The sequence below is a fragment of the Carya illinoinensis genome, chromosome 11 (assembly GCF_018687715.1).
Source record: "Carya illinoinensis cultivar Pawnee chromosome 11, C.illinoinensisPawnee_v1, whole genome shotgun sequence".
In the NCBI taxonomy this organism is placed as follows: Eukaryota; Viridiplantae; Streptophyta; class Magnoliopsida; order Fagales; family Juglandaceae; genus Carya; species Carya illinoinensis.
Window position 1 is genome coordinate 8173127 of NC_056762.1, and position 72089 is coordinate 8245215.

At 32.6% G+C, this 72089-nt stretch overlaps 3 protein-coding genes across 3 annotated transcripts in view; all 3 read left to right on the top strand.

Annotated features, from left to right (window-relative positions):
* Positions 1–1532, top strand: part of LOC122280415 (glutathione S-transferase U9) — a 1555-nt gene extending 23 nt beyond the window's left edge. Inside the window, exons 1-2 of the mRNA XM_043091306.1 lie at positions 1–426; positions 971–1532. The exon at positions 1–426 is cut by the window's left edge and continues 23 nt beyond it. Of these exons, the coding sequence (XP_042947240.1) occupies positions 109–426; positions 971–1357 (705 nt within the window). The 5' untranslated portion in view covers positions 1–108 and the 3' untranslated portion in view covers positions 1358–1532. The remainder of the gene's footprint in view (positions 427–970) is intronic.
* Positions 1533–20121: 18589 nt separating this feature from the next.
* Positions 20122–24393, top strand: LOC122281884. Its single transcript, XM_043093735.1, has 4 exons — positions 20122–20434; positions 21121–21436; positions 22470–22629; positions 23758–24393. The coding sequence occupies exons 1-4, from the start codon at positions 20255–20257 to the stop codon at positions 24224–24226; spliced, it is 1125 nt and encodes a 374-aa protein (XP_042949669.1). The 5' UTR covers positions 20122–20254; the 3' UTR covers positions 24227–24393.
* A 30925-nt stretch (positions 24394–55318) lies between these two features.
* On the top strand, positions 55319–57230 carry LOC122280591 (myb-related protein 306-like). The gene is made up of 3 exons (XM_043091554.1): positions 55319–55616; positions 55807–55936; positions 56154–57230. The coding sequence occupies exons 1-3, from the start codon at positions 55484–55486 to the stop codon at positions 56887–56889; spliced, it is 999 nt and encodes a 332-aa protein (XP_042947488.1). The 5' UTR covers positions 55319–55483; the 3' UTR covers positions 56890–57230.
* The last annotated feature ends 14859 nt before the right edge of the window (positions 57231–72089 follow it).

The following is a 72089-nucleotide window of genomic DNA, read 5'->3' on the forward strand; positions in this document are numbered from 1 at the left end:
AGTTGTCAAAGTGAAAAAGGAAGGGCGACAAGCACTACAAATGAAGCTTCGGCCATTGTTGAAACTCAATAGCCAAGAGAAAACACTGAGAAAGAGAGGAAGGCAGATATGGCGGAGGAAGACCAAGTAACACTGCACGGAACATGGACTAGTCCTTTCGCAAAGAGGGTGGAACTGGCCCTTAAAATTAAAGGTATACCCTTCAAGTATGTGGAAGAAGATTTGAAGAACAAAAGCCCCCTTCTGCTCAACTACAATCCCATTCACAAGAAGGTTCCTGTCCTTGTTCATAATGGAAAACCCATTGTCGAGTCATCTGTTATCCTCGAATACATCGATGAAACCTGGAAAAATGGTCCTCCACTGCTGCCCCAAGATCCCTACGAAAGAGCCCAAGTTCGTTTCTGGGCTACCTATCTGCAACAGGTCAGATGAAACGACATCTACCTTAAATTGATTCACAACCTTTCATACTGAATTGTTATAATTTGGCCGATTCTTTTGAGTTCATGATCTCATTGGATTTATCTTATCTGTTGCATTTATATATATATATATATATATATATTTATATTTATATATCTGTTGGAGGCATTAAAAAGCATCTCTATAATTGAGTGATGTGATGAGAATATATGCCCAAAATTATATCAATTTGGAATATTCCGACATGCATGTTTTCATTTTCAATCTATGGTGTTTGACCATTCTTTGGTTAGAAATTAGAATATGCTCAAAAGAGATGGATGTAGAATATTCAGACTAGCAAAGTATATATTTCTCCATTTAGGAGTAATTTTGAGCAGGGATATTTAGTCTTTACAATGTTTTAATCATGGTTTGGATTGTTTTCTTTAGTCTAGATCATGTGTGTTTGTGGACATATATATGTTTGTGCCAATTTCACAAACACAGTACGTACTCTCGCTGGTTGTTCAGAATTTTTAATGCTTGTAAATTTTGCATGCAGGTGTTGGAGACATCGATCATGGTAATAAAATCTGATGGAGAAGCACAAGAAAAAGCCATCAAGGAACTGTTTGAGAAATTAATGGTATTGGAAGAGGGAATGAAGAACACCTTTACAGATGATGATCTTGAGGGCACTACATCCATTAAGCATGAGAATATAGGACTCTTAAACGTTGTACTTATATCCTCTTTAGGTCACTACAAACTTCAGGAAGAAGTCCTTGGTTTCAAGATTATAGACCCAGAGAAGACTCCACTGATATTTTCATGGTTGACAACCCTAACTGAGATACCTGCAGTGAAAGAGGCAGCCCCCCCTCATGAAAAGATTGTGGGATTTCTCAAACATTTCAGACAGAACGCCCTTAAATCTACTGCAGTTTGACCTTATTATCGGTTTTGATTCTTAGCTTTGTGTTGTGATCTGGTTTTGCTGGCCGTTGCTTTTCAACTGCTCACTGTAATAAGCCCTATGCCCACTTTCTGTAGGACTTTTTGGAATATCGGCATCATTTTCTATGACTTTTACTATGTATATATGTTGTTTAGTTCCTTTTCTAGTTTCTGCGCTTTCTGAAACATCTTTCTGCTTATCTATGAATTCCGTACCAGGAAATTTTTTGTTTGAATTCGAAGAAATATTGGGAGAAACTTAGGAAGCCGAAAGGGAAAGGGAGAGACAGAGGCATAAAGGAGAATGATTATTGATTTGCATTGTCTCAAAAGTTTACTGAACTCACTACTTATTTAAAAAACTTAAACTAATAAGAAAATGTAAATTTTATTCTTTAATCTATATCTTAACACACTGTAACTTGAATAAGGATAATATCAATGTCATTACAAAAAATCCTTTAATAAATTTTCATCCATCATAACCCTCGTCCCCCATTTGAACTTTTATTCTTTGGAGATCTAAAGTCTAACAACTTATGGATTCTACAACCTCTATCATGCAATATTTTTTAGAAAATTGGAAATTATAATTAATTTAATCTGAATTTTAATTAAAAAGCTAATGATTATTACAAACCGTCACATTAACAAAGTTTTTTTTTTTTTTGAGAGGAAACACATTTCATTAAAAACATTGGATTACAAAAAGATCTTATCGAGCCAGACAACTTGGGATACAGGCATTGGAACATTAGCCCACCACATTTCAATATCCTCCACATGCTAAGCATGGGGGCAAGTCTTTGAGCTGCTTCATTACCTAACCTATGCACATGTTGAACTTTGCACTAACTAAAAAGCTTCATTAAACATTGTGTTTCTTTTAGCAAATTCCCGTGAATTGATAGAGAACTAGCAACAGTATATAGCACCTGAATCATCATCAAGCAATCAATTTTAAGAATAATCTTCAAAATAGTATCCCATTATTTACAAAATTGAAGTCCCTTGACTATAGATAAGTGCTCAATTTTTTCAAGATCAGCAACTTCATTTTCGGTTTTACTAGCAGCTAGGATAACACCACTATTCTCATCTCTAAGTATAACACCAACCCCTGCTTTATGTCGATTGAATAACATAGCTCCATCTACGTTAAGTTAGAAAAAAACCTTTACAATTGTATAATTTATAACATTATTCGTTAAAATAACACCATCTTTAAGCTGTTTATTCATTCTTGCACTAATTATATATTGTTTCCTAATTAATTTTAGTTATAATTAACATAATTGCATAATCCTTTCACAATTTAAATGCCTAATTCTTCTCAATTTTAATAAAATTAAGGGAAATAATTTTATAGTTTTATGATGTGCAAGTCCTGCATATTTTTTTTGAAAAAAGTGAGGGCAAATATGTGACCAACATTAAAAAGCCTCAATTTTTTCATAATGAGTGCGTGGATTTTGCATATCCTAACACTATATCTAACACTGCTTTAAAATTAAAAAGCAACTTCTTGAGGCTTAATTTTAAAATAGTCGAGTAATGTTATTAATGAAATTGAAGGTTAGCTAACATTTTTATTTAAGCAGTATGTTTGTGTGTATATATATTACTCTGTAAAATTCTTAATATATGTACTTTTTTTTTCTTGTGATTGGAATTATTATTATTATTCTATACTAAAGTCGTAAATAAACAAGATGGTTTGATAAGCTGTTTATGGTCAACCAGGGCAAGACACAAGACAGACTCAAGTTGTTTCTCTGAAAGTCATTTCCAACATACTTCCAACTAGGGCAAGATTAAAATCCCCCTTAACTCTCTTAGAGGAAAACATCCTTTGATTGCTTTGTCAAACAGAAGAAGAAACCACAGACCACTTTTTCCTCAGGTGCGCTCATTCAAAAATCCTTTGGAGACTATCTCCTTGGCCTCTCAACCTCTCTTCATTTGCTGCACAATCTCTCAGAGAATGGTTGAAAATAATTTTAGACCCATCCAATCTTTTTGACAAAGAGAATTCTCACAACTTCTAGCTATTTGCAATAATAGTAATGGATTCTTTATGGTTTTTGAGAAACCAGGTTATTCATAACCACCCTTGCCAGGAATCCATATATCCCCCCTTCACGAATTCCGTGATCAAAATCTTCTAAGAGCATTAACTCATGTGGAAGATCAAGACTCAACCATCAACCATCTTACTTGAATGGATCCCACCACTAGCAGGTCAATATTCCTTGTCCTACGATGTAGCAGTCAGGAACCAAGGATCAACTGCAGCTGCAATCTACAGATCAAACTTGGGAGATATTATTTTTGTAGCAACTCAACAGATAGAGTTTGTTAACCCCACCTTTGGTGAAGAAATAGCAGTAAAACTGGCAATTGAGGAAGCTTCTTCTCGGCACCCTTTGATATACTTATTAAATCACAAACGCAATTAGCAACTCTTCATTGACTCTAGACTGGACCATCTTCAACCTCATTTCAGACATTACAAATCTATTAAAAGGTTTCCAAAATTGGACAATTCATAAAATTCATTGGCATCAAAACCTATGGCCGCATAATTTGGCACAATGGGCCGCAACAAACAATGTGTTTGGCTGCATACCATTTATTAAACTTCCACAATTTGTTCTAAATTTTCTTAGTGGGAAAGACCCTCCCCATCCTAACTTTGTATGCCTTATAACTATATTACTTTCCTTTTAATATATATATATATATATATTTATAAATATAATATTTTCTTAGAAAAAGAAAAAGAAAAGGTTGTTTATGGTCAAGTCGGTCAAACTCAGTCCATTCATTAAATAACTCATTTTTAACATAAAGTTACAATTGATTATTAATACATATATATATACATATATATATATGTGTGTGTGTGTGTGTGTGTGTGTGTGTGTGTGTGTGTGTATAAACGGTGTAAAAATATTTAAAAACCTCATGGCTTGTTTAGCAACGAAATGGCCAATGCAAGGATACAGATGGAGGATAGGAGATGGCCAAAAGGCAAAAATATGGAAAGACAATTGGATCCCATGGCATCAAGCTCTATGTACAAAAGAGTCTATAATTAGGGAAGAGCAATGGGAGGATACAATGGATAGTCTTATTGACAAAAATACAAACAGGAGGCAAGTGGATAAAGTAGGAGCTCTATTCAATCCAAATGTTGTAGTAGAAGTTTTGAAGATATCTTTTGTCCTGGCAACCAATTTGATAAGTGAATTTGGAGTTATGAGAAAAATTGGAGGTTCAGTGTGAGACGTATGTATAGAATGACCAAAGATAGATCACTTAGTCAACAGGGGGAGTGTTTTGATACAAACAGGCAGCATGCATTATATATGGAAGTCCATTTGGAAGATAAAAGTGCCAAAAAAAGTGTAAGTATTCACATGGAGATTGTGTAAGGAGAGCCTTCCAACTCAATTCAACCTAAGTAAGAAGAAAATTATTACAGAGGGGGTTTGTTGCTTTCGCAAAACTGTATTAGAAGACTTGTTGCATGCAATCTTGCATTGTCAAACTATTAAGGAGTATTGGAGAAAGTATTTGCCTATGATGGGAAATATGGAACCTCAACCATCTATTTTGGAGGTTGTAATGAAACTGAAAGTAAGGGGAAGTATGAATGATTTGGAAGTGTTTTTCTTATTTGCTTGGGGTGTCTAGTTTAGAAGTGTTGAACCCAAGGTTTCAAGTTTTGTGTAATTATATATCTACACATGAATTTTGATGATAACAAATGAATTCAAAGAATAAAGAAGTCTCAAGCTCAAGTTGTCTACACAATGGAGTCAAGCACATCAAGAAAACAAGCATGAGCAAGAAGGGAACAAGTTCACATTAAAGTTATAGAGTAATGTTGTAAATCTCTTCAAAATTCGAAATTAGGATTAATGCTCAAAATTAATATTTTATCATAAAGCATTAAAATACATTTTCCACATGTACAGGAATATTTTGAAAATTAAATTTGAAAATTTTGAAAAATGATTGATTGTCATCTTTCACATGTGCATACCTTGATTAAAGGGTTGAACTTTGAAAATATTAAAGATGATTGATTGTCATCTTTCACATGTGCATGTTTTATTTGAATATTTTCAAAAGTGATTGATGCTTTTCTTGACTTATGCAAAAGGTAGATGATTTTGTTTGAAAAACTTGAAAAGTAAAGTGTGCTCCTTTTGTCATATACAAAAAGTAAAAGATTAGGTTTGAAATTTTTGAAAAATAAATGATGTTGTCTTTGACAATTGAAAAAGAAGAGCCTTTTATTTGAATTTTTTGAAAAAGTGAATGATGTTGTCTTTAACATGTGAATCTTTTTAAATTTGAATATGAAGTCTTATATGCCTATAAATAGATCATTTGAGAGCTTCACATTCACAACATCTAGAGCATACAACATTCATTCAAAACTTTTATTCTCTCTTCTCTAAGCATTGAGCATTAATCCTTGTTCATTTTGAAAGATATAGTTTGCGCTGTATTGTTCTTATTTCACTCATTGAGGAGTGTTTTCTGATAACCTACCCACTATCAGCTTTTGTATCAGAAAAAGGGTGTGTATAACCCTTGTGCGTGTAGAAAGTATTCTACACGGGGAATAGTTGAATCACCACGTGTAAGGTGATTGCAAGTGTAGAGGGTGTTCTACACGGATCCTTTGTAGCGGTGTTGCTCAAAGGTGTAATAGGTTTCTATCTCCACCTAAAGGAGGTTGAATAGTGAATTTGGGAATTCTCAAGGGGTAGCTTGAGGTGAGGACGTAAGCAGTGGGGCCGAACCTCGTTAACATACTGAGTTTGCTTTTCTCTTACCCTTACTCTTTATATTTATTGATATTTCATATTTTGTTTATATTTTATATTGTATATTTGATTTATAATTGTTATTTTTTTTAATACAACTCAATTCACCCCCCCTCTTGTGTTAGCCATCTGGGCAACAATTGGTATCAGAGCTAAGAGCTCTATTATAAGATTAACTATCTTTTGAGTTAAGATCTTATGGCTAACATTGCAGCTTCATTTGGTGAAGGTCAATCTAGCAGTCGGCCTCCACTCTTTTGTGGAGACAATTACTCATTCTGGAAAGTTAGAATGAGAATATTCCTTCATGCTCAAGGTCGAGAAATTTGGAAATGCATTGTAAATGGACCTTATATTCCAACAAAAGTAGTTGATGGAGTAAAGGTCAAAAAGGAAGAAGAAGAGTTTGATCGTGAAGACGATAGACTTTATACTTTGAATTTAACTGCTATGAATTTATTATTTAATGCTCTTAATGGAAATGAGTTTAATAGAATAATGACTTATGTTACAACAAAAGAAATTTGGGATAACTTGGAAGTTACTTATGAAGGAATTTCGCAAGTCAAGGAATTAAAAATTTATATTCTTACTCATAAATATGAAATGTTTAAAATGAATGATGATGAATCTATTTCTAGTATGCACACTCGTTTTACTAACATCATAAACAGTTTGACAGCTCTTGGCAAAGTTTATTCTAAGGTGGAAATAGTGAGAAAAATTCTCAACTCTCTACCAAAACGTTGGGAATCAAAAGTGACAGCGATTCTTGAAGCTAGAGACCTCAAGAAGCTCGAAGTGAATGAACTCATCGGGTCACTTATCACCCATGAGTACACATTGAAAAGAGGAGAAGAAGAAGGAAAGCTAAAAAAGAGCTTGGCACTTAAAGTTGTTCCTCATGAACGTGAAAGTGATGAAGATGAGGAAAATGAAGATAAAGATGAAGAAGTTGCGATGATAACAAGAAGAATTCAGAGGTTCTTAAGGAAAAATAAAACTCCTCCGAGTAAATCTTTTAAAAAGTTTTTCAAGAAAGATTCAGGTAAAAATGACACTTTAATTTGTTATAAATGCAACAAGCCTGGTCATATCAAGGCAGATTGTCTTCTACTAAAGAAAGATCGAAACAAGGGCAAGAAAGCAATGAAAGTTACATATGATGATGATTCAAGTAGCTCAGATAGTGAAACAAGCAATGGAGAATCAGCAAATTTTTGTCTTCTGGCTAAAGATGATATTGAGGTAACAAATCTTGATAATATTGAAGATCATTCATATGAAGAATTGCAAAATATTTTAGAAGAGGTTTATGAGGAATTTGAAAAATTAGATATCAAATATACTATTTTGAAAAAGAAAAATTCTTCTTTAACAAACGAAATTGATATTTTAAGAAAAGAAAGTATCATTTTGAAAGATGAAAATCTTGAGTTGAATAAGAAGAAAACTGATTTAGAAAATATTGTTGAAAACTTTACGAATGGAAAAAAAAATTTTGAAAAACTTCTTGGTAGTCAAATATGTGTTTTTGACAAGGCAGGTTTGGGATATATGCCAAAACAAAAATACAAACCTTATAAAAATTTCTTTGATAATCCTTCTACATCAAAGATTAATATTCAAAATTCTTTTCATAAAAATAATTTTGTCAAAAAAAGACATTATTATAATCATTCAAGTTCTTCATATATGTCACATGCTATTTATAATTTTTGTAATAGAAATGGTCATAATTATCATACTTGTCCTATTAGAAGAAATCATACAATGACTATTAGGTTCATATGGGTACCTAAAAATCTTTTTTATTCTAATACTAATAAATAAAGGACCCAAAGAACTTGGGTACCAAGAAAAATCATTTTAATTGTTTTTATAGGTATGCATGATGTCATCCACAAGTAAAAACAAGTGATTTTTAGATAGTGGATGTTCAAGACACATGACGGGAGACAAGACTAAGTTCTTTGATCTTAGATCTAAAGAAGAAGGACACATGACATTTGGAGACAACTCGAAATGGAAGATTGTGGGAATAGGTAAAATTGATAATGAATCTTCTCTCATAATTGAAGATGTTCTACTTGTTGAAGGTCTAAAACATAATCTTTTGAGTATAAGTGAATGATGTGATAAAGGATTTACAGTTACTTTCAAAATGGATAAGTGCATTATTTTAAATGATCATGATTGTAATATTTGTTTTATTACTTTTAGAAACAATAATGTTTATACAATCGATTTTGAAGAAATTACCTCACAAGATGCTATTTGTTTTTCAGCTCAAAATGAAACTAGTTGGCTATGGCATAGAAGATTAGGTCATGCCAACATGGAACTTATTTCAAAACTTTCAAAAAATGATCTTGTGAGAGGTTTACCAAAAACAAATTTTCTTAAAGACAAAATTTGTGATGCATGCCAATTTGGTAAACAAACAAAAACTTCTTTTAAAACCAAGAAACATATTTCCACTACTAGACCATTACAACTGATACACATGAATCTTTTTGGACCAAATAGAGTTGCAAGTCTAGGAGAAAAATATTATGCATTTATTATTGTTGATGATTTCTCTAGATATACTTGGGTCATCTTTCTTACTCATAAAGATGAGGCACATAATGCCTTTACCAAGTTATGCAAAAGAATTCAAAATGAAAATGGATATACTATTTCAAGTATTCGAAGTGATAGGGGAAAAGAGTTTGTTAATAAAAATATTGAAACATTTTGTGATGAAAATGGTTTTGTGAATAATTTTTCTGCTCCTCGAACTCCTCAACAAAATGGGGTAGTAGAGAGGAAAAATAGATCTCTTCAAGAGATGGCAAGAATAATGCTCAATGAGAACAACTTGCCTAGTTTTTTTTTTTGGCCGAAGCGGTAAGTACTGCATGTTATGTTATAAATAGAGTTATGCTAAGGTCTAAGTTAAATAAAACCCCCTATGAGCTTTGGAATGAGAAAAAGTCCAACATTGGTTACTTTCATGTATTTGGATGCAAATGTTTTATTTTGAATGACAGGGATAATTTAGGCAAGTTTGATGCAAAATCTGATGAAGGTATCTTTCTCGGGTATTTTACTAATAGTAAAGCTCATAGAGTATTTAATAAAAAGACTTTGACTGTACAATAATCTATGCATGTAGTATTTGATGAATCTAATTCTCCACTCTCCAAGAAATCTATTGATGAAGAAACAGGAGGTATAAATAATACGGAAAGTCTCAATCTCAACAAAGAGAACACAATAGAGGAAGTTCAACATGGAGCCATCAGGAAAGATCATCAAAATTTAATACAAGATGCAACCAAACAGTGGAAATTTGTAAAAGATCATCCAGTGGAACAAATTTTGGGAGAACCTTCACGAGGTGTAAGTACTCGATCATCTCTTAGAAATATTTGCAATCATACTGTTTTTCTATCTCAGATTGAACCCAAAAATATTGATGAAGCACTTCTTGATGAATCTTGGATTCTAACTATGCAAGAAGAGTTGAATCAATTTGAAAGAAATGATATTTGGACACTTATTCCTAGACCCAAAAATCATACTATTATTGGAACAAAATGGGTTTTTAGAAATAAGAAAGATGAGTCCGGAGTCATTACTAGAAATAAGGCTCAACTTGTAACCCAAGGTTTTAATCAAGAAGAAGGAATCGATTATGATGAGACATATGCACCAGTCGCAAAATTAGAAACTATTCGAATGCTACTTGCATATGCTTGTTATAAAGATTTTAAACTTTTTCAAATGGATGTTAAAAGTGTTTTCTTAAATGGTTTTATAAATGAAGAGGTATATGTTGAGCAACCTCCAGGTTTTAAAAATCATATTTTCCCAAATCATGTTTTCAAACTCACAAAACCCTATATGGACTTAAACAAGCTCCTAGAGTTTGGTACGAGAGACTCAGTGGTTTCTTGATTGAAAAAGGTTTTTCAAGAGGAAAAATCGACACAACTCTTTTCATTAAATATGAAAATGATGATATTCTTTTGATTCAGATTTATGTTGATGATATAATATTCGGTGCTACTAATGAAAATATGTGTCAAGTTTTTGCTAAAACTATGCAGGAAGAATTTGAGATGAGCATGATGGGAAAACTTACATTTTTTCTCGGATTGCGAATTCAGAAAGCAAAAAGTGGGACATTCATCAATCAATCAAAATATATTAAGGAATTACTGAAGAAGTTTGGGATGGAAAATGTTAAGGAAATTGGAACACCAATGAGCCCATCAACTAAACTTGATAAAGATGAATCCGGTAAGCCAGTTGACTCGAAGATATATCGAGGTATGATTGGTAGCTTATTATATTTAATAGCCAGTAGACCAGATATTATGTTTAGTGTGTGCTTATGTGCACGCTTTCAATCATCTCCAAAAGAATCACATTTAATTGCAGTTAAGCGCATTCTTAGATATCTTAGTGATACAATTAACCTAGGGTTATGGTACCCTAAGAACACATCTTTCGATCTAATCAGCTACACAAATGCAGATTATGCTGGCTGTAAAATAGATCGAAAAAGCACTAGTGGAGCATGTTATTTCTTAGGTCATGCACTAATTTCCTGGTTTAGTAAAAAACAAAATTCTGTTGCACTATCTACTGCTGAGGCAGAATATGTTGCTGCGGGTAGTTGTTGTGCTCAAGTTCTCTACATGAAGCAACAACTTGAAGATTTTAAACTCATATATAATCACATTCCAATCAAATGTGATAATACAAGTGTTATAAATCTTTCAAAGAACCCAATACAATATTCTAGAACTAAGCATATTGAAATAAGATATCATTTTCTTCGAGATCATGTGCAGAAAGGCGATATAGTACTAGAGTTCACAAACACATACGATCAGTTAGCAGATATTTTTACAAAGCCTTTATCAGAAGATAGATTATGTATGATCAGAAGAGAAATATGTATGATCCATGCTATGAATATCTCTTAAAAGATAGACCAGAGTCAATAAAAATAGAGATAGATTTTTTAAATACTTTTACATAAACTTGAGATTCTTAGCCTCATGTTTGAGACGCTCATTCTCTTCATACAATATCATGTCATTCTTATCCATGGAAACCGGCAAACGGAATGAAGAATCTAATAAAGATTTCAACTGTTTATTCTTCTGCCGAATGATTCATTCCCTTGTGTGAGACTCTTGAACAATTCGTTGAAGTACAATAATTTGTTCTTTGAGCTTTTCAACTTCATGATTTTTGGCTTGTAGCCGCTGAAAAAAAGCAACAATAGAGGAAGAGTAGCGAGTCCCAAGACTCACCAAGTCATAAATAGCATCAGAATCTGACTTATTAGTCAGATTATTATTTTCTTGCTGCAACACGGCACCAATGGCAGCTGCAGAAAAGACAGGAGGTTGAGATGTAGAATGCCTGATGGATGGATCTAGAGAAATGTTAGAAGAATGAGCCATTGAGAAAAGAATAGAAGGCTTAAAACGAGAATGTTGAAGGAATGCATATGAGTTATAGAGATGAGAAGAAAACTTGATGCGGATTGGATGAACTTCAGGACTGATTTTATAGAGATAGCATAAATAACAAGACAAAATATTATTTCTTCAAATCTTATTTAGTCAAAAGAAATACAAGATATGCTGGACACACATTGTCAAAAATTTTCTTACTAAGCCAGCAAAATTAACAGTAGATTGTCCCTATTTTTCTAGTAAACGATGAACCTCTACTGTTATCTGTCGATGTTGACCTTGTATTTGAACCCTTTCTCCTTCCAGCTCCTCTATTCGTAGTTGCAGATCATGAGCATACCAATCTGGAAATTTTTTCAACTCTTGGTTTTCTTGCTTTACCCTTTTATTCTCACTATCCTTATTAGCAAGCTTCTGTCGTAACTCAAATATTTGCATGTTAAGATGATCAATCTCACTCACCCTCGCCATTAACCTCCAAGACATGATTGTAACAGAGGCAGCATATTGACTACTGAGCATTCTTGATTCTGCAATAATCTCAGAATCAGCCTTACTAAAAAAACGGTTCTCTGCTCCTATTATGGTATTAACCGTCTCAGGAGAGAAGATTGATGATTGATGCGTCAAGGGTTGCTGATTCAAGTCTGGAACATTAGTGGAAGAGAATTGCTCAGTCATTCTATCGTTGTGAAAAAACAGAACTCAGGTCAAGAAGCGATGTATTTTTTTGGCATCCGATAGATAAAAATGCTCATTTTTTTTTATAGAAACTCAGAGCCTTCAATCACGTTTGTCAACAACATCAGGCGATTGTTTAAATCTCCAGCCGCACTAAATTCATAGAGTTAGGCCTCGAGACTTTGCATCATTTGTCGGGTCACGGACGGCTCCTTTTTCAACTATCTACAGTGACTATTAAACGCATCGTTTTCTTCAATCCATTTACTTGCTGCCGATCCTTTTTAATGATGCCAAAAGGGGGAGAAATTTTAGACTAGAACATTAACATTGTTTAAATTGCTAAACTTGTTATATATGCTTAGAATTATATTTATACTTTTGCTTGAAAAACTAACGCACATTCTCAGGGGGAGTTTAAGTATCAATACAGGCTTCAGGTTCTATCAAGTATTTGTCATCATCAAAAAGGGGGAGATTGTTGAACCTAATGTTTCAAGTTTTGTGTAATTATATATCTACACATGAATTTTGATGATAACAAATGAATTCAAAGAATAAAGAAGTCTCAAGGTCAAGTTGTCTATACAATGGAGTCAAACACATCAAGGAAACAAGCATGAGCAAGAAGGGAATAAGTTCACATTAAAGTTATAGAGTAATGTTGTAAATCTCTTCAAATTTTGAAATTAGGATTAATGCTCAAAATTAATATTTTATCATAAAGCATTAAAATACATTTTCCACATGTGCATGAATATTTTAAAAATTAAATTTGAAAATTTTGAAAGATGATTGATTGTCATCTTTCACATGTGCATACCTTGATTAAAGGGTTGAATTTTGAAAATATTAAAGATGATTGATTGTCATCTTTCACATGTGCATGTTTTATTTGAATATTTTCAAAAGTGATTGATGCTTTTCTTGACTTATGCAAAAGGTAGATGATTTTGTTTGAAAAACTTGAAAAGTAAAGTGTGCTCCTTTTGTCATATGCAAAAAGTAAAAGATTAGGTTTGAAATATTTGAAAAGTAAAGTGTGCTCATTTTGTCATATGCAAAAAGTAAAAGATTAGGTTTGAAATTTTTGAAAAATAAATGATATTGTCTTTGACAATTAAAAAAGAAGAGCCTTTTATTTGAATTTTTTGAAAAAGTGAATGATGTTGTCTTTGACATGTGAATCTTTTTAAATTTGAATATGAAGTCTTATATGCCTATAAATAGATCATTTGAGAGCTTCACATTCACAACATCTAGAGCATACAACATTCATTCAAAACTTTTATTCTCTCTTCTCTGAGCATTGAGCCTTAATCCTTATTCATTTTGAGAGATATAGTTTGCGCTGTATTATTCTTATTTCACTCATTGAGGAGTGTTTTCTGATAACCTACCCACTATCAGCTTTTGTATCAGAAAAAGGGTGTGTATAACCCTTGTGCGTGTAGAAAGTATTCTACACGGGAAATAGTTGAATCACCACGTGTAAGGTGATTGCAAGTGTAGAGGGTGTTCTACACGGATCCTTTGTAGCGGTGTTGTTCAAAAGTGTAATAGGTTTCTATCTCCACCTGAAGGAGGTTGAATAGTGAATTTGGGAATCCTCAAGGGGTAGCTTGAGGCGAGGACGTAGGCAGTGGGGCCGAACCTCGTTAACATACTGAGTTTGCTTCTCTCTTACCCTTGCTCTTTATATTTATTGATATTTCATATTTTGTTTATATTTTATATTGTATATTTGATTTATAATTGTTATTTTTTTTAATACAACTCAATTCACCCACCCTCTTGTGTTAGTCATCTGGGCAACAAGAAGGAATAAAACGGTTCATGATAAGGAAAATATGGAGCCTAGATGTGTCATCCAGCATGCGTTGTCTTTACAGAAAAATTTTGTTGACTGAAAGGATCTACTTGTTTTGAAGACCAGGGAATATTTCAGATGGAAACCTCCCCCTCCAAGTGCTTGGAAATTAAATGTGGATGGTGCTATGTTTAGTATATTCATAGGGCAAGAGTTGGAGTGGTGCTTCAAGACGAGGGGTGATATTGTTATGACTATTAGCATTCTAGAACCTATTGTGGCTGAGCCTTAATCAATTGAGTTACTTGCTATTTTTTATGGCTTGCAGCTATGTGCTACAATGGGAATCAGAAGGCTCATAGTGGATAGTGACTGTTTATTAATGGTGTAGGAAATGCAAACATGCTTGGATTCAGATGCTATATATGGTGTTCTGTTGATGGAAACCAAGAAAAGCTTGTTGCTATTTCAAGACTGTTCTTTTCAGCATGTAAGTCATTTGGGCAATGAGGTAGCTCATAGGCTTGCTAGTTGCTAGATTTGCATGTAATGTTGAAAGTTTAATGTTGTGGTGGGATTGTATTCCAAATTTTATTTCTCAAACTGTATGGCTTGCTTGACAAATGTTTGTAATAACTTTTGATATGAATGAAAGTTTTGATTTGTAATATAAAACACAAAAGAAAGTTTATAGATAAAATTATAAAATACAATATAACTATATATATATATTTTTTTTTATCAAAATTATATACCTTATGAACAAGTTCATGCTCGCTTGAATAATAAATAAGTCTTTTATAAATATAAATATATCTCGATAATAAATTTAAACTCAATTTATGTTTGAATAAAAATTAAACTCCATTTGGATTGAGAATTCCTACAACTAAATTTAAATATTTTCTACAATTTAGAAAAATATATACAAAATTATAATAAATTATAAAATTAAAAGAAATCCTACTCGTTTTTTTTTTATTGGTAGTTTCCAGATAATAAATTTTGGACTAATTTTGGGAGTATACCAAACTTTGATAAGGAGTTATATATATCGGATAATTTGAAGAGAAATTACTCGGGTCGGATTGAACTACTCGACTCTTGCTATTCCTTTCTATAAGCAAGGAGTGGGCAACGAGGCCCCAGACCTCGCTGCTCCGCCCCGTTTGCCCCGCCCCCGCTCGTATGTAAGCCCCCCAGTGGAGGCGGGGGACGGAGGGGCTGTGACCCCGCTCCATCTTTCCCCCGCCCCACTTCGTATAATATCTATATATTTAATATGTATTATATAATAATATTATAAATACTTAATACATTTTAGAGATTAAACGGCACCGTTTTGTACATGACAAAACGGCGTCATTTCAATACCCCAGTGGTTTCATTAAGTCACTTAATGAAACAGCAGTACTGTTTTTTTCATTACAAAATAGCACCGTTTCATTAAAAGGTTAACCCTAACCCCCCCACCCCCCCTCGCGTCGCCCCTTTCCCCTCGGCAACTTCTCGAACACTCCAGTCTCCTCTCACTCTCTGTCTCTCTCAGTCGCACTCTCCCCCTGTTCTCTCCCCTCTCTCGCTCTTGTTCTCTCCTCTCTCTCGCACGACGCCGGATGCACGGTACTCGTAGTAGCTAGTTCCACTCTCGCCGTCGCAGAGGTAAGTCACTCCGCTTACATTTTCTCTGTTGTTTTTTTATTTTTTATTTTTTATTTTTAGTTGTGATCAAAGATTGGAGGAATGATGGGTTGAATCGGAGATGGTGGATGGGAATTGGTGACTTGTGTGCTGTGGATTCGTAGATTGTGCATGTGTATTCATTGTTTTCTTGCTGTGATTGTGATTGATTCCGTTTTGTTGGATTTTTTTTTTTTGTAATTTTAATTGTTTCCGAAAGCCTAAATTTTTAGGGGTTTCAAGGATTGGAACCCTAAATTAAATTAGGCTTCTAATCCGAAACCCTAATTTTTTTTAGGAGTTTCAATTATTGGAAACTCTAAATTGATTTAGGGGTTTCATTGGGTTTCGGATTTGAACCCTAAATTAAATTAGGGTTCCAATCCAAAACCCTAATGTTTTTTAGGGATTTCAATTTAGGGTTGATATGCATGTTGGTTTGTATTAAAGTAAGATTTTTTTTAAAGAAAAGGATTAACATATAATATGGCAAAGATAGAGACGACTCAATATGAATTGAGTCCCAGGATGAAAAGTCAAATGGTGCCTTTATTTCCTATTATTTGGTACTTGGTTTTTTATATCAAATGTTCAGTTTTAATTTGTTTTTCTTTTAAAAACCATTCTTCTCACTTTTTGAGATATGAATTACTAATGAGATTTTTGTATTCAAGTTCTACTAATGTATTATTCTCAATAGATTAAGTGGATAATTCATTTAATCTTTCTTGGGAAATAAATTCAATAATTACCCAAAATAAAAAATCTTTCTTGGAATAAATTTAAAGATCACAAATAGGATTCTGTTAGTAGACCCACACATTGATTACACATATAATTAATGTGTGGGTCTACCATTTGTATGCAGTTTTTTTATCGCAAAACTTTGCTTCTTATATTTTTCAATGTTGATAACAACTTTGGACTAGCAATATCTGAAAATATACTGTGTTAGAGAAAATTTTCAGGAGTGAGAACAATTTTTTAAACCATTATCATTTAAAAATCATAGTTTTTTTTTTAAATTAAATAGAAAATCAAATTCATCCTCACATACTCTAGATTGTTCAGACTTAGTTGGAGGTAAAGAAATAGTATGATCTACTGTGTATGTGACATATTCAATTTTAAATTAACTTTTAGAGCAACCATTCGGTGTATGGTGTATGTGTTCTGCTTGTAAGTATGTTTCAAATCTTAATAAATTTAGAACAATGCAACCTAGCAGTGTGATGATTGTGTTAGATTGTACTTTAAAATTTTTTTATTATGTTGGAAAATCAGGAATGTATTCTCAAATGGATCCGGATTTCAGTGATAACTCTCCTGCCCCAGCCAAATAACCCTATCCCAGAACCTAACCCTACTCCTACCCCTACAGGGAGTACACCTTGCCCTGTCCCGAAGCCCACACATGGCAAGAAACCTGTGTCCATAGTTTGGTCTCACTTTACCAAACTATAGGGTGGTGACCCTAACAACCCGCAAGCTAAATATAATCACTGTTGGAAAATATATGGATGTCATTATAGGAAACATGGTACATCCCAGCTGAAGGTCCATTTAGAGGAACAATGCAAGAAGAGTCCAATATTAAAATCTTTAGTAGAGAATGGTCAATCTAGACCAGATATTAAAATAGCGGATGTGAGTAGTGGGACTGGGGGTCTAACATTGAAGGGGTATACGAAGTATAATCCCATCAGTGTAGAATGAAGTTAGCTCGTATGATTGTCATGGACCTGTCTTTTCAGTTTGTGGAGGAGGAGAGTTCCAAGAATTTGTCCAAAAGTTAGAACCAAGATTTACGCTTCCTTCTCTTCACACTATCACAAAGGATATTAAAATGATGTACATAAAAGATAAAGATGTTTTGAGGGGCCAATTGGCGGGTTTGGTAGTTTACCTCACTACCGATACTTGGACTTCTATTCAAAATATGAATTACATATCGTTGACTATGCATTTTGTTGATTATGATTGGGTTCTTCACAAGAAGATTATTAAATTTTTTCAAATAATTGATCATAAGGGTGACATGATTGAGAAGGCCTTGGAGGCCGCGATAAAGGAGTGGGGGTTGGAAAAGATTTTAACTGTTTCGGTTGATAATGCGTTGTCTAATGATGTTGCCTTGGGATATCTAAATAATTATCTTAAAGAGGCAAATAAGACATTCTTGGGTGGTGAATATTTGCATGTTAGATGTGCTGCACATATTTTGAATTTAATTGTGACTGAGGGGTTGAAAGATGTTAATGACTCAGTTGCACGAATTAGAATGGCTGTAAAATTTGTGAGGTCTTCTCCTTCTAGATTGGAGAAATTCAAAGTTACTGCAAAGGCTACGAGCATAACATCGAAGAAGGATCTTTATACTGATATTCCTACCAGATGGAACTTAACTTTCTTGATGTTGGAGACGGCCCAAGAATATAAGGCAGCATTTCAATTATTGGGTGATGAAGACATCCAATATGTCAAATACTTTGATGACTACAGGGGATTAGGAAAGTCTAATGATGATAATTGGGTGGTAGTTTCTACTTTTGTTGATTTTCTCATACTTTTTTACGATGTCACATTGAATATATCTGGTTCTTTGTACCCTACATCCCATGGGTTTTGTTAACAAATATATAGGGTGAAAGAAGAATTAGAAGATATGCGTAGGGGTTCCAACGAAATGATGAGGGGGATGACAGTGACCATGATGTTAAAATATGACAAGTATTATGGAGATTTGACTAAAATGAATATTTTGTTATATGTGGCTGTTATTCTTGATTCTCGTCTGAAAGTTTCAAGCTTGTTATATAGTTTGGGACTTGCTTACGATCAGGCATGGACTGATCTTATTGGTAAAATGGCCCGAGATACCCTGACTAAATTATATGATGAGTTTAATGCAATTAAGGGTGGTACTGCATCCAAGACACAAACACCTACTCCAACGCCTTCTACAGGTACCGTGACTGGGCCTTCTACAAAGAAACGCAGAATGCCGTGGACTAAGACCCTCGCATAGAATCTCACACTAGTCGATCAATCTACAGAGTTGGTTTTGGAGTTAAATAACTATTTGTCAACGGATATGGCCTAAGATGATGATGATAATTTCGATATATTATGATGGTAGAAGAATGCATCAAAGAAATATTCCATCATTTTTTAGATTGCCTGTTGTATTTTGGTCATCCCTATTAGCACTGTTGCCTTAGAGTCAGCTTTTAGTACTGGAGATCGCATATTGAATCCTTTCCGTAGTTCATTGTCTCCTATAACTGTGGAGACATTAATATGCACACAGAGTTGGACGAAAGGAAAGGATATTCATGTTCTGGATATTTTAGATTTTAAGGAGACCGATGAGAAGGGCGGTGATCAGTCTGGATTTGGACCACCTAGTAATTGTTTTTTATTTTATTATTTTGATTTATTTATATTTATTTCGATTTCATCGTTATTAATTTTAGTATTAATTCTTGTAGTAACACATGAGACGACGTCTAGTTCTGCTGCAACATAAATATGTGCTCAATCCCAGGCTGCCCCAAGTGTCACAGTCAAAGACAAGCCACAGCTAACAGCTCTCTCTTTAGAATATTCAAAATTTGAATTATTTGTTCATATTTTGTATTCAATGATTTGTAATGTTGATACAATGTCCCTTGGACACTTTTATGTTTGTAATTTTGTAATTGTTTAGTCTTTCAATTTTATAATAGCTTAGTTAGTATTATTAGTTTATTAGGTATTAAACTAATAACTTTTATTAGCCATAAAATCAATTACTAAAGTGCAAGCTTTTTTTTAATCTGATTTTTAATTTTTTTTTCTTTTTACTTATAATTTTATGGGTTGAAAATGACTTACAAGCTTTTTTGGGCCGAAAAGAAAAGTTTGTGGGTCATTTTAGATCCATTTTAACTGTTTCTAAGCCAAAGGCACACTAGCAGTGTGGGGGGGCGGACGGATTGCCCCCCCAATCCATACCCCGTTATGTGGGACGGGATACTCCGCCGTTGAACACTGGGGGCGGGAGACAAGAAAAAAATTCTCCATCCACCCCATGTGGGGGGAGGAGGGGTCTAACCTGCACCATACAGCACCCCTACTATAAGCCTCTAACGGGTCTAAGGCGGGCTGACCTCATCGCCTCAACAAGTGTAAGCATCCGCCTTTCGATACAATAAAGTGAATATCGCCTCAACATGTATCTAAAGGATTCATCGCATTTGGGAAGGAAACACGTCGAAGGTTGGGTTCCCTGTTTTCGGAACGTGTGGAAGATTGAAGACCAATGATATTCGGGTAAATTTGCAAAACTGAGTGTCTCAAATTACTGGAGTCAATACTGGAGTGGTTGGCTCGCGTTTTCTGCGTCGTCCATGGCGTTTTCTGCAACATTCTTCACATCTTCATCTCCTTCCCTTACACTGTCTCGCAAAACCCATAGACCCTTTTGCACTCGAACTTCTAATTTTCTTAGGCCCCTTACAGTCAGGGCCTCAACTACTCTGGATTACTCCAAGGCGTCGGTGGACGATAAGATACCGAACCCATCAAAGGTGAGCCTAAAGGATTCCTTTTGTTCTGTGCTTGAATTGGGTTTCTATGATTGTTTTCAGAATTCTGAAATTCCATTTTGTCAGACAGAAGATGTAATGAGCAAGAAGTAATAATCAAAAGTTCGAACTTTTCTGTTGTCTTCTCACACTTCTATAAAGGTGTCAAATAGTTTTAGATCCAATCCTGATTAAATCGAATTTTATCAATTTAGATGGATATCATGAGAACCAGTAGAAATTCTTGCACTTGGATCTCGTGATATAGTTAGTTTCCTTGGGCATAAAAGGCTAATAACTATGTTAATAGATTACTTTTCATAACGAAATCTTATAGGTGCCAACAATTAGTCCCGAAATTTGAATATTCTACGGCACAAAAGAGATCACATTTAGCAATATATTTTATATAGGGTTATAGAGTGGAATGGATTTGATTTCATGTATGTTCATTACACTTTATTATCTAACAATACGGAACCAGGTTTGCCCCGAAGCTGATGCGTATGCCTTTAATGCGTGTGTGTGTGTGTGTTTTTTTTTTTTTTTTTTAATAAATAAGAACTAGAATTTTCAACTGCTCTAGATGTAGTCATCTTGTTGCTTTGTTTGCCATTACTTTTGTAATGTCCATTTTGATCACAAATGTTGGAGTCCAAGTTCTGTTTGTCATATGTTTCCTGTTTCAGACTAGTAACTGGCAATGGAAATATAAGGACGATTATGTTAACATCTATTATGAGGAGCATGAAAGGGAGAGCTCTGATCCTCCTAAAAATATCCTAATGATGCCAACCATTTCTGATGTTAGTACTGTTGAAGAATGGAGATTAGTGGCAAGAGACATTGTTCAACAAGTTGGAGAAGTCAATTGGCGAGCCACTATTGTAGATTGGCCTGGTCTGGGTTACTCTGATAGGCCGAAGATAGATTACAACGCCGATGTCCTGGAAACATTTCTTGTTGACTTCATCAATGCTCCCAATAGCCCAATAAGTGGCTCAGGTTGGTAAGATGACTGCTTTTGAAGATAATGATGACCCAATTTACTGATTTGTTTTTTCTTAAAGCATTTCATACTATCTGAAGAGCATGAGCACCCCTTTTCAATACATTTCAAATTATAAAGAGTTAAATAACACACCCTTCTTTTTTAATTAAGACAAACATTTTATTAATAGAAGTAAATAGGCATCCCCAAGTACACAAGAGGTATACAAACAGCATACACCTAGTTATAACAAAAGAGGATTATGTTTTAGCAAATATTTATACTTGTTTGGTGCCTCACCCACATGGAATCCATTCAAAAATTAAGGATACAGTGAGGAAACAGAATGAGAGCAACCTATTCATACTCTTTGGTTTTAATTCAGGCTCCCGCTGTTTGTTAAGTCGAGCTCTAAATAGATACAACTCTAAAGCTGCTGGGAGGGTCAGGTTTGGCTAGCCTCTCAAAGTCACAAACAGATGCATGCTGTATGCCCCCAGAGAAGTTAAATGGTCATTTAGAGCTCTAAAACTCATTCATGGTATGCACACCTTTGTCGGCACTGACAGACTGATGGGTTGGGTGGGGTGCAGAATGATGCGGAACTGGCAGAATTTTTGTTGTTGTTATTAATCCTATAAGTTTTATAAACATATGCCAAAAAACCAAGTACAAGTGAATATAGAACTTATTTTAATTTGCATTTTTGGGTTTCTTAACTATCTGATTTATGCATGGACGGTCTGGGAAATGGCATTTTGGTTTCACTTCCTTTGCCTGTCATATATCTTGTTCGCAAAATCCTTGTGCTCTGATTCTATTATGTGCATATTATGTTAACATTATCAGAACTTTGTTTTCAAGAATATGATGATGGTTCCTCCTCCCATCATCCAGGAAACCCCCCCTCCCCCCACGGGCGGGCGCCGGAGAAAAGAATTTTCAGGAAAAATGTTTGCCTTACAATATCTTAGTTTGTTCTGCATAGCCAGAGGTTACTCATTTGCAAGGTTTTTTTTTGGTAATATCTTCCTACCATTGAACTAGGGAATAATTTGGTGGTCTTTGGAGGAGGGCATGCAGCAACAATTACAGTTCGTGCTGTGAAAAAGGGTTTGGTGAAACCAACAGCCATAGCTGCTGTTGCGCCTACATGGGCTGGTCCCCTTCCTATTGTGTTTGGTCGAGATTCTAGTATGGAAACACGGTATGTTGAATCTCAATACCTTCAGTATGGCCAGAAGTTTTAGCTTGTTTTTGCTATTTTATGCGTGCTTAGTAATGCCAGACACACTTCAGAAGTGAAGAACTCTACATTTCGCAGAAAAACTCAAAACTTTGTTTTTTTGTGTGTTTTTTTCATGTGTGTGTTTGTGTACCTGTCTGTTATCCTATCACTTGAGCCCTAACTCAGATAGCTAGATCATGCTCCATATTTTAGTTTGGATGGCAAAGGACTTGGTGTTAGATTTCCGGATAAGGTTTTTCCATTTGTTTGAACTATCACTTATCGATGGTAGAGTGATTAGCATTATTAGGGCTGCAATCTAGCTTAATAGACTGAGTATTGAATGTTCAAGCTATGTTCATTTAATTTTGATTTAAAAACACTTTGTTCATGATCTGTTCATTTTATTATTCAAACGAGTTTGAGCTTGTTCACAAGTTATTGATAAATACATTATTTTCTTAAATGAAATAAATTTTATTTCTAAAATCTCATATACCTTTATGAATTCGAAATAATAATTAATTACTTATGTTTATTGAACTAATATCATTTAAGTTAGTTAGCTAAATTATGTATATGGACTTACAAAAGATAATATTAACTAATCTTGTATTTGTAATAAACCATATGTGACTATTTATCATAAAATAGAATATTTATATGATTTTATATGTATAAAATTTGACGAAACAATTTCAAGTTAATATAAATATCTTTATGTCGTAATCCTTGAACGTGCCCACACAAACACGTCTATATTAGTACTTAAATATATCAATATAAAAAAACATCTACATGATTTCTTTGTTATTTGAATTGAGCCAAGTTTTATCAATCTGACTTGTTTAATAAAGAGCCTAAATTTTTGTTCAAGCTATTAAATGAATCAAACTCAAGTCAAGTTTATATTAGTCAAGCTCGAATTGTTTATGGACAGCTCTGTTCATTTATGGTCCTAGGCATTATGAATATTATACATCAAATATTAGGAATTTACCATGGTATCTTAGCTATGTATAAATCAGATTTGTTTTGTTGATTAAATTGGGGAATACTTGGCCTCTCTTTCTTCTTGTTTGACTATATATTTATGTTGGCTACCAGGTATGGATTGCTTAGAGGCACCTTAAGGACCCCTGCAGTGGGATGGATGATGTATAACATGCTTGTCAGTAATGAAAAGGCAATTGAATCCCAGTACAAATCCCATGTCTATGCCAATTCTGACAATGTTACTCCAGAAATTGTCGAAAGCAGATACGCACTAACAAAAAGAAAGGGTGCTCGATATTTGCCTGCCGCTTTCTTAACCGGTCTACTTGACCCTGTTCAATCTCGTGAAGAGTTTCTTGAACTATTTGCAAATTTGGAGGGGAAGATACCTGTGCTGGTTGTGTCAAGTGAAGGATCTCCAAAGAGGTCAAAAGCAGAGATGGAAGCTCTCAGGGGAGCAAAAGGAGTGAGCAAGTTTGTAGAGGTTCCAGGAGCTCTTCTTCCGCAGGAGGAATATCCAGCGAAGGTTGCTGAGGAGCTTTACCGATTTTTGCAAGAAAACTTTCAATCCGAGGTTTAAGACTAGTTTGTTCATGGTTTTCTTGTTCCTTACTTAACACCCATGGTGAAAAACTTTGTACAAGAATTTGCATACAAGTGAACATTGTGGTACAATAGATGATTAAGCTCTGTATTTGTGTTCGTTCTCATAGAATGGGATGCATAGTTTGAGATCTCTGCAAGAAAGAATGACTTGTATTGGGTGGAAATTGTATTTGGGTCTTCCCCAGGAACTCGCTCTCGCAGTTAGCAGCAAACACAACTGCGCTACTCGGCCAATCATTTTTATAACCGAGGGCCAAGGTTTTAAAAGCTTGGAATAAAACAAAGATTGTAGCCCACTTCAGTCTTCAACTCTCCACTCCCCCACTTTTTCTTGGACCGCTTGCTTTGAAATAAAAGAGACTCGATTAATGTTACTTTGTGTTCTAGACTTCTAGTGCAAGTTACTTGCATGACTTTTTCTTCTTCTTCTTCTTTTCTTTCATTTCCTTTTCTTTTTTTTAATTCCAAAAGTTCCTAAAGATTTTAAAAAGAAAAATTTAATTACAAGCAGAATTGCCAATAATATATGTACTAATTTAATATGATCGGTAAAAAAAATAAATTTTATTAAAAATAATATTAATTTAAATTTTAAATATAAATAAATCAGTATTAATATATAAATTAATATGTAACTTTATTTATACATAATAAAATTTATTTTAAAAATATCTTACGAGATTTTGCATAAAAAAAATTTATTCATTATTTTATAACGTGTTATTAGATAATAAATTTATAAATAAAATATAATAAATAATTTTTAATAATTTAATATCATATTATAAAATGAAAAAAAAATAATGAAAATCAGAATATTCAGTAGTATTAACTTTTGTGTAAATGACAACATCCGATTTTCAGAAAGAGATATTTTCGAGACTTTTTTTCCTGTAAAAGTACTTTATCCATGAAAATCAATGCAGCCAAAGCTGTCTCACACTTCCTTATGAGTCGACCCTCGAGAGTTATACAACCCCTAACCAAAATAGTAAATATTTAACAACCCAGTACAGCTGCAGTTGATCTGCTATAATGTTTCATCTGCCACTACGGTACTGGATGGTACCACCACAGTATTAATACTAATTATCACATTTGGTCACCGCTCGATTTGACCGTAGCATATTTTGAAAGTTTTATTTTTTAGTTTTATTTTTTAATTTTTCAGAATATATTTAAATATTTTTTAAAAATAAAAAAATATATCAAATATCTATTTAATTACACAGATGAGATGTTTTAAATAATAATAAATAAAATATTGTTATAATATAATTTTTAAATATTAATTTTATATTGAGATTTGAAAAAATTAGATTGTTTATTATATTTTGTATGGAGATTTGAAAAAAATGTAATGATGAGTTGAGATAAAATGAGATGAGATTTTTAATTTTGATTAACCAAACAAGGCCTAAAGTCACTTTTTTAAATATTAAGTAAATATTTTTAGACGAGTGGTTAAATAGAGGTCACTTTTGGGAGGTAAAGTAGTGTTTTCCTTTTCATATATATAATTATCTTTTAGATTTTTATTTTATTTTATTGTAATATATAATTAGGAAAATATATTTCAAATTTTATAAAATATAGTCTAATAAATAGGTCATAATTAGAATAATTTCATTTAACAAAGAAATGCATTCATATTTAGAAATATTAAATAATTACGGCCAACTACAAAAAATATATTTTGAAAAAGTTAGAATATTTATGAATTTTTAAATTAATAATAAATAATAATTTTTACCCAATAATTAAAATTTTTAATTATTAGTGAGATCTATCACTTAATAAAATCTTTAAAAACTTAAAATCATCTCATATCATCTCATTATTCAAACACATACTTTTTTACAAATTATCTCATCTTATTTTAATTCAAAAATCTCATTATTATTTTAAATATTCCATCTTATCTCATCTTATATGAATTGAACTGTGTAAGTAAACAGGATTTAGATGATGCATGCATGACATGTCTAAATAGCAACAAAACTTTATCTTAAAAATAATAATATGATAAGAGATGGTGTTATGTGAACACAAAAACATTGATCAGGACAGAGTAATGCTACGAATTAAATATTACGTCTCATACCATCGCACTTTCCTGCACAAAGTAAGCAAATGAATGAATACAGATCAAGAAAAGAGAGGAAACATATATACATATCACATGAAATGAATAGGATGATGGTTTAGAAAACGAAGACGACCCATAACTACTACCGAAAATGCTACATCCCCCGCTCCCAGTGTTTTATTTTTTTTAATGTTTTTTATTTAATGAGTAAGAAAAATTCGTTTAATATTATTATATATATTTTTTAAATATTTAAAATGATTAAAAAATGATGTGATAACAAAAAAACAAAAATATATATATATATATATATATTTTTCTAAGCCTAGTGGGAGGTACGAGCGATTAGACCCATAAATAAACTAACTGTTCGATGAAATATTGTTGATAATTAGGTTCTACTTAGTCATTAAGATATTTTAGATAAAAAATTTTAATTTTAAAATTAAATATTAAAATATAATATTTTAATATTATTATTATTATTTTGAGATTTGAAAAAATAGAAAAAAAGTTAAATTCTTTATTATATTTTATATGAGAATTTGAAAAAATTATAATGATGAGATAAAAATTTTATATTTAAAATAAAAATGCTTTGTAACTAAACAGTACCTTATTATGATATCTATCTACATGACAATTCATTTCCCTCATAATTAATATTTCAATTATTCAAACTTCATATATCTAAATCTAACATGTGGAAGTAACCCATTTGTAGTGTCAGATCATATGGATAATAGGCTAGCTTCTAGTTGGTGTGTTTCTTTGATTGAAGTTTGATTAGTTAATGGAAGAGAAATAGGCTCTTGACATTTAGATATTTACATAAGATGAGAAACTTAAGAATAGTACCAGTGAGATGCTTTAAATTAAGGTATTTTGTAGGATTTTGAAAAATGAGAAGAAAAAAATTAAATAATAATATTATAAAATTAAAATATTATCAGAATATTATTTTTTAATTATTAATTTTGTTTTAAAATTTAAAAATATATTTTTTTTTGTTTAAAAATTTAAAAAATTTATAATAATTAGATAATGATAAGATGAAGAAGTTGAATATTTGTAGTGTTTGAATGTTGATTTGAAATTGAATGAAATTAGATAAAATGGGATGACCATCTTGCAATCCAAACGGGATTGCTAAATATGTGAATGTTTCTAATAATATTAAAGGAAAATGATATGTATGGCTAGTTTGGTTATACAAAATAAAACTATCTCATCTCATTTTATTTCATATAATTATTATAATTTTTTTAAATTTTTACACAAAATATAATAAAAAATTTAACTTTTTTAAATCTTAAAATAAAAGTAATATTAAAAAATTATATTATAAAAATATTTTATTCAACTTTTAACAAAGTATCGTATATCATCTTACCTAAACTATATAACAGGCTATGTGCAAAATTGGTGTATGTTTTTTTTTTTTTTTAAATAGAAGTGGGCCTTGTCTAAAAAATTTATTTATTTTTATAATGACGTGTCTTCACTTATATTTATTTTCTTTCATAAAGACTGCAATAGATTTGTATGGATGGACTTATATTTAAATATAAAATATTTAATAAAATTTAGGTTTTAGATGTAAAAGTTTTAATTCTTTTGATTATCTAAAACACCTTATCTCATTCTATTATTATAATTTTTGTATAAAATATAATAAATAATTCAAATTTTTAAAATTTTAAAATAAAATTAATATTAAAAAATTCTATTATAATAATATTTTATTTTATTTAAAATAAATATATATATATATATTTATATTATATCACATCTCATCTAACGAAACGCTACCTTGTATGGCCATCTTAATGGTGGCGAACGGCCACAACTTTAAATCCATATTACATCACGATATTGACACCTGTCATCAACTTGGGTGGTGGGCTCCAATCTACCTGCACCTAAAAAGTCTAATCCTAGCTAGTAGGTAGACTTTGTGGTGTCGTTTTTTCTAAACATGTGTGTTTCGTACCTTTAATATTCATGATCTATACCTCAATCGTAGTAAAACGTTACAATCTTTTGCTTTATTAAAAAAAAATATATATCATTAAATCTTTATCCCAAAGGATCAAGAATTTGTACGTAATATAATAACATGAGATTATAATTAAAAAAAACAATATAATTTCTTTTTAAAATGGACATGATCTTCTCTAGTTATTTATAAGTTATATATGTTGAAGAATATGGTTCTTTAATATGATCATAAGCATATGAGATGGAAGGTATATTAGTATTGAAAAATGTTTGGACCACCAAGAAAAGTGACCCCTCCATTGTATTGATAATGTGTTTTTTTTTAATTTTTAATTTTTATTTAATGGTTATTGAAATATTTTTTTAATGAGCTTTTAACTTTTTTTTAAAGAAAAGTATAATTTACATTATCGGTACAATATTATAGGAATCATCTAGTATTTCAATGGCGCTAACGTACATTGTTCATTAGTATTTATAGTATGATTAATAAGTGTGTCTATAATGCAAATAATTCCTTGAATTTAGGTATTTAAATTATGAGATTGATTATGAGAAACTATATATAGATTAATATAAAAACATGAGATTATAATTAAAAAAATATAATATTTTCTCTTTAAAATTAAGGTGGGGTTTGGATGTTGTTTGGATAGTGAGATGAGATAAAATAGTTTTAGATGAAAGTATTTGAATAAAATATTATTTTAAAATTTGAATAAATTAAATTATTTATTATATTTTATTTAAAAATTTTAAAAAATAATTATAATAAAATAAAATAAAACCATTTTTACACTACATCATGCATTAATCTTTCTTGTTTATTATAAAAGCGACCCAAAAAAATCTTAGTTTTGTGCCACTAAATAAATGCAACTTTCCAGATTGGTTTGCTGCTGACCATACACGTGCCTAGCATTGCCAAGCGTAAGTGGGCTCACTGGCGATGTGGGGTCACAATAGCTTGAAATTAGAGGCTTAATTAAAGACAATTAGATCAATCGATTGATACGTACCTTCCCTACATCTATACATATGGGTAGGACTGATTTAGATGCGTGGAGTCCCAAATGATGTTGGAGTGATTGGATGGCTATAAAAAAAGGTTGGATTTATTAGCTTTTGTTGACTTCGATTTGAAGAAGTAGACATATAATATATATATTATTGTATTTATAATGTTGCAATATATTATATGGTAGCTAGCTTGGTATATAATCATTGTATTTCCATGCCAATCCAAAATATCAATGTTATATATATCAACAATAACATCATAATTGCATATGGGGTACCTAATCTATTTGGCCACTAACTCTAGCTACCACATATATATATATATATATATATATATATAATATATGATACATTTAAAAAAAAATCATTTGTTAGTAACACACTAAATATATATATTATTGATGTGAAAGCTACCACATCATCAATTAATATATATATATATATATATAAATTGATTACATTAATTAAACTAATTTGATATTTAATTTTAATAACAGAAAAATTAAAGCAATTTTGATGATCATGTTTAATTTCCCTAGCACGATCGATCAAAGTACTCCATATATAATACTTTCATGGCAATTGACATTGTCATGATTTGTGTGCTACCTAGCTTGCTTTAAATGCGCGCTGATCTTAATATGTTATAAGACTCATGTTGGCCTGTGCTCGTTCGTTGTTGTTTGTTATCACTTCAAAGTACTGCATGCTTTTCTTTTCAACTACAAAGTTAACTTCAAACACTACTACTACTTTTCTTTTGGTTGCAAGTAGGTATTTCATGTTTTATATTTATTTATTTACAATATCCCACTTGATCATGTAAATCTCGACCTCTGATCTGCACATGATCACAGCTTACAGCTCACGCATGATGCATGTATTCTGGTACATGCATGCATTTTTCCTGCCACACACACACACACATATATATATATATATATATTAATATAGGCTGTATATATATTGGGTCATTGCATACGTCTACATGTTTCAATGTGGAATGCAAGAATGAATCAAAAAGAGTAAGCACCATGTGTCATTACGTACTATAGTACCATATTCATGAATCAAGAACCAATTAATTCGAGAAACAAATTTCTAACTGTCTGCACGTACGTACCATCGTGTGAACAAGAAAACTTGATCAACGCAGAGGTGCCAAAAATGCAACTTCTTTTGTTTTCTTGTGTCATTACAATGCGTACGTACGTGATGAATGGACCTGTGGACTCGATCGATCGATGATCGGCCTCTTGATCCTGACGCATGCTGCATGGCTCTAATTAACTATGTTGCCAGGATTTGTGGTTGTGCATGTCCATATCATATATCGTCCTTTGCCCTGCCAATACGTACTCTTCAGACTTTTGAGACTAAGAAGAGAAAAAAAGGAAAGGTTTATCCAATATCGATGAGTTATAACAAGAATATGCATGCCTGTCATGAATTATCAGTAGTATCTTTGTCGTCTTTCAGCCTGTAAAGATAAGCTGTAATATTGGACATTATCAAGAAAGTCGTGAATGCGACAAATTATGTGATGGAACTATACAACAAAGTTAGCATGCATCATCGTATAAGGATTTTTGCACATTAAAGCCAGATAACTACGTACGAGACTTTAGAACACTTTTGACTCTCTCTCTCATCTCTTTCACACAATCTTCTAATGCAGTTTTCAAGTATGCATGTCATGTGGCTTTTATATATATGTTTGTCCTTACATGTAACGTGATCGATGTAGAAAGCCTAGCTAGATATATATTCATCTTTTATTTCCCTCAAAATTAATGAGAATATTATAGAGACTGTATATAATATTATACTTTTATAGGATCGTGTACAAAAACTGCATTACTATATATCCATAGCTAGGTTTTATGCTAGGTATTCTCTTTTGAGTACTGCTATTGGATCAGTTAAAACTTGAAACGGTACCAGTACCATGCATGTAGTGCCACATATTTTGTTAAAAAAAGAAAAAAAAAAAGTCTATTCATTATTTATTTTTTCATTATCTTCTCATGATGATCTCATGTTTTGGCCTTTGGCATTAGATGATAAGTTTACAAGTAAAATATAATTAATAGTTTCTAATAATCTAATATCACATCATACGATGATAAGAAGATGATGAGAATTGAGATAATGAATAATAATATTCTAAAAAAATATATTAAAAAAACATATTCAAACTTGAAAGAGCTTCTGCAAATACAAAAAAGAGGAAAACTCTAGAATCTCCCCCTCTCCCCTCAAAAAAAAAAGTGTTTATAATTTTTTAACATCACCTGGTACTAGCTGACGTCAAAAAAGTCATCGATCTGAACGGTGAGTTTCAAATGCATGGCTAAGTTTCATTATTTTAATCTTTTTACTATTTGAGTTTCCAATTTTATCGTTTCTTTTTCTAATTAGCTAATAAACTAGGGTTTGGAATTTGTATTTGTCAAATTAACAGAATCTGATGTGGCAGACTTTTTTTTTTCATTTTCTTAATAATTTGGTTTTAGTTTTTCCTATTTTAAACTTGAAAAATGATAATATGACTATCAAATATGCCCACTCATATATTATTTTTTTTATTATTTTTTTCTTAATGGTTAAGGATGTTTAAAAAATTATTAAAGGAAAAAAAAATTCATTTATACTAGCTTGCACATTTAGTAGTCACCCTAGCATTGTCCTTCAAATTTTCTTGGTTCTAAAATTCAAAATTTGAAACTTTATGTCTAAGGTTTGTGTCTTTGTTTGTTTGTTTTAATAATCTTAGTTAGTTAATGTTTGTTTATATATCTTCTATATATAAAAAGTGTGTATGAAACGGAAAATCTTGTTTTAACGATTTTTCTTGTTTTTCCGTTAAAGTTAACACCGTTTGTTTTAACGGTTTGATATATAAAATGAAGACATAAATATTGAGAGAGATAGTATTCAATGTTGTTATATGATTTATTAATCACAATAATAATAATACTTAATAGTTTATATAATAATAAGTAATTAAAGATTAGTTATTATATTTTTCTCATTTTCCTTAACATATACACGTGTATTAGGTGCATAAGACGTAAATCCCTAAGTATAATATACGTGTATTATACATTTCATTAACTCAGATTATTGAATATTTCAAATTTAAAAATCTCATATAATATATAATACAAGTGTGTTTAATCAAAGTGTTTTTTCTTTTCCCATGGTAGTAGGACGTAACTTCCGCTAAGTCATATTCCACACGTAGGCTTGCTATGATGGTTACATGACAAAGGCCGTGATCCTTGAGCTAATCAAGAAAGATTAAATTCGGCCAACAACTTCAAAATATATTTTAGGATTTATATATATGCTATATATAGAAAATATTATACCACAAATTTTATAAAAAGATTATGTTTTAACTTTATGTTGTCCCTGATCGACTCAACCAACAGCAAAATAAGAATTTTAATGTTGTCTCTATTGATCGTCTACAGGATGACATAAATTGATGAATAATAATACAAACATCAAACGACACATATTTTGAACTACCGTTTATGTTAGAATTTTATTAAATTTTTCGTATACATCTTTGCTAAAATTATAGATGTTATAAACATGTATTAGATTATATGATATTTTGAACTAATTTTTTTATTTTCTCTAATATGCCTTAAATTATTAAGTGACATCAATAATTTTTATAAAATATATATTATTTTTTACAAATAATCATTTTATAAAATTAGACAAACGTGCTTTGCACGTTGCTGCCACCTAGTATATATATATATATATTTATATGTTTTCTATAATTTTCTTTTATCATGCATGTAGCTAGCAATATGACGTATCGTATTTCTAAGAAATAATTATCCATATATAGACACGTTTGATTCAACAATTAATCTCCCCACAAGAGAAGTACTTAATTTACTCTATATCCACTTTTCCCAACCTATTATATTTTTGCAATTATGAAAATTAAAGACGAGTCCATGCTCTATGATCTCGTTTTAACCTTTCCCATCTTAAGTTGAATATTGATAGCAACTCACTTGATAGTTAATCCTAGCTTGTATGACTAGAAGTTGATCAAGGAATACATTGTTGTGTGACCATGCCACCGAGGTAGATGGATTATCGCTTTGGCTAGATGCTACCTCAATTAGGGTTCAACACGTGGAATATTAATTAAGAGAAATACTTTTTGCAGTCGGCAGATGCAGTCGGTGTGCAGTCGGTTGTAAAAAAGTGAATTAATACGGGACCTACATAAAAAAAAAAAAATATTTTTTTAACTTTTTTTTATTCATGTAGGTCCGCCTGAATATAAAAAAAAAATTATAATTTTTTTTTATTCATTCCGTACAGCCGACTGCACGCCGACTGCATTTGCCGACTGTATGTAGCAAAGCCCATTAATTAAAATGGATTGAAGTCATGAGAGTTTAGGCTGGAAATTAACATAACAATAATACGTACATATAATTTCCATGATTGTCATGCACGCGCGCCTATGTATGTATATGTTAGAATGCACAGCGAAAAGTACCTCAGGCTTAGCTTAAAGAAATGCTCCACAAATTTCTCCAGCGCGACAAAAACCCAAGCGTTTTCTCTTAGTGGTAAAGTGTACTACGTAGTTATAAAACTAGAGTAACACTTAATAAATCCACAGCTTATAAACTATTTCAAGAGAGAACAAGTGAGAGAGAGATTTTCACTATTGTGATTGATTCATCAATATCAAAAGGAGGGGGGCTATATACGGCTGGCCTTAAAGGCCAGCCTTCAATACGCTGGAAACGCATGGCTTAAAGCCATGCGTTTACCGACTGTGTAACGCATGGCTTTAAGCCATGCGTTATAACGCATGCAGCAAAAAAAGGGGGGGTCTGCCCGTGTGGGCGCCCCCTCCATTTAACATCTCCCACTCGCACACAATGGGCATGACCCTAGGTCTGCATCTCTCTAATGTTCTCAATCTTGTTCACACAAGTAAATAGGCCGTGCGACCACCAAGCATATCTTCAGAAAGGTGGGAGTACATATACTAAATCTCTCCCAGAGAAGACTAGCATAGTAACATCCCTAAAGTGTTTGGTTATTTCCTAGACTCATTCGATCACATCAGTTCAAGCATTTTCGAAACCCTCTTGAGTTTCAGAAAACTCAGAACAATGCTTGACTATCTCTAAATCATTTCAATATGTTCACAACCTTAGTCGCTACCAGTATGTAGCGTCATAGTTTGACGTCAGCAAACACTATCGAAGATGCGATATCGAAGAATCTTCCCTTTGCACTCATATCATTCAATTTTGGTCAAACTGCTTTCCCAGCAATGCCTCTTTAGACCGTATTAATCATGGCCATAGACAGCATGCCAAAGTAGCAGACATTATAACCTCCATCTTGTGACATAGTCAAAAGTAAAGGACACTTAAAAAAAATGAGACTCACACAGTGAGAAAGAGGAGAACCATTTACTCACTTACTCATTTGGTCGAATAAGCACATGTAGTATGAAATACATGCTACGGTGGATTTCTCTTTTTTAAAGAGCATATGTCTATATCAACACCGTACAGATCTTAGTCTAGTCGCTCCTTAAGCGTCTAACCTGAGTTCCTCTATTTGCTCGCCTCCAAGGTGTCAAAGAGGATCTCACATCTGGCTAACCACAGGCTACATAGGTTGTGGGGTAACCCATGCATAGTCCTCTCATTGGACCTGATCTTAGCTCCCACTAAAACCAACATATCTTTGTGTCAACTAACTTTTCCACCTGGACAAGTATCTTAGAACACAATGTCTCATCTCTACTCGCTTCTCAAGCCCTAGAGGCGATCGCTCGTGTGAGTGAGCCGATCTAAACCTGTTGACATATCTTGTGTGTGAATTAGAAAGACAATACGATAAAGACAATAACTGAATCATATTGTATTAATATCCCAAAGGAAAGGTTACAGCTCAATGTCATTTGAAACACAAAAAACATTTACAATCTACGTAGTCCTAGATTCCTAACATGAGCCTCAAAGACATCTCTTGCTATAGGCTTCGTTAAGGGATCGGCAACCATGCAACTTGTAGAGAGGTGTTTCAGAACCACTTCCTTTTGCGCTACCATGTCTCTGATGTAGTGATATATGATATCTATGTGTTTGGTTCTTCCATGGTACTTAGAGTCCTTAGCATATGCGAGAGCAGCCGTGCTATCGCAGAATATTGTCACTGAATCTGAAGAATCCGTGCCAATGTCTAAATGCTTGAGGAATCTCCGTAACCAAACAGCTTCTTGAACCGCTGCAGAACAAGCTATGTATTCTGCCTCCATGGTGGATAAAGCTATACAGGGTTGTTTCTTGCTGCTCCATGTAATGGTGCCATTGTTGAGCAGAAAGGCATACCCAGTGGTTGATTTACGCTCATCTAGGTCATTGCCCCAGTCGGCATCTCTGTAACCTTTTAGCTGCAAATCTGAACCTTGATAGCACAGCACATAGTCTGCAGTTCCCTTGAGATATCGCATAATCCTCTTAACTGCTTTCCAGTGAGCCAGTCCGGGGTTAGATTGGAATCTACTCACTAAGCCAACTGCATAGCATATGTCAGGCCGAGTGCACATCATTGCGTACATCAGACTACCCACAGCATTAGCATAAGGGACACGGGCCATCTTTTCCTTTTCCATTTGAGTCTTAGGACATAACTCTTTAGACAAGTTCTCGCTTTTTGCAACAGGGGTGTCAATGGGTTTACATTCACTCATTAGGAAACGCTCGAGGACTTTCTTTATGTAAGTCTGTTGGGACAAACACAAAAGTCTCTTTGAGTGATCTCTGTAGATCTTAACTCCCAGAATGTATTCTGCTTCATCCATATCCTTCATCTCAAAATTGAAGGATAACCACTCTTTTGTGGCGACTATCAACCCTTTATCATTTCCAGCTAGTAGTATGTCGTCAACATATAATGACAACATAATGAAACTCTTCTTGGACCTTTTGACATAGACACAATGGTCCTCTGTGATCATCGTAAACCCATTCGAAAGAACGGCTCGATGGAATCTGAGGTACCATTGCCTAGATAATTGTTTTAGGCCATATATTGATCGTTTGAGCTTGCACACTTTGCGCTCTTGACCTTTGACCACAAAACCCGTTGGTTGATCCATATAAATCTCCTCATCTAGTTCTCCATTGAGAAATGCTGTCTTAACATCCATTTGGTAGAGTTCCAAATCCATGTTTGCTACTATAGCTAGAATCAGGCGAATTGAAACAAATCTCACCACTGGTGAAAAAGTTTCCTCATAGTCTATACCCTCCTGTTGGGTATATCCTTTCGCCACTAAACGAGCTTTGTACTTATCTATCGATCCATCCGACTTGCGTTTGACTTTAAGAACCCATTTGTTCCCAATAGTCTTACGCCCTGTCGGTAGATCAACCAGATCCCAGACCTGGTTAGTCTTCATAGACTCAATTTCATCATTAAGAGCTTTCATCCACTCATCTTTAGTAGAAGATGAGAGAGCCTCATGAATTGTCCTAGGCTCATCATCATCATGCGGAGCTACCATAAAAGCTTCCCCTTCAATCTCAAAACGACAACGGGGAATACTTTCACGTGTGCTTCTACGCGGCTGAGGTTGTTGTGATTGATTGACAAGCGGTGTGCTCCCACTCGGATTTAAGTCCCTTTTATCATTTGTAGGAGCTTGAAGAATTTCTTCCTCATTCTCAACTAAATTCCTTGGAGCACTTTCTTCTTGTTCCACAATCTCATGAAGTTCTAAACTCCTGTCAACCTCACCTCTACTTGGAAATTCATTTTCAATGAAGTCCACATCTCGTGATTCAATCTCAGTTACACTTCCATCAGTTTGTTCACCTATTAACACATACGCTTTAGAGTGTTCTGAGTACCTTATAAAGATACACTTCTTCCCTCTAGGGCCTAATTTCCCATACTTATGAGAAAGATCATGAACAAAACCCGTTGAACCCCATGGCCTCAAGTTACTCAAATTGGGTTTCTCGCCGGTCCATAGTTCATATGGAGTGGAAGTTACTGATTTGGAGGGCACTCGGTTAAGAATGTAGGCAGCAGTCAAAAGTGCATCCCCCCAAAAAGAAATTGGTAGGTTTGCTTGCGCCATCATTGACCTAACCATCTCAAGCAGTGTTCGATTTCTCCTTTCCACCACGCCATTTTGCTGTGGCGTACTTGGCATCGTTAACTGTCTTTTGATTCCTTTTTCATCATAGAGCCTTTTAAATTGCTCAGAGAGATATTCTCGTCCTCGGTCAGTTCTTAGAGTTTTTAAACTCTTATCTACTTGATTCTCAACCATTCTTAGATATCGCCTAAAACATTCCAATGCTTCAGACTTATGGGAGATTAAGTAGATATGACCGTAACGTGAAAAATCATCTATAAAAGTGATGAAGTAGACACCTCCGTGTCTTGCCCTCACACTCATTGGACCACAGATGTCTGAGTGAACTAATTGCAGTGGAAAAGATGCCCTAGTGGCTTTTCCAAACGGTTTTCTCTTAGCTTTTCCCATTAGACAATGTTCACACGTGGGCAAGATGACCTTAGCGAGATTGCCTATTAGGCCTTCTCTAACTAATCGAGTCATTCTATCTTCCCCTATATGGTCAAGCCTAGCATGCCATGTGTATGAATCCAAATTATCAATAGATGAAGAAAGAAAAGCAATAGATTCATTTATATTAGAATAAACCAAATCCAATATCATAAAACCGTCTTGAAGAAAAGCATTGCCATAAAACACATGGCCCAAATGAAAGGAAACATAATTGTTTTCAAAAACAATCCGAAAACCAAGTTTTAATAGAGTGACAACTGAAAGTAAGTTTCGTCGGATCTCGGGAGCGTATAGCACATTGTGGAGAAAAAGAGTGCGGCCACCCCGCAAGTCCAGCTTGTAGGTACCAAGTCCCAGTACCTCCACGCTAGCTTCATTCCCCACCTTGATATCACGGCTCCCAGTTGGAATCCGGCGATACTCCACAAATCCGACTCTATCTCGCGCTATGTGCTCGGTCGCTCCTGAATCAACAATCCACAAAGGATAGGAGTCAGCAACCATCACATGGCTAGTTACAAAAACAATGCGAGAAAAGTCAGAGTGTACCTTCTTCAGATCAGTGCAGTCACGAGCGAAGTGGCCAATTTTTCCGCAGTTGAAGCACTCTAATTTTGACTTGTTTTTCCCGCGCTTGCCCCTCTTGGTGCGCTGAGAAGTTCCTGACACTTTTTTAATATGTCCAGCAGCCACTCCATTCTTGGACTTTTTGCGCTTAGGCCTTGATGCCTTGCGCGAACCAGCATTAGCCACATAGGCCGTATGATTGGGCTTAGCAACCTCTAGGCGCTCAGCCTCCAATTCCAAATGACGCGAGACATCATCAAAGTCTTTGATATTCTCGTTATGCGTCAAATTCTGGCTCATGTTCTCCCAAGAATTCGGTAGTGATCTTATCACTGCCTGTACTTGCTGTTCATCTGTCAGGTTGTTTCCTGCCGACCTAAGTTCGCGGATCATAGTTGACATAGCCCTAAGATGCTGCTTCATCGTATGGTCAGAGCGCATCTTATAGGAGTCGAACCTCATGGTTAATCCACGCAACCTAGTGGCTGAAGTCCCACCAAACTTCAACTTCAAAGCCTCCCACATGCTTTGGGCAGTGTCATAGACCTCGAACTCACACATTAAATCATTGTGCATGCTGCTTAACATAATTATGCGCGCGCACCGATTTTTCTTAGCCCATTGGGTATAGGCTTGTTGATCTATCTTGTGTTGTTCTGAGTTCCCTTCCTCAGGCATAGTAAGGGTGTGAGATAAGGCCTCCAAGACCTCTTGCTCATCTAAGACATATTGAATCTTGCAATGCCATATGTCATAGTTTTCCCCATCTAATTTCTCCCCTTTGTTTAAGTCGGCAACAATATTTTTGGATGCCATTTCACTACAATACGCAAAGAATGGATATTACTCACACACCTATGAAATCTGTCGCGTCCTTTCAAGTTAGAAAAAAAATAATTTAGACATGTCGCAAGATCGAAAAATCGCTAGGCTTCAGAATCATCTCTTGCGCCACAATATCCAATTATTAGATTTCTAACTCAATTCCCGCGCAAATTTTAAAAAACGAATATGGGAGAATTTATCATCATAAATCTCAACCATACTCCCACTGTCTTAAGTAGTCATCTAGGCCTAGTCACATGTAAAGACATAACCTACTAAAACCGCAGTAACCTTTTGGGCCAGTCTACAAGGACAACTACCCAGACCATAGTAACCTGTTGGGCCAGTCTACAAAGACAGCCAGACTACAGCAACCTGTTGGGCCAGTCTACAAAGATGGTTCATATGAGACCATTACAGTCCATTTTTCTTGTCCCATCAGTGCATTTACAGTTCTTACTGGGGCCACTGTAGTCCTTTTGGCTATGCAGTGCATTTACAGTTCTTACTGGGGTCACCATGGTCTTTTGGCTATACAATGCATTTACAGTTCTTACTGGGGTCACTGCAATTCTTTCAGCCTATCATTCACATTGACAATTCTAACTAAGACTACTTAGTGGGATTTTCTATTTTATCACTAAAAGAAATAAAGACTAATGTCTAAACATTCAAGTCTAACATTCATAGATGATAAAATAATCATATTTCCACATGTTCAATATACACATATATGTTATCACATTTAATTCTAAAAATTAAATAAAAGATCACATGTATTATGACATTATGAAGAAAAAACAATAGCACGAAAATAAACTAATATTCACATGTTATCACATTTAATCTATCACATTAAATAAAAGATCACATGTAATATAACAATATATCTAAGCATATATTGAATCATGCCAAAAAAATTTTTTTTTTTTATTATTAATTAACAAAAACTATTATAAAAACATTTAAAACCCCCACCTAAACCAAAGAATATTCGCAGCCCAGTGGTGCGCCCTCTCCTTAGTATAGTGGTAGGTCTTGGGTTCAAAACCCATTGTGCCACTTTTTCCGGTTTTTAATAAAAAAAACTTACAGAAAAAAACACTGGGCTTAAAAGCCCAGCCCTTTTTTTTTTTTTTAAAACATTGTGGGCCGAAGGGCCCAAGCCCATGCAACAAAAAACAGTGGGTCGAAGGGCCCAAGCCCATGCAACAAAAACATATTACAGTGGTCATCTTCATCCTCCAGCAGTTACTCTTCACGTGAACAGTAACTGCAAAACCAGCAAAACACAGCCGCCGTTTCAGGAGGTTACCGGCGCCTCTGTTCGTCGGAAAGAACCTTCGGAGGAGGCTGGGTGCTGCCGCAGCACCTAAGGAGGTGCTTGCAGCACCTGGGTGGTGCGCGCAGCACCTCACTGGTGCGCGCAGCACCACGTTGGTGCTGGCAGCACCACGGTGGTGCTTGCAGCACCCCTCTGGTGCGCGCAGCACCGTCCTGGTGCGCGCAGCACCAAGGCGGTGCTTGCAGCACCACTGGGTGCCTCCACGGTGCACCATGCACCGTGGGCTCCAATCGGTGCATGCGGCACCGTGGTGCGCGCAGCACCATTGAAGGGGTGCCGCGCAGCACCCTATGGTGCGCGCTGCACCACCATGCTCAGGTGGTGCGCACTGCACCACCAGGTGGAGGAGTGGTGCGCGCTGCACCACCGTGTAAGGGTGGTGAGCGCTGCACCACTGCAGCGGCTTCGGCCAAAAAAAACTTTTTTTTTTTTTTTAAACTGCAACACCACATGTGTGCAAATAAAAAAAAATCACAATTTACATGCATATACCAAAAAGAAACTGGAAGCAATTATAATACATGCTCTGATACCAATGTTAGAATGCACAGCGAAAAGTACCTCAGGCTTAGCTTAAAGAAATGCTCCACAAGTTTCTCCAGCGCGACAAAAACCCAAGCGTTTTCTCTTAGTGGTAAAGTGTACTACGTAGTTATAAAACTAGAGTAACACTTAATAAATCCACAACCTATAAACTATTTCAAGAGAGAACAAGTGAGAGAGAGATTTTCACTATTGTGATTGATTCATCAATATCAAAAGGAGGGGGGCTATATATAGCCCCCCTACACGGCTGGCCTTAAAGGCCAGCCTTCAATACGCTGGAAACGCATGGCTTAAAGCCATGCGTTTACCGGCTGTGTAACGCATGCAGCAAAAAAAGGGGGGGTCTGCCCGTGTGGGCGCCCCCTCCATTTAACAGTATATATGCTTAACTTGTAAATAATTGCATGATCAGTAGTTCTTCTATTTATAAGTTAGTGCGAAGACACACTACAACAAAAGTGGTTTTTTGGGATGAAAATTTTCATCCCTAAAAATAATGATTTCATCCCAAAATATTTCTTGAATTGAAAAACAATCGTCCAAAGGTTGTTCTAATAACAGTGTCCCGAAAGATAATTTAGGGCAAAAGATATTTTAGGGAAAAAATATCAATTTCATCCAAAAAATATTTTTTGGGATAAATTTGAGTAAAACCATTCAACCGCATTCAAACGGATTTTTTTTTTTTTTTTTTGGATGCTTGAATTTCGTTCCAGAATCACGTTTGAATGGTAAAAGCTAGACATTCAAACACATAATATATTCGAACACACCCTTCATGAGTAGTCTATTGATACCAATCTGTTCGACCAAATAGGCATAAGGAAACTTTCGAATAAACAATATAATGGTTGAACAATAAAATATGTTTGAACATTCGGTCGAACCATGATAAGATCGAACGATTTGTCATGAGATGACGTTCGAACATTTAATTTCATGTTCGATGATTTCGTTCGAATGGTTTCAAGTATTGTTCGAAAGTTTAATACCGATTACATTCAAATATTTTGTATCAATATTTGAGTAGCTTTACTAATTTTGTTCAAATTGTTTTTGGTCATTCAAATGGTAACTATTATATTTTACCAAATAATAAAAAACAAAATATACATACATAATATTTTAAAAAAATACAATACAACTTATTCAATACCCACAAAAGTATTCTAATAAGTGCAAACTAAATAAATAAAACAGTAATACTAGCGTTCTTCGTATAAAAATAGATCTCAAAATCTATATGTATAATGTAAATCAGTTGCTTAGAGGTCTGAACTGTTGCATAAGTATCTACATTTGGAATTGCATTTCTCTCCTGATCTCTTGTTGTTGTTGTTGTTGTTGTTTTATGTGCATCTTCATGTCTACTTGTTTCATCAATTGAGCTTCTAACTCATGGTATCTTGTAGTCAATAATTCGATTTTAGAATTCATTTTCTCTAACACTATAGAGGTGTTAGAGGCAAACTTGGATGATGAGGAAGAGCTAAAAGACTTTAAACAGTGACCCAAACCCCTCAAATACCCATAACTTGTCTAAAAATTTCAACATCACTTGTTGAAGAATTTTGATCAGACATAGATTCACCACGTAGGGCAACCATTTTATTCTACATATAAGAGAAAGAATTAATATAGTCATAAATATTCAAATATGTTTAATTAAAATATATTATAATACTTACATAATTTTCACGAGTATTGAGATGAGTTCACTCTTCATTACGATTAGTATGTGATGCAGCATATAATTTTATTAGATCATAATTGACATCTAACTCTTGCTATAATAGACATTTGTTAAGATATAAATTCATTAGAATATTTCCAAATAACAAACTATATACAATAAAAAAATAACATTATCAATTTCTTAGTGAGATGGAAATATCTTGAGCCTCCATGATGATGAATATTCAATTTTAATTTATTTGTTTTGTTTATAGAACTTCGCTCTTAGATAGAAGTTGTAAATATTAGGAAGCAAAAAATATAAATAGTATACGTAAAAATAATTATTTAATTGTACCTTATATGATTGATCCTCAAATATTTCACAAAATTTGTCACAATCGGAAAGTCAGACCTCCTGAAAAAGATGTGCATCGTCCTTTTTCTTAAACTTATTATAATGATTATGACACATCGCCTTATATTTTTGGAATGTATTATACATAAGCTTATCGACAGTTTTACGCTCATCTCGTTTACCAAAATTTAGTCTAAAATCATTATTAAAAAAATATATATACAAAGATATCATTATCCAAAATATTCTAGATTTTACATACATATTAAATAATATTAATATAAATTAATTATTTAAACATTACTAAACAACACTTTTTGATAAACTTTTTCACATCTCGGGAGACTTTCTACCATGAACTCATAGCTAAATGTGTATACATTCGTGTAAGAGCATCCACATGGGATGCAAGTCAAGTTGCTTGCTATCCTTCGCCTTCGGTATGTTCGTTAGGAATGTTAACCTTAATCTTACTCACTTTACAATATTTTTTTAACGTCACGTCTCTAGTAGTGTCTTAACCTTAACGAGATTGTACTGTTAACTCTATAAAATATAATTTTTGTTGTAGAAATGAAGGAAATGGTGGTTAGAAATGATGTCATATATCTATTTTAGGACCTTAATTGAAACAATATAACTATTATATTTTTACCTTATTTTATAGAGTCAATCTCTTGTGATGAGTCAGACGGAGAGCTAGGAATAGGTGGAGATGGGATGCAAACTCTCTTCGTCTTTGGTGACATAATTTCGAAACACTGATATATTCATTACATAAGATTTGTTATAAAGCATAATGTGAACACAAAACTGGTCAATCATCTATATTAGTTTCATTTGACCATTTGCCCTTATCATCTGTAGATACTTCAGATGACTTAACATTTTTCTCAACTGTCGTATCAACAATTTCAACTTCAATATCTTTCCTATGTAGTGAAATCATCTTATACTGTCTCAAATCTACAAACTAGTTAAAGACGGGTTGACTCCTTTGGTACGCTTCTTGAGTAGAGGGAATATCTTCTTCTTCATCTCGTCATTCCACTTCATGGATAACATTATATATATATATATATATATATATTTCTTCGAGAAAATTTTGTACTGCTCGCCATTGATTTCTTAACTTTGGATTATTTAAGTAGAATACTTGAGATGCTTGGGAAGCCAAAATAAAGTGGTCATCCTTATACCATTTTATTTATGTATTAATACTAAAAAAATATTTATCATCATGGACTCCCATTCGATGATTGCTTAAATCCCACCAATCACACTTAAAAAGATACACTATGGTATATATTATATGATATTATAATACTATATCATATAGGATATTATCATATAGTATATACTAATATACTATATTATAATTAGCATATACTAATACTATATATTATAGTATTTATACATGAAATCACTATATGATATATCATACATATAATATCATATGGTATGTAATATATTAAATATAAAAAATCAATTAATTTATCAAATTTGAAATATAGGTAGTTCGAACGATAGATAATACTGTTCGAGTGGTAAGTCAAAACCGTTTGAATAGTTCTATACATATAAGGTATCAAGGAAGGATTTTGAACACCACCATCGCCCCCATAACAACTATTCAAAATTAATTCAAACATAACCTTTAGACAGTTGAACGCCATCGTCACCGCCACCCTCGAAGACTCATTCCTTTCGAGTGGTACACTCCTTATATATATGATTTGGGTTATTTAAGTAAGTTTTGTTAGATTATTTACTCTTATAAAAAATAGGAAATTTTTATTTTTCAGTCAATAGCCACCATAGGTAGCCAAGAATCCACCGTAAGTTGTTTACCTATCCTTATGTAGTTGTTATTTGTGGAAGAACGAATGGAATCCATCGATTGCTTTTATTTTCATGGCTGATAAGTTGACTCAACCATGACCGAGTTCTATCTAGATACCGTTCAAACGATTTTGTATTCGTTTGAATGGTAGGAACTCAAATATCAAACGTTTAATTGGTTCACCATATGTTCAAACTGAATTTAATTTCAGCATTCGAACATATATGTTTTACGTTTGAATGGTGGTGTAAAAATGATAATGTTCGAATGGTGGTGTAAAAATTATAACATTTGAACAGTTAGGGATTCGATCGAATGGTATAATAGAAAACAGTTTCTCATTGTTTTAATTAGTATATAATTTTGTGAATATTCATCTATTATATTTTATAACTTATTATATTTTATAACTAATGTTGAATATATTTTTTATTTTCTAAACTTCAGATTGATAATGTCTTATAGAGGGAGGTAAGCGTGGCAAACAAGGGCAACCTTTCATTGAAACAATTCGAGAGAGGATTATATTTTATTAAAGCATCAGGTGAAGATTTATGACTCTTATCTGGGAGGGTCATTCCTTGACATTAGTCTTTATTGATCGTGGTTGGACACCAATCCTCAATTAGAATTATGAAGCATTGGATCTTGTTTCTTATATTGACATCGTCCTTGAGTTCTATAAAGAGCTCAGTGGTGCCAGCCCAGATGATAGAGGGGCATACATGATCTCTATTGGAGGAGGTTTAGTTATATTTTTGGCAAACAGACTCTCTAATTTTATTGGTATTCTTAGACTGTCACTGCATATCCAAACCTGGTACTTAGAGAGTCTCCAGCTTCGGATGATAGGAAGATGACTAAGGACGAGTGATCTTATATAGATAGTGATCATGAGGTAAGAGAATTGGTTGTTGTTCTGGATGTTCCTTCCTATGATGGGATGAAGAGTATCAAACAAACAGATTAATCTACTTTCTTTAAGATCATAAATATGATCATCGCCAACAATATTAATTTTCGGCAGCACAAGACAAAGGTTGGCATGGATTGGGCGAATTTTACAATATGCATCACTCATGGCATTCCATTCAACCTAGTGGGTTATATATTCGATAGGATTTGATTAGAGGCCTGGTACATTATGATGGATATATTTTCATTAGAGATCCTGATCACTCAATTTCTATTACATGTTGGAGTTTTGTTAGATACTACTGAGTATGTTCGAGAGCCGATAGGACCGATCAACAACTTCACCCTATCATGAAGCACGAGACATTTGCGACTTCATCTTCATGGTCCTATTCCAAACCCTTTCGATACTCAGAGAGATGCACGCCTGGGAGATAGTTAAGTATTGACTGATGAGACATCGACGAAGGTCGAGACATCACACACAACTACTTGTGAGGAGATGGCCAGTTGATATACTGCGTGCAGAGATTAGCAGACAGACATTAGAGGTGATCAATGTAGTTCTTTCTTTTATTTACATTTTTTTTTAATTATTGGTATGAACAATATTTGGTGTTTTGTAAATTTAATTTAATTATAAATTAAATTATTTTTGTCTTTTCTAAATTAATTATTGACTTTTATTATTCATATTATTTTATTACTAACTTTTATATAAATTAAATATTTATCTAAAATTAAGTAAGGTATTTTGTTGGCATCAATAATTGTAAAATTTCTGTAACCATTCAAACGGAATATATCACATTCGAATGTTTCTCCATTTCCTCTAGATACTTTTGCAATAAATCTTTGTTGGAACACTTTATTTTATGTTTGAACATTGCTTAACGTATTAGTTCAAACGATATAGTAATCTGTTCAAATGGTAAGTCAATGTCCCACTAAATTTGTTGACATAACCCGCCAATTTCCCATTCGATCGTATATAATATGTGTTCGAACATTGATTATCTTTGACGTTCAAATGTTGTTGTATGTTGTTCGAACGGTAAGCCAATGTCCCACTAAATTATTTTGTCACATAACGCGCCAAATTATTGTTTGATTATATATAGTATCCATTTGAATGTTTAGTTTATTTTGTTTGAACGTTTTTTTATGGATGTTCAGATGGTTATTTTATTAGGAATGAAAATTTTCATCCCTACATATACTATTTGAACGTGTTCAAACAGTAACACATTCTATCATTTTTTAAGAATGAAATTTGAATTTCGTCCATACATCTTATTTTTTTAGACTATTTTTATTTCATCTCAAATAAAAATCATCCCAAAAATAAATTTTTGTTATAGTGACATACATAGTACTGCTAATTAGATTGCAAGATTTCATTTGTAAATGATTTAATTTGAAACTTCTCTTGTAAATTAAGTCAAACAAAATCAACTATATAGAGGATGTGTTCTGTACACTAATTTATAAATAGATGTTTTCAAATTGCAGGCATTCATTTGAGCCTAGGGGTGAAAAGCATACTGAAAAGTTGACCAAATTAATTATCATTGTGCTATTAATCAATATCTCACTGCTAGCTAGCTAGCTGGCTAGGGAATGCGCCCATGCTACTCATCTTTCGCCGGTAATAATTAAGTACTGATCATGATCTTAACATGGAAAACTTTCTTCATTTTTAGAAGATTAGAAATATATATAAACAAGTATAGTCCAATTTCCGTACGTACGTCGTTTTCAATATTATTCAATTAATTAATGATGATCCGTTAAGTTAAATCCAAACTCATGAGAAAACATGACACTTAATCATCTTGTAACCCATGATTTTAACTAATCTTTATCTCTCATACGAAGAATTGTAGTTCCCATTGTCAGCATGCATGCAACTCATTAAAAAATAAATGAATATTCGTAATGTATTATTTAGGATGACGAGAATGGCCATTACGATAAAAATAAACTGATTACAAATTAACATGAACATCGTCTTTGCACATCATGTGTGCTAAAATTACAAAGGCATACTCACTTTTTTATTTTTATTTTTATATTTTAAGATCTCGGCTTTTTATGTATGTATATATATGATTTCTGCACACTTATAACTTCTTGTGTATGTCTCAAACAAAAAAAACTTCTGGTGTAAATACACGAAGGCCCACGACGTTATTTTAAAAAATTTTAAATACAAATTTTTTTATATAAATTGATGTGAATAATGCATAGAACGTCTTTTCATATATCATATCAGAATCAGTAGTACTGTTAAATAATGATCTACCGACGTACGTACATTGCTTGTTGTGACCACTTTCATCGTCACAATATCGTACAGACAACAATTAAAGATAGGTCGGCAGAGTAGCCTCAATAGTCAATATTGGGCCGGAGGAAGTCTCCTCCAATATTCTATCTATAAAAATAACAATTAAGTACGTGTCCATTGAGCATACGACAAACATAGACTTTTGAAAAGTTTTGATGTACGTGTCCATTGCGCTCCCCACATGTTTAAGGGACACATGACATATATGAATTTTTTAAATACATGGTACATATTAGAAACAATATATATATATATATATACACAATTATCTAATTTGTTTTGATTAGATCATCATGTATTCTTTTCCATCACGTATTAATGTTGGATTACTATATATACTAGATCATAGTACTTGCTAATAAGATCAGTCAAAGATGACGAGTACATACTTTTAATTCTTTGAATTTTTTTTTTTTTTTGATATTGGAGATTGGAGAGGAAGATCGAACTCAAGACCTCTCTTATAAAAATTAGGTCTCATGCCATCTGAGCCACATGCTCTTGACCAATTCTTTGAATTTAACATATATAAATACACGTTTACGTGACAATTGTTATTGCTACGTATGTTAGTGTATATATATACTTAAGGACCAATTAGACGATGATTTCATTGATCTCCATGACATGATAATGCTGATGATGATGATCTTCAAGAAATATTTAAGAAGGATGTTGATGTAATATACACATGATTGACTTTAATTATCCATGAAAGCATATTCATCAGTACATGCAATATATGCATGCATATATGTATAGCCTTATCAATTAGGAGCATGCATGCATGGCCCACTTCGAGGTTATATATGGTCCCGATCTAAATATATATCTCAAACCCTATGTACGTATATATATCCATCGATCTGGCTGGCAGCTAGGCCAGCACTAATTAATATAATAATAACATTATAAGGGTAAATTAAATATAATATATATAGTAAGTAAGATTAATAATCGTATTTTAATTTCTTGATAATTATTGGTACGTAGTGACTGCATGCATTCAGCCTTACATATTTTAAGCGAATTATCATAATTCTGATTATATTATAATTAAGCTACATACGTACGTACATGGCACCACGATGCTGCATGGTGATAGCTAGGATTTCTTTCATTCATTTTTTCTTTAATTTAATTAGCTAGTTTTGGTAAATACGTACGTGCGTACATATATATATATATATACATACATACATGGAGGCAGTACTTTTCATTGATGATGATAATGATGAGTCAAAAGAAGGTTAAAATCACTACAAGAGATGTGATTTTTTGAGACAAAAAATTTTGTCTTAAAAAATGGAAATTTCGTCTCTAAAAGTTTTGGAAGATGAAAAAATTCCGTCTCTATTTTGTCTCAAAAAGGCTGTCTCAGAAAGTTTTTGGAGACGAATCAATTTTCATCTCCGAAAAGTATTTTTAGGGACGAAATTGGGCGGAACCGGTCGAAACCGTTCGAACGAAAAAAATTTTTTGAGACAAAAAAATGTCATCTCAGAATCAAGTTCGAACGAAAATATTTTTGTTTGAACAACATGAAATGTTAATTCGAACCAATAACCATATCTGACCAAGTCCGTTTGAACAAACAAGTTCATAAGTGACTTTAGTTCGAAGAAAAATATTAACTATTCGAACAAATAATCTATTTACAGAAATATTCTGTTCGAACGGACTATTAGAAATGAATTTATTCGAATGAGTATTTAATTGTTCAAACGAACGCATGGATTGTATTTCCCGGTAAGTTCGAATGGGTATATTTTTGTTCAAATGGGAACTTTTTTTGTTCGAATGGATATTTTTTTGTTCGAATGAGAATTTTTTTGTTCGAATGGATATGTTTTTGTTCGAATGTATGCATAAATGGTAATTTACCATTCGAACGGTATTGATCAAACAAAATGAAATTGATACTAATACAAATTGTAATCTATATACATCAAATTGTAATCTATATACATCAAATTGTAATCTATATACATCAATTGTTCAAATATTTACAAACATCATAAATATTAAAGGCAATCAAAAAACACCAAATGAATTATGATTGTGGTGGTAGTGGTGGTATAGGATTTTGAGACATCATTAATTGAAATTGTTCAAACATTTTTTGGTTATTTAATTGTAGCCTTTCTTCTAATCTTGCTTCTAAATCTGCTGCTTGATCTAATCGGGTCAGTAACTCTTTTTCCTTCGATCTCAATCGTTCTATCTCAAGTGTAGCTTCCTCTAATTTTTTACTCTTGTCATCATTCGATCTGGCTTTAGAAGATGATGAAGATGTTGAGAATGGCTTCACGCAACGTTCTAAGCCCCTCAAATATCCAGAACGTGATCCAAGAACTTGAGAAAATATTTGAGCATCGTTGACAGATGATTCATCAGATGGATCCACAACAGTGTCTTTAAGAGATATCATCTTGTCCTGGAAAAAGAAAAACATTAAAATTAGTATATGTAACAAAAATATATTTAGACAATGAAATTAAATAAACTTAAACTTACATAATTTGCCTCTGCCTCAGGATTGCTCCAAACACCATCACGATTCTTATGTGTTTTAGCATATAATTGGGTTAGATCATAATCAGTAGGATTTTCTTCTTGCTGCAAAATGAAAATTAATATCATAATTTATACGAAAAAAGTGTATATATTAAAATTTAATGGAGACAATACGAAAAAATAATATCATATTTTATTTAAAAGATATGCAGTGATAAAATACCTTATTCTGGCTCTGGTGATGTTGGCCCACCATTGTTGACAGGTGAATCACACGGGAGTTAGTAAGTGGTGGGGATGTCTCACGTGTTCTTTTGCGTTTAGGAGGCATTTTTGTCTGAAATTATAATAAATGTATAAAATGAAGTATTAATCTATTTAATTAGACTACTTAAATATTTTTAATTATACATTATAATTCTTTAATTAAATATTATATAAGTATATTCCATCATGTTAATCATCTTAATTAGAGTACTTAAATATTTTTAAATATTTAATTATAATTTTTTAATTAATTATTTTATAATTATATTTTAACTAATTAATATTTTAAATGTCGTCTCAGAATCATATATTTTAATTATATTTTATTAGAGTACATAAATATTTTCAATAATTCATTATAATTATTTAATTAAATATTTTATAAGAGTATTTAGAGTATTAATCTATTTAATTAGAGTATTTAAATATTTTCAAATATTTAATTATAATTTTTAATTAATTATTTTATAATTATATTTTAACTAATTAACATATTTAATTAGAGTACTTAAATATTTTCAATAATTCATTATAATTACTTAATTAAATATTTTATAAGAATATTTAGAGTATTAATCTATTTAATTAGAGTACTTAAATATTTTCACTAATACATTATAATTCTTTAATTAAATAATGTATAATTAGATTTTAAGTATTAATCTATTTAATTATAGTACTTAAATATTTACAATTATACATTATAATTACATTTTATAATTACATTATAAAATGTCTACGTAATTGGTACTGTTCGAATAAACACTCAAACTGTTCGAACTAAATTCTGGTCGAGTTAGATTCCGTTCGAACGGAGAAAATTCAATTCGAATGGTATTTAGAGTGTTCGAATGGGATCAAGCCAGAAACCATTCACGAAACAAAGCAAAAAACTGAACCACAAAACATAATTTTCACATACACTACAGCATATTTCAATATAATACATTAAAAACTAAATGATTATCCATAAATATGATTATTAAATAACTTAGAAAACTATAAAAGCTCACCTCTAATTTTTGCAATCCAATAAAAATATTAATCCACAATACCTATATGTATAAAACACATTAAACCATTGTTCTATCCCAACAAATAAATGCAGCAAATATCAAGATACTTGTAAAAGAAAATCGGAATGAAAAATAACAAAAACAAAAACATATTACCTCTTGTCCTTGTCTTTTCTCCCTCAAGAATCTCTTTTCTCTCACTTCTTTAAGCTCTCTCTCTATACAACACTCTCTCAAAGCCTCTGTCGCTCTCTCTCCCTCTCTCAAACTTCAATCCGAGTGAAAATGAAGTGAAATGATCGGTTTAATAATATGTGAATTTATGTTCGAACGGATTTTTTAGCAGTTCGAACACGAAAATTCAAAAAGACCGCTAATTTTTCCCACAATATTTTCCCGTTCGAACTAATAATATAAGCGTTCGAACAAAAAATGAAATATTCTCCAGCATATACTGATAATTTGGCGTGAATTTTCCCTCCAAACAAAAAAAATTCGTTCGAACATACTTTATCTCTATTCGAACTCTTTTATATTCGTTCGAATAGATAATTCTAGAAATATATAAATATACACATAATATTTTCAATATTATTATTAGTATTTGTAAAAAATATATACACTATATAATACCAAGCGTCACTAATAGCATAATACTAAGTTTCTTACCAATCTATAATATTAAATATCACTAATAGTATAATATTTTATTTAGTATCACTTATAGTGTTATAGTTATAATTAGTATCACTATAAGTATAATACTAAGTATCACTAATAGTATAATACTAAGTGATATTATAGTATAGATAACATAAATATATGAAAATTAATAGTATTATAATATTTTATAATATATTCTAAGTACTTGGTTTATTACTAATATACAAACTAAATATATTAGATATATGTATTTTGTACTTATATTTAATGCAATGTTTTACTATATACTTAGTATATTACTTTATAATGCAATGCTTTACATAATACTATTTTATACTCATCTAATGCATAATATATATACTATTATATATATACTAGTTACTTACAATATATATAAGTAACTAATTAAATACTCTATACTATATAATATAGATATCTAATATATATTATATATATACTATATTATATATACTAGTCCAGAAATTTTTTATTAGTACTAATATTAGTATTATATACTAGTATTAGTAATATAAAACGTATTGTTTTACCTCTTGTACTTATATATATATATTTTTATGAATTATTATATAATTCATTCGAACTTATATCCTTTTTGTTCGAACTTATACCATTTTCGTTCGAACGAAATTATGTTATATATGCCGCGATACAGTTTCTTCTTTGACCCCATTTTGTTGTTTTGGGGATAAATGACACAAAAGTAATCGGTAGAAATGATGGAGCTTTACTCCTAAATCATTTCTACCAATTAAAATCTTGGATTATGGTGAAAAACTAGTTTGTAGATTCGGGACTAAATCGACTCAACCATGTCTGTATGGCTTAGTTCCGTTCGAATGAGCCTAAATTCCATTCGAATGAAATTCAAGACCATTCGAATGGAATTTATTGTCATTCGCATGGAATAGAAGTTCATTCAAATGGACTTTAACGTCATTCGAATGAAATTTTCGGCCATTCGAATTGAATTTTAATCATTCAAGCTAAAGATAATATTTGACAGCCCTTATTGTTATTTATATTGAGGAAATTCATTCAGCTCATCATGGAAAAGTTAAAGGACCTGGAAGGATGCTTACATACCTTACATGAGGATTTTGATTTACTTAATAAATAGATATTGTTAGTTATTATTTTACTATTTTTATGTTGTATAGAACGTCTAACTCTTTTTGGGATGTAATTAATGTATGATTTTTAGTTTTAGTATTTGCTAGCCTCTTTATTATTAATTATATTTTCTTCTCATTACACTTAATGTTCACGATAATTAAAAAAAGGACAATATCTTTAAAATAATATTTATTTAACTAAAATGTTTTTAAATTAATTATTACATATTTTTTTATATTTTTTAATATAAAAAATATGGATTATTACAATTTTAACAATATATCTTTTCAATTAAATAATACCGTTCGAACAAGGTAATACTCATTCGAACCAATTATTTTACATTCGAATAGATTAATTATCTGTTCGAATTAAATTTTATTAGTTCGAACGGTTAAGATTTTTAGAGACGATCTAATTCGTCCTAAAATCTCCGGTTCGAATGGATTTATTAGTTCGAACGGATTTATAAAGTACTCCATATTTTGAGACTTAAATTTTGTCTCTAAAAAGTATATTTAGGGATGAAATAAATTTTGTCTCTAACAAATTTTGTCTCTAAAAATTAAATTTCTTGTAGTAAATTAAGGAGCAGCTAGCTAGGCCATGGAACTTCACTTATGCAAAAGGAGTTTCTTTCTTTATAAAGCTAGTCGATCGGCCTCCCTACTACCCACAGTACATGATTGCTAACCGTACGTTTGAAGAAGATAATAGAAACTATAATAGAAACTTTAAGGTTTTTGATTTTTTTGGGTGCCATGTCTAAGGCCCCACTCTAGGTAAAGTTTTCAAAATTAAAAATGAAGTTTTTTTCTTAATGTTTTTTTTTTAAATAATAAAAACTATTTCATTATATAAAATTTTAAATAAATTTTTTATTTTTTAATATGTACAAAGTTTCATAATATTAAATTTAATATTTAATAAAATAAATTATTTATATTTTAAATAATATTTTAAGATCTTACTCAGTTAAATTTGCATTGAGAACTTAATTTAAGTTGTAGTATTTAATATAAATTTTAAAAAAAATTTATTTAAAAAAATTTAAAAATATTATACATAATAATTTATATTTTATTATATTATAATTAAAAATAATTCATTTAAATTTTACTTTAGAGCTCAATTTGCCTCTGCGGAGCATCATCCTTATTAAATGCCACACCGTTTTGTGAGGCGGAGAGAGAGAGTCTAAGCATAGCTGACTTTATGCAAACAACGAGTAAATGCTCTTTGATGTCCTTTTTGACTCTTCTGTGCGATTCCTTTTACCTCTGGTCAGCGGATTAACAGCACTCTCTCTCTCTCTCTCTGGATGTATAAATTAAGGGATACAGATATTGGACAAGGCAACCCCTAACTTGGACGCCTGTCTCTGCACCTCTTTTAAGACAAAGACTTCAGAGAATCGTATCGAAGAAAATTGTTGAGAATCTTGGGAAATTAGAGAGAGAGAGAGAGAGAGAGAGAGAGAGAGAGAGATGGGGAGGCCTCCTTGCTGTGACAAAGTTGGAGTAAAGAAAGGGCCGTGGACACCGGAAGAAGACATCATCCTGGTCTCTTACATTCAAGATCATGGACCGGGGAATTGGAGAACGGTTCCCACAAATACTGGTAAATTTTCTCCTCTATCAATTAATTTATTTGTTCCATTTAATGCTTTTTCTGGTTTGGTTATTTTCCTTTACTGTTGATCTCCTGGTTCCTGTTTCTGCCAAATTTGGCAGGGGTAACCAAAGATTCAGATTCTCTGTATGTTTTGGTTAACTAATTCTCATAAATACCATGTTGGTTGGTTTTACAGGTCTGCTCAGATGCAGTAAGAGCTGCAGACTTAGATGGACTAATTATCTCCGTCCCGGTATTAAGCGTGGTAACTTCACTGATAATGAGGAGAAGATGATAGTCCACCTCCAAGCTCTTTTGGGTAATCGGTAATTATACTCCTCTCTCTCTCTAATGAGTTAAAAACGTTTTCCAAATTCACCAGTAATGATATTTTATGATCTGTTGGATTTCAAAGTTTCATATTTTAAAGAAAAAAATATTTAAAACATTTCTATGAATGTTAATTTTTTGGGATGAAATTAATTGAGATGTTATTTCAGTTGTCCATATACATGTTGATGAAATATTTTCCAATGTTTGCAGATGGGCAGCCATAGCATCCTATCTTCCCCAAAGAACAGACAATGATATAAAGAACTATTGGAATACCCATCTAAAGAAGAAGCTCAGAAAGCTAAATCACAGTGCAGGCCCTGGTGATCATGACCATAACCAAGATGGTTTCTCAGCCTCACCGCCAATAGCCAAGGGTCAGTGGGAGAGAAGGCTCCAAACAGATATCAACATGGCTAAACGCGCCCTTTGTGAGGCTTTGTCCCTTGACAAACCAACTCAAATCCCTGAATCGAAGCCCCCCATCAATGACTACCATCCTTTCACCAAACCATACCAAGGATATGCATCAAGCACAGAAAACATAGCCCGATTGCTCGAGAACTGGAACAAAGCTGGTTCCCTCAAATCAGTTCAGACAAACTCTCTAAATTCCTCCAATAACAACCAGCTCATTGCAAACGGTTCCAGTCTTAGTAGTACTGAAGTCGCCACAACACCAGATGCTGCTTTTGACTCGCTGTTGAGCTTCAATTCTTCCAACTCTGATGTCTCTCAATCCTTATCGGTGGACGAGAATCCTAATTTGACACCAGAAACCAACCTCTTCCGAGTTGAGACAAAGTCAAATTTGGAGACTCAGGTCCCTCTTACATTGCTAGAGAAGTGGCTCTTTGATGATGGCACAGCTCCAGGTCAAGATCATCACATCCTAATTAACATGTCACTAGAGGACGACAGTGCTGCTGCCGGCCGGTTGTTTTAAAACATGCATGATATAACGTCTCAGCCTACTTAGGTTTAGGAGTCGATCGCTCTGTTTAATTTTGTGGCTCATAGAAGTACTACTACTTTCTGGCGCAAGCAGAAAGATCATCATGGAACTCCATTACAGGAGGAAAATAATCTGTAAATTATTGTAAGTCTGCATATATATAATATATATATATATATATATATAACAATACGACATATATATATGCTATATATATGTAGGAAAATAATATTTCTCTTCTCATGATCATCTTCTTAGAATTACCTGTAATCACTGTACTTTGTGGATCTTTTGGTTTGTATCTCTAAAAGTGAAAATATGTTCGGTCTTCATCCTAATGAATCATGACATCATGTATGGATACCAACCAATTAAGAAGCATTTAACCAATTAAGCAGATTGTTTAAGATCGAGAGGAGGATGTTTAGACGTCTACTCACATCAAATTCTCCAGAATATTGCACCGTCGGCAAAACATCGAGTTAGCGTTGGGTTCAGCTTAATTCCTCTTCAAAAGGAATTTACGGAAAGAAATTTACAGACATCGGTTAATTTTATTACTTATTTAATTAAAGGCCGTATTTTTAAGGATTATTTATTTTTTATTCGAATGACTCATGATTTACGACGCACGTACGTAGCTGTAATATTCGCAATTCATTTATCAAGGTACGTACACGAATATATAACATTATCTAGCTACGTACCATATAATATTTAATCGAAACTCAATTAATTAAAGCTGGTAGATCATCTCAATTACTATGGCCTTGACTTGTCGTGCTAGCTCTCAAGTGCGAGACTAATTGGTGCCAATTGTCTCATGAAACTAAATGCAATGATCTCGATGGGTCGACTACGGATTTTCCTCGTTGCCTGGCAGATCGACAAATTGCTTTAAAATTCAATATCTCTCTCTTTGTAATTTACTTGCTTAAGTAGTTGTAAAGGCGATATGGAGCCTGTGAAAGCGACAGAACCAGCTCAATGGCTTTGTGCGCGCGCGCGCGCGCATATATTTAATTAATATAAGTTCGCCAAGTTGTTTTGAAATATCCTAAAATGTCACGATATAATTTAATTTGATAATCAACAAAAGTAATATTGTGTACTATTTCGGATATTTGCATGCATATGAATAATGTTAAATACAATTTAAAGATATAAATATAAGTCTCACATACTCTTTTCTAAAAGTAGTGGGACGGCCTGTTCATCAAGCCTTGATAGATATTATATACATATATATATATATTCGATTGGGTACAATAATAAAGAGAGTACATAAAAATAAATTTAAAAATTGATGAAGCTTCACCTCACACACACATATATATATATTCGTTAAATCTACTTTATAATAAAAATAATTTTATAATTTAACATATTACATTAAGATAAATCAGTGTATCAAGATATATCAATTTTTTAATTTATTTTTATATAATCTTTTATAAATAAAATATTTCTCAGTCATAAAATACGGTAGCAGATCTCAGTACTAGCCTCCACCTCTCTCTTATATACTATTATTAAAGTTTCTAGGAAGTATTTACGGCCAAAATTGCCTTGGGAAAATGCATGGCAACTAGTATTAAATGCATAACATGTGAAAGTTTGACTTTTTCTTTGTTTTTATTACTAATTGGGGATGCTTGGGCGCCATTCATGCATGCCCGACCCTTTGTAGGCAGGCATTGGAGGAAGCAGAACCACTCATCATCAATACCATAAACTGGACAAACCCAATAAGTAACCTTGCAATTAAACTGCTAGCTTTAGGGTAAAAGGCTTGACCATATATGCGCGATGATCTCTTTTGAATTTTCAAAGCGCACTGCAAAAATTTATTGAAACATGCCGCTACTTTTACTTGTTTATCATGAACTGCATGCAATATGCTTCGATCAAGCTGAGATCATCAGATCAGCTTCAGAGGATTCATGACAAAATTACAAGTAGCCCGCCTGCAGCCTACCCTTCTTTCTTGCTAGCTTTTCTCCCTATTCCCTTTCAATATTCTCAAAGGGATTAATAGTACTATGGTCCATATCCTAAAACTTCTCTATCAATTAATTAAGAGATGACAAATGTTGAACAAAAAGCAAGATTTCTCTATCAAACTAGCTAGCTGTCTGTTAGACAGATCCAACCACGAGATAGAGTAATCTTAGACGTCAGGCCCTTGGATTCAACAAATATGGCAGAAGTTCCACCAAATGAAACACATCATCTTCACAAGACAAATTATACGTACTACGTATAGCCAGCTGATACTTTCCTCTATGCATGTAGCATGGCAACCAACCCCGTAATTAATTAATGATCAGTCCTGTTAAGTTTATTTTGAGTTAATAGATCGATCAGTAGCAAGCTAAGGGCTTTGAGCATCCATCCCGGCCAGTTGCGTGGGGTTTGGACAGGTTAGAGACGCAACAGTACGGTGGGCTTGCTGGAGGCGACAGATATAAGAAGACGAAAAGATCACACACATACAAAGAGAGAGAGAGAGAGAGAGAGAGAGAGAGAGAGAATGGGGGAAATATAATGGGAGGGGTGCAGCCTGCGAATTGTGAAGAAGAAGAAAATATATAAATATCTTTATATATATAAAGTGGCTATCTAACGGAATTTTATTGGTTTAACGGTTTTTGTTGTTTTACCGTTAAAATTAACGCCGTTAGTTACATGAATAAATTAAAGTGGCTCTCTCTTCTTAAAAGTTCTTAATTTTTTAATCTCTCTCTCCCCAATCACTTATGAATAAATTCATAATTATTAAAATTCATGCAGCATGCATAATCCTGTAACCTATGCATTGATGATCATTTATTTATGAGGTATATTAGATATCTATATATATATATATATATTCTATTATATATATCTATATAAATTATATAAATATATATTCTATATTCTATTATATATATATGATCTTTTATATAAATTATAATTTATATATCAATTTATTTATGTGATTTAAAATTTTTATTCATTCCTTATATAAACAAAGAGAAATGTAAAATAATTAAGTTTAAATATATTTACCAACTACATTTATGAATACAATTATCCTAATAAAATATTATTTATTTATCAATTTAAATTCATTAGGAAACATTAAAATCAAATAATAATATCTTATAAAAACCTTAGTATTTTATTTCTTTATAAAAATTATGTTACTTTTTAAAAATAATCGCTTTATTAAATTAAGAAAACGTGCTATGCACGTTCCTTTACTGTTAACAGTTTATCTCCTGTGCTGCACATGTTTGTTTCAAGATTCTTTTTTTTTTTTAATAAATTCTAAATGCTTTAAAACTCTTACTATTTGATGTTAGAATTTATATATATTTTTTTAAAAATATTACATTATTATTCAAAATTTTTTCCTTAATAAAAATAATATATTTAGGGATTTGCCTATAAACGATTTGTCTATAAACGGCGTTGCATGGAATGGAGGGTTGGGCTTATGCGAAACTTGGGCTGGTTGGGCTTTGATATTAATTTTTGGACTTTCCATATGAAAAAAATACCACTTTAAAAATCAGCCCATGTAAAAAAATTATTATAAAAAATACTGACTCTTCTTAAAATTTTTATGAAAAATACTGAACTCTTAAAAAAAAAAAAAACTAATATAAAAAATACTGACTCTTTTTAAAATTTTTATGAAAAATACTGAATTCTTAAAAAAATAAACATTAATCTTGGGCGGTATGTTATTTTCTTCAGTTTTATAGTATGTGATTATTGAATTTATTTGTTACATTTTAGTATTGAACATTATATTGCTTTTACTTCTGACTATTTTACATGTGATTAGTTACAAATTTAGAATTAAAAAATGCTCCTTTTTTTTTATTAAATTTTTAAAAAAAGTCTCCAAAAAATTCACTAAGTCAAATCAAAAATTAAAAAAAAAAAATCGGTAGAAAATTTCGGTAAGTATTCTATGTGATAGTAGTGTTTTCCTAAAGTTAATATGAAAAAAAAAAAAAAAAATTAACGCGCGTTTGGTTACTAGGATGAAATGTTTTCATCTGATCTCAGTTCGTACGTAAACTAGTTTTGTGTAAACTAATTTTGTATAACCAAATGCTTGGTTACAGGTTTGTATTTGATCTTTATTAATCTATAATGACAATATTTAAGTTTTAATTTCCTGAACTATATATATATATATATATATAAATACATATATTAATATTATGTGGCCTTCTTTTAATGTAAATAATCACTTATAAAATCTTTATTGGTGATTAACTTTCTTAATTATTGCGCTTTATGTTGGTTTCTTTCACTTCCACCGTTTTTATTATTTGTCTGGCCTCTACTTTCTTGTATGTTTTGTTCATCCTCATGTTAAAACTATTTATTTTATTTTTTTGTTAATAATGTTATTATGTGTTTTTATTGTCATCATTTTATCTCTACAATATCCTCTTGTTTGAAGAAAATAGCAATACTTAAATAATTTCCTTCTCGTCTATTTAAATTCTTTTTTTTTTTTTTTTTTTTTGGTGTTAGCTATACAATTAAACATTCTCTTCGTGATTTTCCCATAAAAAAAATAAAAAATTCTCTTCATGATATGTTTTTTTTTTTAATGAGAAAAAAACACATTATTATATGTTTGTTTATCTAGCTACTATTTCAAGAAAAAATCTACACAACCTCCCAACATCCCAATACCCCACCTTTTTTTAATTTTTATTATTTTATTTTTTATCAAATATTTAATATATAAATAATGAATAAAATAATTAAATTAATTTAAAAAGAATAAATTCAAAAAAAAAAATATTAAAAAATTAAAAAAAGGTGGGATGTTGGGGTGTTGGGAGGTTGTGTAGCAAAACCCCTATCTCAAAGTTCATTTAACTTTTTTTCGCTTAGTATATGAATTCTACATAAAATTGTATTAAGAATTTAAAATATAAAAATAAAATAAAATCTAAATTGTTGCAAAATTTTATTTGTTTTAATTTATACATTAATAATTATTAAATTTAATAATAATGTTTATAAAAAATTTTGAATTTACTACTTCCTCTAATATTTGCATTTATATATATAGTAGATTTTTTGTTATATTTTGTCTTTTATAATTTATTTAAAACATATATGTTGGTTATTTATCGGAGCACGTACCATATTTAGAAAATATTAAAAGTACACTTTCAGAAAAAGAATAGATTATACATTTGCGTACATAAATAAATGAATATGGACAATTTTAAGCTACATCACTATTAAGTTAAGCTACATCATAAACACATTAAATGCCTTTTTGTTAAACTTCTCACTGTTATAATTATATCTTTAAATAGAACACTTACTTGTATGTAAACTTTATGTTTATTTCCTCATTTTCAAATTTATATAAACGTCTCAATGTTATAATTATAAACATAAATAGGACGCTGACTTACATGCAGCACATGTATACATATATCTATATATATATATATATATATATATATAATTGTCCAAAATATCAAGTAATCAGCAAGAAAGCAAGGTAGAATGTCCAAGGGATACTGCCAAAAAATATGTCCAAGGGACCACGCCAATGGCTATGCATATGTTAATTGCCCTCTGAAATTAGAATCGATAGTGAGCCTTGGTGTGACGTTGCATGTGCATGAACAGTATTAATGGGACATCATTCCTTTATAAATGGCTAACCCCACTTCAAAAAGAAGATAATCATGCATTCTAAATGTGTCTATATTTGTGTTTATTTAACATTAATTTGGATGGGAGGTTTTTAATATTTCTTGGGGCTAGGTGCCGTTGTAGAAACCTATCAAATCTCTGTATATTTCTTCAGCATTTTCAGGAAATTATTCTCCTCATTTTAAATGAAATTGATAGTATCTGTTTAGGGTAAAGTACAAAATATTTTGGCCATTTTATATTATGAAGTATTTCAAATAAAATGGATACCATGCATCCATTTTATGAAGATCTGGTGGGTTTTGGGTTGAAGTCCAACTAGAGGCATAAACTCATTCAGCCTATATTATGGGTCGAACTGTTTATTTCAGTCCATTGGGCGGCACGCTATCCATATGTAGCTTTATTGGGCTGACTATTTTTTTGCCTACATGCTAGTATCCTTTTTTTAAAAAACAAAAAGACCTTATGTTTTATTGCTAAAAAAAACTTTCATCATCTCTCTAAATATAGTAGACTGAATACAAGTAGAAATTTCTTCCAAATCTTATAAGTTTTCATGCAACTTAAGCGCATTTCGAGCTAAACAATGGGCAACCTTATTAGCATATCTCTTGATATGGTTAGCAAAGCAATTGAGGATATTTTTAGCATCTTTGATCATCAGACCCCCTTGACTCCAATCATTAGTAGTCTTGCTAAGATTGTTAACCATTTGGAGAGTATCACCTCCCATAACAACTTCTTTAATACCCATATTTCGACAAAAGATTGATGCTAACATCAGAGCATATGATTCTGCAGTAAGAGGATTGGCATATGAGGAACGTGGAGCTCTAAGTGTGCCAATGCTATTGCCAAATGAGTCCCTAATTATAGCACCTATGCCAATTTTTCCAACAGTACTGTCTATGGTAACATCTCAGTTTAGCTTGTAAATGCCTTCAGGAGGCTTTTTTCATAAACAAACTGATTCTTCGTTCGCAACACTCATGCTATGTTGCCTTTGCTTACTATGCTTAAAAATTTGGATCTCTTCTCTTACTTTATTGATAAGAGAACTTGGATGAGAGAAGCCTTTCCCATATATACAGTTATTCCTTCTAAACCAGATTGATCGAGCAGTCACAACAGCTTCATCTAATTCATCTTGCTGTAGATTATTGTTCATATGGCTTCATACCTCTAAGAAGGAACTTTTGTGGCTTGAAATCTTCTAAATCCTCTTGCATCCTTGACTCCAAACATCCCTGGCAGCTTCACAATCCCAAAGAATATGCTCAACAATTTCAGGATCTCATTTACAAATAGGTCGACAATCAAACTCTTTTATAACTTTCATCTTCCACATATAAGAAAGGGTGGGTAAGGCATCTTTACAAGCTTTCCATATGAATATCCTCACAACATTAGGCACTTGTAACTTCCACATAGACGTCCAATTAGCATTCTTCATCCTTCCTTGGGAAGTCTCCCCTTCCTTATGAATCTCCAACTCTTTTTATATGTGGTATGTACTCTTTACTGAAAACACTCTATTGTGTGTATAGGACCAGACCAACTGATCTTCTCTTCCACCAAGGCTAATTAGTAGTCCTTATGAGATCAATATCTGACTGGAGAAAATATTTGGAAGGATGTCTTCTTTTCATTTCTTCAGGTCAGAGTCAATAATATCATACATCAATTCATAGTTTCCAGCATCTTGACCTCGAGAGTAGATCATGTGGGAATAGGAGCATGGGATCCATTTATCTTCCCAAATTCTGACCTTTTGACCATTGTCAATTCTCCAAACCAAACATGCCTTCAATAATTTATGACCAGGGAAAATGCTTCTCCATGCAAATGTTAGTATCCTTGAGCACTGTACTTGCAACTAGGATTTGAATGTCACTTATGATGGAGTAGTTTAACGAGAATATTAAAGATTTAAAGAGGATATTGTAATATCTCGAAGAACATATAAGAAGTAGGTGAATGACATTCCATATTATTTGAGTTAATAATCATTATTAAGAACTCCTTTTGTAACATTGACTAATATACTCCTTTTTTTTTTTTTTTGTGATAATCCAAACGTGATTGCAGCATAGAAGGATAATACTATAAGATTAGGTTTGGATAGAAAACTTGTATTTAACTTCTTCTTTTTCCATATTTAGATTTGGGTTTAAATTTAAATTTATAATCAATGCCATGATTTCAAATTTCTTTCTTTGAAGTATAAATCTAAAATACAAGTTTAAAATATGATTCAAGTCTAAATTTTAATATATGATTCAAGTAGAGAATTTAGATTTTAGAAACCCAAATCCGAATTTAGATCGTCCTCCCCAAATCCAGCCATTCAAATACAATATAAAAAAGAATTGCCACAAGAATCAATCCCACCTGCATTTCTCATTAAGCTTTTATGTTTAAGTTTTCAAGCATTACTTGAACTTGATTGTCATTCACAATTAATTTTGATAACCCTAGACAATTTGTGATTCCATTGTTTATCTTGTGGACAAATTAAGCTCATAATGATGATCGTTTATAATTGACCGTATCTTAATATGAGGACCCCATTGTGTGGAAATTTCACCATTAGTAGTAGAATAGTTAATGGACTTGCTTGATTATTATTCATGCTCTAGCCTTGGCTCACATAAAATACTTCCAAAGAAATGGCAAGAAAATAAAAGATTGTAATATGGCCATCAAAGATTTTGGGCCATTCCATTAAGGCTGATTTTTTGGGCCAATCTCTTGTGCTATAATACTTGATGGAGTTCAAGTGGAAGTGGAGCTATGATGAAGACATTTAATGATTTTATTGGACTTTGAATCAATAGGGAGGTTTGTTAAAAGTTGTCTATTCTGATCAGTTTCTCCATTGTGAAGGGATAGAAACTTGAGAATTGGGTAATTAAGTTGGTATACCTTATCGTAGAATGTAGGGTAATTATAAGTATAAATTATGTATTTGGTATTCTCTACAATAAAAATGTTTATTTTAGAGAAGAAATTCATTTAAAGAAAAAAACATTTCTGTTGTAGTAAGCCTTTCAACATTCAAATTGGGGAATTGGCGATGAATGAGTGGTATGTGTTACGCATAATCATGGTAACACTAATTTTTTAGAAAAAAAAGTTTTTACAAACTAAAATTTCATCCGACTAAAACATTTGCAATGGATGCAAGTTAAAACAACCTTTCAAACATCCCCTTGCTTCTTTTAATACAAGCATACAACTACATCTCATCCACAAAAATACTTGGAAGAGGCATCGTCCTAGTTTTGTATATATCTTTTGAAGAGACTCTTGATGCTTTTTCTAAAGTGCATATTTGTTAGTTTCCTTGCAAAATGCCAATAATTTGACTAGGGTTTTAAAGAACTAACATTAAGGCAGATACTCCACAATCACAAAGGATTGACTAACCCCCTAGCATTTAATATAATCGGCTATGTAATTTTCATTAAGGGGATGTTTGGAACTGCTTTCCATCTCACAATTATCTTATCTCATCTCATTTCTTTCCTAAACATGAGCACAAACACTCTTAAACTAATCATTACAATTTTTTTAAACTAATCATTATAATTTTACCAAATTTTCAAACAAAAAATGAAAAACAATTCAACTTTTTCAAGTCTAAAAAAAATAATATTAAAAAAATATATATTCTAATAATATTTTAACTTTATAATATTTTGTATTCGACTTTTTCTCTCCCCTATCCCAAAATCCCATAAAACATTAACTCATACTATCTCACTACTATTAATAAACTATCTTCCTAATATTCTAAAATTCTCATCTCATCTCATTTTCCAAGCATCTCCTTAAATCTTGCCACTTGAGAGCATTATAGTATGTTGTCCCCTTGCACAATACTTGCAATCTTAGTATAAATTTTCCTTAAAGGGAAAAGGTCAAAAGAATTCCTTGAATATACTTTTCTTCTCTTGATCTACCTAGAACTATCTTATCTCACTTAAGCATTGGAACTATTCCAGTCTTGACATAATTCTAACTTCTTTCTTGACAGATATACGAAGAGCTTGAATCATTGATCCTAACAGCGAGAAGATGTACCAACATCTACCACTATATGTAGGTTTCATTGTCGAAGTTGTAAATGGACTCTGGACTCTAGTTACATCATTAAATGACACAATTTTGTGCATTGGTTTGGCAATACCTTAAGAAATCTTGTTGAGGGCTAGTTTGTGCTTTGCATTACATTGTTTAATACTTGTAAGATTTCATGTAAACATACACGGTGAAAGAAATACCTCAATGTCAATTTCTATAGTTGTTCCACTAGTGAATCTAGCATTCAAATCTCCATTCAATTCGATTTCGTCTCCCCTCAGTATGTGAGTATGCTAAATAAATAAATCTAAAGACGCACTCAAGATGCCTACAGCCTAAGAGATTTTCACAAAGAATCAATATTATTAAGAGAGATTCCTAAACACTCAAAATGTGTGTATCTCAAGAATGGATGACCCATTTTTTAGTCTTTATATGGTAAAAGTAAAGGCTAGCCTTCATTACCTCCCCATCACTATATAGGCATAACGCCTAGAGTAATACCAGGCATTATGCAAGACATCCTAATATGGGAAGCAATACAGGTACGCCCACTAAGGGCACCCCTGGTTTATTACATCTCTCACTCACACATAATGGGCATTCCTTAGGCATATATCTCTTAACATATTCTCTATTTCATTCATACAAATAAATAGGTTGTGCGACCACCGAATACTCCTAACAAAATGTGTGGGAGCATTATACCAAATCTCTCCTAAAGAATACTAGCATAGCAACATCCCTAGCGTGTCACTTATTGCCTAGACTCGTTCAATTACATCTAATCAATTGCATATTCAATGCCTCTTGAGTTCCAAAAAAAAAAAACTCGAAACTATGCTTAATTGCTTCTAAGTCATCGCGATGTGTTCACAAATTTTGTCGCTTCCGAATTATAGCGCCAAAGTTTAATGTCAACAAACACAACTGAAGATATGTCGTCAAATAGTCTTCCCTTTGCCCTCATGTCACTCAATTTTAGTCCAACTGCTTTCCTAGCAATACCTTTTTAGGCCGTATCAATCATGGCCAGAGACAGTATGCTAGAGTAACAAATATTAGAATCTCCATCTTATGACATTGTCAAAGGTTAATAAGCACACTTAAAAGTAAAATACAGGACTCACACAATGAAGAAATAGGGACCCATTCATTCACTTCCATATCTAGTCGCATAAGTACAAGTAGTATAGAACACATGCTACGGTGAATCTCTCTTTGTCAAAGAGATAATATCCATATCAAACACCTTACAAATCTTAGTCCAAACACTATTTCCATGTTTAACCAGAGTCTGTCCATTTGCTCACCTCCAAGGTGCCAAAGAGAATCTTGCATTTGGCTTACCACAGGCTATATGGACTATGGGGTGTCCATACACAGTCCTCTTAAATATGATGAATCTCATCTTAGCTCTCACTAACATAACATATCCTTTTTTTTTGGTCATGCAACTTATTCCTCTCTCGACAAGTACTGAGTTACACATTATCCTATCTCTACTCGCTGCCTCTTTGTAGCGCCAAAGGCGATCGCTCGTGTAAGTGAGCCGACCTAAACCTATTAACATACCTTGTGTGTGTATAATTCATGAAATATGATAAAGATAAATTTGAAAGAAAATATCATACTGCATAAATATCTCCAAGTAAAGTTTACATTACTATATCAATTGAAAAAATAAATTATAATCACAATCCTAAACTCCTAACATGAGTCATGAAAGCGTCTTTCAATATAGGATTTGTCAGGGAATTGGCCACCATGCGACTTTTAGATAGATGTTTTAGAACCATTTCCTTTTGTGCTGCCATGTCTCTAATATAGTGGTACCAGATATCAAGGTGTTTGGTTCTTCCATGATACTTTAGGTTTTTAGCATATGCAAAAGCTGCTATGCTATGGCAAAAAAATCGTTACTACATCAAAATAATCTACACCGATATCTAGGTACTGAAGAACCTCCTCAACCAAACAATAACTGTTGTTGAATACCACCTCCATGGTGAATAAGGCTATACAGGGTCTTACTATTCCATATAATGGTGCCATTATTCAATAAAAAAAACATACCCAACCGTCAATTTGTGCTTATCTAGGTCATTACCCCAATCAGCATCATTATAACTATTTAGTTGTAAATCTAAGCCCTGATAGCACAACACAGTCCGTAGTTCTCTTAAAATATCTGAAAATCTTTTTGACTGCTTTTCCATGGGTCAATTAAGGGTTAGATTAGAATCTACTGACCAAGTCAATTTTATAGCATATGTCTACTTGAGTACACATCATTACATACATCAGGCTACCAATATCACTAGCAGAGGGAACATGAGTCATCCTTTCTATTTCTCTTGGAGTATTAGGATATATTTTTTGGCATAAGATCTCACCTTTAACAATAGGGTTGTCAATGGATTTACAATTACTCATTCGGAAGTGCTCAAATACAATCTTTATGAAAGTCTGTTGAGACAAACACAAAAGTCCTTTGAACAATCTCTACAAATTTTAACCCCAAAATGCATTCTTCCTCACCTATGTCCTTTATCTTAAAGTTGAGGAACAACTACTTTTTAGTGGCGACAATCATCCCTTTATCATTTATAATCAAAATAATGTTATCAACATATAGTAACAACAATACAAAACTCATTTTGGACTATTTTATATAAAGGTAGTGGTCTACTGAGATTATAGTAAACTCATTCGAGAGAATGACTTGATAGAATCGAAGATACCACTGTCTAGTTGATTACTATGGGCTACAATGTGCTACAACGAATAGAATAATGCAAATTAGGGCAAACCTTACTATTGGAGAAAAACTTTTCCCATAGTCTACACTTTCTTGTTGGGTATATCCTTTTACCATAAGGCTAGCTTTATACCTCTCTGTTGACCCGTCCACTTTTCGTTTGACTTTTAGAACCCATTTGGTCCCAATGTCCTTCCACTCTGGCGGTAGGGCTAAGCAAAAATTCAAAAATTCGACTCTGCTCTAATTTGGATTTTTTTTTTTTTTTGGGCTAAAGGGTTGGAGTCGAACTAACTTCAACTCCACTCCAACTCGGACTCCGATATTGTATATATGTTATTAAAAAATATATGTACTTTTCTATACATTCATCATTATAACTTATAAAGTTAGTTAAATTCAATAATAGTATCAATTATTATAAAATAATATACTTATGCAATAATATAAATAGACTAAATTGACTATTAATAGTTTAATATATGACATATGTAAACATCATACTAATGTATAATAAACTAATGTAATAACTTGTAATATTAATGTATAAGGACTAATTGTAATAGTGATGTATAATAACTAATGTCTAATAACATTTAATATTAATGTATAAACACTAATCTATAAATTTATAATAACATGTAATACTATTATACATGTGATACCCCGTACTTTAATGCATTTTTATTAAACGATTATTTTAATTGATTTAAAATATTAATTCTTTTGTTTTAAATTTATCAGATTTCTTGTTGGATTTATTTTATGATTTTTAAGTTGAAAAATTATTTTGATGTGCTTTCTTGTTATTAATTATTATTTTGTATTTAAATTACGCTTTAATTTAAATTCGTTTATTATTAGATTTTTATTATTATATGTTACTAAATCACAGCATTTAAATTATAATATTTAAATTTGTCTTTTTAAATTTTTTTCGTTAGATCCGTTTTGAGACCCAGATTGAAAAGATTACACCTTATTTCTTTCCATTCTTTTTTTTTCTTTTTCCTTTTCTCTTTCTTCTTAATTTTTCTTTTTCTCCTCGTTATTTCTCCCCTAGCCCGCGCACGACCCACCCTTCTTCTCTTCCATCCGTTTCCTTCTCCTCCACCCAGCCCCGTCATTTGGTGACACCGCCTAGCCCACCAGATCCCACACACTACGGTGACCTCCCCTACCCCAACCTCCCTTCCCTACACACTCTCTCTCTCTCCTCCCCGTTGGTTGTGCAAAACCTATTCGGGTTGTGGGTGGTTGTGCTGCCCATTACCTTCGCGGCTGCTCCCATTCTCTTCCCCATCAGCTGGTGATCTCACCCATCTATTTTTAACCTCTCTCTTGCAGCCAAACTCCTCCACGCATGGCTGCAAGCCTCACGGCTCTTGAGCATGTGGGCCACCATCGCGCTACCATCGGCCACCACCTCTTCACTACACCATCATCAGCCTCCTAGCAACCCAAACCACCCTTCCCTAACTCCGATCTGCCACTGTTGAAGCCCCTCGAGCTCCATCTTCGATTTAAGTTTTTTGGCATTCAACCACTGCCCACGCCACCACCCACGGCTAACCACCACCACCATTAGCTTCACTAGCACCCCTAAGCCTTTCCCTAGCCATCCCAACTCCTCATTTGTTCTCGTTCAAAACTTGGATTTTTGAGACTCACGACCTTAGTGCATTTTGCACTGTTACGTTACTTTGCCGTTGCCTCTTACACCTTCGTGATCCTCCAAAAAATATTTTATAGTGCTGTAAGTATTTTTTAAAGAACCTTTAAGATTTAAATATATTTTTGTATTAACAAATATTCTGTGAAATTAGTTAGTTGTGCCAAACTAAGCCCGAGGAGTCGAGAGTCGGTTGGAATGAGGAACAGAGTTGTTTGTGCATTTGGTTGATGTTGGGATTCGTTGGTTGTTGGATATTTGTTTCATGTCATGCATTGCATAGAGCACGCATATTCATGTTTGTAAAATGAAAATTGTGTTTTTTTCATAATTGCATACATGTTCAAGTGTATATTTAAAAATTGTATTTTCTTATGATAAATGAGTTTGGGTATGTTTGAAAAGAACGGATTGAACAGTTTGAGAGAGAGTTGATGTAGGGACGGTGGTAGAGTCCCATTGAAGGAGAAGTAAAAAAAAACTATATGGATAGTGGTAAGCAGGGGTAGTGGTAGAGTCTCGTATGTGATTCCTGTCTACGATGCACGTGGTAAGGATGGTGGTAAAGTCCTATCTGTGATTCCCGCTTACGTTGTACGCAGTAGGGATGGTGGTAAGTAGGACCCGCATGTGATTCCCGCCTATAGTGTTAAGTGGATAATGGGCCATTTTCTGAGAAAATTGTAGTGTTTAGTTTAATGGAAATGTTTTGAGCCAAAAAGGGCTTTTAGTATGCGTGGAAAATTATTCATTTTTTGGAAATGATAATTTTTGGGTCTCATGGATACGGCATCATGTTCATACATTTTATTGTTGCATAAATGTATTTTTATATCGTGGTTTTTTGGATTGTTATTTACCTGCGGTACCGTTTCTTGGTACGGTAGATTTTAATGTAGATGATAAGGAGGTTGAGCTTGAGGAGGCAGCCCTGCCGAAGGAGTGATTTGGTGCCATTTTCTTTCATATTGGGAATTA

Bases quoted from the DNA above. Each gene is read 5' to 3' on its own strand.
- LOC122281884 (XM_043093735.1), top strand. From the start codon at position 20,255: ATGGCGTTTTCTGCAACATTCTTCACATCTTCATCTCCTTCCCTTACA. The intron at 20,435-21,120 runs GTGAGCCTAAAG...TTCCTGTTTCAG, and splicing joins AGATACCGAACCCATCAAAG to ACTAGTAACTGGCAATGGAA. The intron at 22,630-23,757 runs GTATGTTGAATC...GTTGGCTACCAG, and splicing joins GATTCTAGTATGGAAACACG to GTATGGATTGCTTAGAGGCA.
- LOC122280591 (XM_043091554.1), top strand. From the start codon at position 55,484: ATGGGGAGGCCTCCTTGCTGTGACAAAGTTGGAGTAAAGAAAGGGCCG. The intron at 55,617-55,806 runs GTAAATTTTCTC...TTGGTTTTACAG, and splicing joins AACGGTTCCCACAAATACTG to GTCTGCTCAGATGCAGTAAG. The intron at 55,937-56,153 runs GTAATTATACTC...CAATGTTTGCAG, and splicing joins CAAGCTCTTTTGGGTAATCG to ATGGGCAGCCATAGCATCCT.